Below are 71,837 nucleotides of genomic sequence, written 5' to 3'. Positions count from 1 at the left end.
CACCTCCCAACACTTCTGTTTGCCTGTGTCTGAGCTGTGACCTTCCTCAAACCACTACTGTAATTCAATACAGTCATATATTGGTTGTTGAATGCCTTGGTACCCGGACGTTTTAGCTCCCGAACACCGCAAATCCAGAAGCCAAACATCTGACTCGGTTTCCACGGCTTCCAATGGAGTGCAGAACGCTCCTACAGCCAATTGGAAGCCATACCTCAGTTTTTGAACCATTTCGGGAGTCAAACGGACTCCTGGAATGGATTAAGTTTGACAACCAAGGTATGACAGTACTGCCAGGAGTTCAGCCTACACTCGATTAGGACCCTGGCAAAGACACATGCCTGACTGGCATGTTCCCTCCCTCTTGGTCGATCATTCAGGAGCTTCAAAAGCTTTCTTCTGCCCGAACATCACAGCGACCGATGCCAACCAACACCACACACTTAGGATCCGCAGAGTTTGCACATTTCACATGACAGACCTCAGCAACCCAGCATTTTGGCTAATCTACTTTATTTACATATAAACACACACAGAGCACTGCAACATGGCTCCCTCTCTCTCTAGCATCAGACAGCAAAGAGAATGAACTAAGGACAATAGTCCCACTTCACGGAACACAGTAACACAAACATCCTGTCTTCATCACTTCCCACTCTGTGGAGTCAAAACATATACTGCCATGTGATAGACAAAAATCCCATGACTGCAATCATGGAGCAGGAATTCTAACAGGTACTGCCTTCCTCTTCTCTGGAAGCTTCAGGAGAAGGGTGGAGCAATCTCCACCATTCCTCCTAAATCTTGCCCCCTTCAGTTTAGTCCCTGACAACATGTAATGTCAGGACGTTGGGAGGAGCCACAGGCAGAGCCGAATGTGTTTGTCACATGGCTTCAATGGCTGGTGGCTCCTCCTCCACCTCCTCTTGGTGCCACCAATGGTGAGAGGCTGCTTTGATCCTCCTTCCCCTCTGCAGCAGCAGGGGGAGGAAGGGAAGTAGCTGGCCACAAGAACCACAATGCGCTCAGCTCCACGCTTCGCCTCTGTGCTTTTTGGACATTGGGGGACCCAGCCCCCACCCCAAAAATATTTGGTGGCCAAAGGGGCTTGGCCCCAGGAGCTGCCACCCCTGGCCTCAACCCACATTAACCCTATTTATATTTATGGCACACTCTCTTCAGCTGGCTTTCAGCTTGCTTGCACTGTTTGTCAAACCAGCTGGAAGTTCCCATTGATCTTCTTGAGCCACCGCTCTTGATCTCAGATCTGAAGTGGTCTTGCAACCTGTCAGTCAAGATCTTAAATAAATTCATGGCCTCAGCAGCAGAGGTAGCTGAGATAATAGCAGCATGAATAGCCCTTAAGTCACCTGTATGAAGAAGGCGAGTCAGTGCTATATCGAGTACTGGGGTCCACTTAATTCTGTTGCCCGCAGTAAACACCTAAGTTTGCATCAGAGATCAATGGAGTTTTGGGGGAAGAATTGCTAAGAATTTCTGGGTCTACTAGTACCATTGATAGAGGTAAATATGCGACATCTGTCACCCCATTGATCGCCAGGGTTGATTCGGCTGATTTCGCTGGCTAGGCTGGTGTCCCCACTCTCCATGTACGTCTCTCCTGAAGCTGTGCACTCAGTGGAAGAGGACACCCATCCCAGACAGAAGGAGTGTACCATTCTTCGGTCAAGGGTATACAATAGCTGCGCTCCCCTGCTAGAACCTCCAAACAAGCTCAAGGTCCACATTAACACTCCTTTAACCTAAGAAGAGAGGGACACGGGTGGCGCTGTGGGCCACAGAGCCTAGTTCTTGCTGATCGGAAGGTCGGTGGTGTGAATCCCCGCGACGGGCTAAGCTCCCGTTGCTTGGTCCCTGCTCCTACCAACCTAGCAGTTCGAAAGCACGTCAAAGTGCAAGTAGATAAATAGGTACCACTCCAGCAGGAAGGTAAACGGCATTTCCGTGTGCTGCTCTGGTTCGCCAGAAGCGGCTTAGTCATGCTGGCCACATGACCCGGAAGCTGTACTCCGGCTCCCTCGGCCAATAAAGCGAGATGAGCGCCGCAACCCCAGAGTTGGTCACAACTAGACCTAATGGTCAGGGGTCCCTTTACCTTTTTAACCTAAGCAGAGAGGGACACGGGTGGCACTGTGGGTTAAACTACAGAGCCTAGGACTTGCCAATCGGAAGGATGGCAGTTTGAATCCCCGTGACAAGGTGAGCTCTTGTTGTTTGGTCCCTGCTCCTGCCAACTTAGCAGTCCGAAAGCATGTCGAAGTGCGAGTAGATAAATAGGTACCGCTCCGGCGGGAAGGTAAACGGCGTTTCCGTGCGCTGCTCTGGTTCACCAGAAGTGGCTTAGTTATGCTGGCCACATGACCCGGAAGCTGTACGCCTGCTCCCTCAGCCAATAAAGCGAGATGAGCGCCGCAACCCCAGAGTCGACCACGATTGGACCTAATGGTCAGGGGTCCCTTTACCTTTTAACCTAAGAAGAGCCCTGCTTTATCAGGCCAAAGACCCATCTGGTCCACTTCTCCCAGTGGCCAACCAGATGCATATGGGGAAACCATTAAGCAGCACCCAAGTGTAACAGCACTTCCCTATCCTAACAGAACTACAATTCCCAGCTTTCCCTGGAAAGAGGGGGAAACCAATTAACTGGTGTGATTCATATATGCCCAGGCTGTGCAAAACCACAATATCTGGAGATGTGCTAGAGATCTTTTCCCTTCTCCCCCTGCAGCCAGGAAGGAGGGAGGGGTGTGCAAGAGAGGCCCATTTGGAAAACTGCAGCCACTCATTCCTTTCCGAACTCTTGCCGGATGCTGCTTTTTAATTTTGCAGGGTATCAGCGTTCAAGAATCAATGGCATGGGGCCCATAAAGTGCATGGAATAGGGCTGTAAGCAAGAAATACAGTGGACAGGGATTTTAAGGCAGTTTCAGAAAAAGGCTACTCCAATACATAATTTAAAAGGGCACTCTGCAGTCGATCAGTTTGAGATGGCTTCTGCCGACCACCAAGCCTCTTAGAACTACTTAGCTCCATTACAGGGCTGGCTAATATGTCAAAAGACAATAAGTGGGTTTGAATTTCTTTATTCTGGGTTTCCGGGGATTTATTATTATTATTATATATATAAGTTCAAATTTCTTTGAGCTGATGTTTAGCAACAGCACTAGACTACAGCCCAACCATGGCAGGGGGCGGTGATGGGGGAGAGGAGGGCATTTTATCCAGGATTGAGATCATAAAAAGAGCCTGCTGGTCGGGTCAATGGCCCATCAAATCCAGCATCCTGCCATGCTTGTGCCTATGGGAAGCATCCATCCAGCTGCAATTGCCAGCAACTGGCATTCAGAGGCATACTGTCATCAATAATGGAAGCAGAACACAGCCATTGTGGCTAGTATAGCATTGCCCCCTTTGTTCTGGCAAAATACAGGGCAGGGCGAGGCAATGGGGGGGGGCATGATTTTGTTTTCATCTGGTGCTGAAGTGACTTCAAAGCAATCTATTGCAGCACAACAGGATGACCTCTCTGGAATTTGTCACACACGCTGGAAGCAAGAAGAATTAGCGACGGAAGAAGAATGGTGGATGAAACTGATGGACTATGCGGAATTGGATAAATTAACAGGAAGGATTCGAAACCTGCAGGACCAGAGCTCCTTAGAAGACTGGAGTAAATATATGAACTATATGAAAAGTAACTGTAATGAACAGATCACGCTAGTAGGGCTGCAAGACGTTTTGTAAGGAGGACTATTTGAAATATTGCAAGAAAGACTATTCATTAATGATAATTAAGAGTAATAGAGAAATGCAGAAATACAGAATAAGTGATAAAGAGCGAAAAATCATCAGAGGTGTTGACGGAAGTCTAAAACATTGTATAAGATAAGAAGTTATGTTGTTGGAAATAGTATTTTAAAATAGCATGTATATATACAGTGGTACCTTGGGTTAAGTACTTAATTCGTTCCGGAGGTCTGTTCTTAACCTGAAACTGAAGTCTCTCAGCCCCACTCACCTCACAGAGTGTTTGTTGTGGGGGAGGAAGGGAAAGGAGAATGTTAGCCGCTTTGAGACTCCTTAAAGGGAGTGAAAGGCGGGATATCAAATCCAAACTCTTCTTCTTCTTCTTCTTCTTTCAAATAGGCAACACATTTTATGAAAAAGTTCTTGAGGGCTATATAAGAACATGGCTGTATTGTCTACTACAGTGGTACCTCCGGTTAAGTACTTAATTCATTCTGGAGGTCCGTTCTTAACCTGAAACTGTTCTTAACCTGAAGCACCACTTTAGCTAATGGGGCCTCCTGCTGCCGCCGTGCCGCTGGAGCACGATTTCTGTTCTCATCCTGAAGCAAAGTTCTTAACCTGAAGCACTATTTCTGGGTTAGTGGAGTCTGTAACCTGAAGCATATGTAACCTGAAGCGTATGTAACCTGAGGTACCACTGTGTGTGTGTGTGTATGAATTTGTCACACACGAACGCACACATACACAAGAATTTGTAAATCTGTCTGTGTGTCAGGGAATGGTCTGAAGACGAGGACTGTGGAATGCATTCCTTGGCAGACCAGCTTCTCTCCGATGGAGAGCTGGAAGGGAAGAGTGCCCCCCCCTTATCCACAGCGTGTTCAGTAGCAGAGAGAGAGAGAGACAGAAACTGAACAGCTTAGGGAGGAGTTACCCAGTTATGACATAATGACAAGGGAAACAGAAGGGAGGGAGCAGCTAGTGGAGACATCATTTGAGAGTGTGGGGGACCCCCCCTCCATGGACTCGGAGGTCTGAACGTATCAGAGAGCAAAGGAGTCCGAGGGAGGGAGGAACTTCCTGTTAGCGCCCAAAATGCTGGAGAAGTCAGGGGGAGGATTTAGAGTAGCCAACAGCCCTCCTTGCAGAGAGCTGAGTATTTGTGCTTGCAACATGATGCTGTAATAAAAGGACTATAAATCTATCAACTGCTCGTTAATTCTTATCTGTGAAGTTACTGAAGGGAGGGGAGGACTCTCCACGCCTGACACTGTGCTTGGCAACCCAGAGCTTAAATACATGACTTTCACACACTCTTTCAAACACATGCATTTGGAGAAGATCCCTAATTTGGTGGGGGGGAGGGAGAGAGAGAGAGACCAGGAGCACAGGACAAAACTATTATTACAGGATGCAGCATTTTACATTCAAATACGGGACAACCCTGTATTATACAGGACAAATGGCAACCCTGGAGTACAGCCTTATCTTCCATCAATTTGTCTAAGACTTTTCAAAAGCCTTTGAAGACCATCACTACTTCTTTTGGAAGCAAATTGCATAATTTAACTACACACTGTGCGGAAAACCTCTTTCTTTCTTTCTTTCTTTCTTTCTTTCTTTCTTTCTTTCTTTCTTGTCCTGAATCTTCTGACTTTCAGCTTCACTGGACACCCCCAACTTCCAGGGTTATGAGAAAAGACTACCCACTTTCTTTCCCTTTCTCTAAGCTGAAACCGACCCAAATGTGGTAACTGTTACTGATGGAGGAGCTTTTCCATCTCACAGGATGGGAGAGAAGGCTGGGAACACTGACCTCTAATTTGACTTAGATATCACATAATCAAATCTCATAAAGTCACAGAGCCAAAGCAGAGCAAGGACATTGCTTCTTGCCCTCACTCTGACATGTTGTGGTTTTTATTTTTATTTTTTAAAAAAGAATAATAAGACTATAAAAAGTATTCAGCAGTAGTGTAGAAGGCGATCATCACAACCACTGCCAACACAAAAAGTAGCAGGGATTGGTGAAGGAACTTCAAAAACGCCCACCTACCCAGCTCTCTTTTGAACCGTATCCATTTAAAAATCTGCTTACAAAATGACGTAGCTCATTGCTGACTTAGAGGTGAATTTATTTATTGTGTGGCAACGGCAGCTCCTGAGGGGCTAAAATGTGGCGTCCGTCAAGTGGGGTCAGCCACAAATGTCGAATCTCTAGCCACCAAAAGGCCAAATGCGATAAATCAGTGGCTCAGTGACAGATGGTCTTTTGCTGACTTGGCAACATTCCATTGGCCACAGCACCTCAATTAGTGTCAGTTTTCTTGCAAGGCAGTTGTTACAGACATATTGGTTGCCGACTAGGTTTCTGGAAGTGGTTGCTTGCCATGCTGTGAACTGGACAGAGAGGACACAGGGGCAAGCTGTGCAAAGTATATGGACTGACATCTTGATGAATCCTTTTGGAGATGTTTTCCAACATGTCATGATGTTGGAAGAAAAGAATATGTAAAAAAAAAAGAATGCTGATGGAAATGAAAATATGGGTTGCTTTTATCTTCAGGGCAGCTCTTCCATGGTTCCAACAGAGCTTTTCCTATTCTTTATTTATCTGTTATCTTCTCTGCAAAATCTGATTTTAGACATTATAAGGTCTATAAGGAGAGAAAGAGGGTTTGGTTTGGTTTCTAATGCAAACCTAGCTACTTTGCAATCTCTGTGAAACCTTACAAGAAATGAGCTTTGGAATTTGCACTAAATAATTTGCACTAAACGATAGAGCAGGAAAGACTTTCCATGGATGGAACAACAACCGCTCGGATGTTATTAGCCCAGAGATGAAAAGGAGACAAAGTCCCTACCAGAGAGGAAGGGCAAACCAAGCGTATGGACTATGCCGAGATGGCGAAACGGACTGGAAAACTCAGAAACCAAGAGGACAAAAACTTCATAAAAGAATGGGGAAAATTTATAAGTTATTTCGGAGACCACTGTAAGCAGATGAGAACATTAGCAGGATTTTGATTCCACTTGTAGTGTAACAATTACCATGGATAATATGGATTGAGATAGAAATTAGAGCATGGAAGAAAATGCAGTTTTAAATGTTTAAAATTTAAAACCCCATGGGGGGGGGGAGTCCCGAGATTTGGAGGAATCTCTGTATATGGATATATAGTTGGATGTTTTTATAATTTTGTATTTGTAAAAATGAATACACACGCATACATATATATTTTTGTTGTTGTTGTTTAGTCGTTTAGTCATGTCCGACTCTTCGTGACCCCATGGACCAGAGCACGCCAGGCACTCCTGTCTTCCACTGCCTCCCGCAGTTTGGTCAAACTCATGTTGGTAGCTTCGAGAATACTGTCCAACCATCTCATCCTCTGTCGTCCCCTTCTCCTTGGGAAGTCTCTTTCCCAACATCAGGGTCTTTTCCAGGGAATCTTCTATACATACATACACACACACACACAGTGGATGCTTGGGTTGTGAACGTGATCCGTGTGGGAGACACGTTCGCAACCCGCAGCACCACGTCTGTGCGATTCGGTGCTTCTGCGCATGCACAAAGCACAATTTAGCGCTTCTGCGCATGTGGAACCGCCGAAACCCAGAAGTAACCCATTCCGGTACTTCCGAGTTTTGGCGCGTCCGTAACCCAAAAAAACACAACCTGAAGTGTCTGTAACCTGAGATATGACTGTATAGGAGTGAACATAGACCACTGGGAGCAAAATGCACGGGAAACTGCCCTACGAGAAAATTTAACCATCAAATTTAAACTAGCACAGGGACAAGCAAAGGAGGGCGCCTTCACGACAATGCTTTTGTGATTGTGGCTGCCAATACGCCCACACTGCTTAGCCATCCAATTCACCAGCCAGTGGCGGAGCAAGAGGGTGCGGTGGGGGCAGTCCACCCTGGGTGTCATCTCTGGGGGGGGTGACATTCGGCGCGCCACCCCGCGACTCCCAAACCTCCCCTTGCTCCCGAGCTACCGAGCCATCAGGGGGAGGGGGGTGGATATTCACCACTTTGCCTCTTTGCAGGAAGATGGAGGCAGCCCAGCAGCATCTTAGAGTCCCTGATTCCCCTCTGAGGTAGTTGCCAGGCTGTCTCCACCTTCCCCAACCCCAGCAACTATTCCACCTGGCTGCCTTCAGGTGGTGCAGGGGCTCTGATGCTGAGGTGGGAGGTCCTTTAGACTTCTCCCTGGAGGAGAGAAGTTTAAGGGAGCCCCCGCCATGAACCCCCCAATGGAAAGTGTGATGAAGCCTGCACCTCCCCAGCTGAGCAGCCCCGATCTAGCTCCTACTCCTGTGCAAGCAGGAGCGGGGATGGGGTTGGTTTAGCACAAGCTCCCTCAACCTCGGCCCTCCAGATGTTTTTGGCCTACAACTCCCATGATCCCTAGCTAGCAGGACCAGTAGTCAGGGATGCTGGGAATTGTAGTCTCAAAACATCTGGAGGGCCGAGATTGACGAAGCCTGGTTTAGCACTTCCTAGGTAAAGGTACCCCTGCCCGTACGGGCCAGTCGTGTCCAACTCTAGGGTTGTGTGCTCATCTCGCTCTAGAGACCGTGAGCCAGCGCCATCCGAAGACACTTCCGGGTCACGTGGCCAGCGTGACGAAGCTGCAGCTGGCGAGCCAGCACCAGCACAGCACACGGAAACGCCGTTTACCTTCCCGCTATAAAGCGGTCCCTATTTATCTACTTAAGGGTGCTTTCGAACTGCTAGGTGGGCAGGAGCTGGGACCGAACGACGGGAGCTCACCCTGCCATGGGGATTCGAACCGCCGACCATATGATCGGCAAGTCCTAGGCACTGAGGTTTTACCCACAGTGCCACCCGCGTCCCTTCTTTAGCACTTCCTACTTTTAATAATTTCAATGTGTTTTAGGGGGTGACAAGAAGTTGTCCTCACCGGATACCACCTGACCATGCAACATCACTGTCACCAGCAGCTCCTTCAACTCTTACCCATTTATTGCTGAGATTTATGCATTAAAGAGTTTTCCAGAAACGAAAACCTGAGTTTGGGTCCGTCACCCAGCAGTGAGGACCAGGACACACCAGCCTGACCCAGCAAGGTATTTTTATGCTCCTCTTAGCACTGACGAGAGAGGGGTCACCAAAGGTCTGGCATCACTGCGCAGAACCAGAGCATCCCTCCCATCAGCGATGGGAAAGCAGAGACGTGGATCAGCTCAGAAGATATACAGAACGAACACACCCCATGCCTTGCACGGTCGAGAAGTCAACACAAAAGCAGCATTAGGAAACGAATGTTAAAACAATGACTTTTTTTTAAAAAAAAATCAGCATTCATAAGAGAAAGTCCGTTCCCCCCCACCCGCTGCCCCATTACCTGCCCAGCCAGAGTTCGAACTCCCGTGTTATTCATAAACCAAGCTCAAAAACTCATTTGTTTCTGCCTAGCCCTGGCACCGATTCCTATAACTTTCAATAATTTGGTGTATTTTTCATCAGTACATCTGGTAGGGGAGGATTGATTTCTCCCAGGCAACCCTGTGCCAAAAAGCCTTTAGCTGAACAAGAATTTGTGCCTATAATCAGTCATCCGCTGATTGCCACTGCCAGCTGAAAGGCACACCTTTCCGGGCACACAGCACTCGTACAAACTGGCAGCAAAAGCATATTTAACTATACCTGATATACCTTAAGCGATAGAATTTGGAAGAAGCGCATATATGAAATGATTGATAAAAAACTCCAGAGGGCAGGATGAATCAGGAAGTGCAGCTTGTCTCTGGATGAGCGAACCCTTCTGTTGATTCATGAGTTTGCTCTGCCTTGAGTTTCAGTCTTTATGGGAATCTTGTCTAACTTGGATAATGTCTAAAATTAAGTCTGGAATTAGAGTATGCCCAGTTTGCCACAGTTTTCTTTTGCACCTTTTCTCTTCCCCCCTCTCAAGGGCTGTATGTTTAAAGCACACACCCCACGAACCCTGGGAACTTTAGTTTGTTATGGGTGCTGTGATCTGTAGTTCTGTCAGGAATAGACAGTTCCCAAGCTTGTGTATGTATTTTAAATGTGCTTTTAACAAATGGAATCTTTGAAGCCTATGTCGCTGATTGCACACCTGCTTTGGAAAACAACAACACAACAACATTCCCCACACACAATCCTTATGCATCAAGATTGCCTCAACATTCTTTCAGTGGTGTTTTCCTGCGCCTTCGTATGGCACGTCAAAAAAAGGATTTTCACAGCACTTCTACCCTAATTCCCTTTCTCTGAGCAGTGAGAAATTCCAGAGGATGCCACATAATTTTGGTTTCCTTTGGAAGGTCGCTGGAAGCTTACCGGCATTTTATAACAACTGAATTTACTTACAAAGGTCATATCCACCCATACCTTTAAAGCGCATGGCGTCCCCAAAAGATTCCTGGGAACCATAGCTTAAGAGTGCTGGGAATTGCAGCTTTGTGAGGGGTAAACTACATTTCCCAGAATTCTTTGGGGGAAACCATGACTGTTAAAGTGACATTGATGTGCTATAAATTTATGGTGTGGATGGGACCAAATATATAGGTGAAGTGGAGCTGGAGGCACAGCTTAAACCAGCCTTCTCCAAACTGGATTCTTCCAGAACTTCCATCTACCCCTCCCAGCTGTTTGGTTAGAGCCAATGGTAAAGGTAAAGCTAAAGGGACCCCTGACCGTTAGCTCCAGTCATGGCCGATTCTGGGGTTGCAGTGCTCATCTCGCTTTATTGGCCAAGGGAGCTGGCGGACAGCTTCCGGGTCATGTGGCCAGCATGACTAAGCCGCTTCTGGCAAACCAGAGCAGCACACGGAAACACCGTTTACCTTCCCTCCGGAGCGGTACCTATTTATCTACTTGCACTTTGACATGCTTTCGAACTGCTAGGTTGGCAGGAGCAGGGACCGAGCAACGGGAGCTCACCCCGTCGCGGGGATTCAAACCGCCAACCTTCTGATCGGCAAGTCCTAGGCTCTGTGGTTTAACCCACAGCGCCACCCGCGTCCCTAGAGCCAATGGTAGTCATAGCCCCAAACATCTGCTGATCACTAGCCGGACAAGCTCTACCATTAGGCAAAGTGAGGCAACTGCCTCAGGCAGCAGATGCTGGAGGGTCTCCACCATTGGAAGCAATGCTACTGAATACCAGTTCCTGGAAACCAGGGGCGAGGAGGAAGTGCTCTTGTGCTCAGGTCCTGCTTCTAGGTTTCCCACAGTCATCTGGTTGGCCACTGTGAGAACAGGATGCTGAACTACGATAGATGGTCCACTGGCCTGACCTAGCAAACTCTTCTTATGTTCTGACACTGGACTCCAACTCTCATCCTCCCTGACCATTGGCCATGCTGCCTGGGGCTGATGTGAACTGTCGTCCAAAACTTCTGGAGAGCATCAAGTTGGGGAAAGCTGCTCCAGGGAGTCCGACTTTACTCAATGGTGCTGCTTATAGAGCCCAACAAAACAACACAACACAACACAACAACAAAACAACCACTGCAACCACTACTACGCTATAAGATCCACTATCCTGTAACGTTACATATGAGCCTGTACTATTGATGAAACCTAGGATGGCGAAACAAGGCTAATATCCTGGTAATCCTTGTCTTAGACTCTGTGAAAGGATTTTGTGGAACTGTAACAACCCTTCATGTGGATTGGACTCTATGAACAGACAGGTGGAATAGACACTTATACACGTATGGACCTTATGGATGAACGGAATATAGAATGAACTGATCCACTGGGTCTTCTGCTTTTTTTGTTGAACTTCATGAGACTTCTGTTGGAATCTACAATTTGATACAATGAATAGTATACCTTATATATTCAAAAGTACAGCCGGTTACGTCTTGTGTGTTTATTGCTTACAGAGCCCAAGCACAACTCATTCTGTTTGTGTGCATCCCCCCAAAAACCTGCTGTTTCTTTTCACACAGACACCTGGGTTACATCATCCTTAGCTGGGATGTGGGAAGAGTCATGCCCTGATTCCAAAATGGCTCTCAGGAGACTCTCCAACTATTTCCTTAGTCATCATGGGCCAGCAGTTGAGAGCAATCCACCATTCTCTCCAACCTTAAGATATTCACCAACCATGTCCCTGGATCCATTAACCTTCTGCTATCTAACCCCCACAAAACTACAATCTCACTGAGACTGCAGACCCTCTAAGCGTCCCTGTTTTCCAGGGACAGCCGTGGATTTACAGAAGCCATCCCGGTTTCTGATTTGATCCTGGAATGTCCTGCTTTTCCTTAGGATGGACCTATTTTCATTGGAGAAATGTTGGAGGGTATGGAGTTACGTGACCCCCGAGCCAAGGAGATAAGTAACTATACAACCTTTAGAAGACATTTGAAGGTGGCCCCGTATAGGGAAGATTTAACTGTTTAATGTTTTATTATGTTTTTATATATGTTGGAAGCTGCCCAGAATCATTCAAGCAAGGTATGAGCCACTGCCTGACTTGGAAACGATCCTCCCTGTGGTTCCACAAGACTTTCCTTTAGGCCACATACTATGGAAACTCTTTTATTTTAATTTTCCCCCAAAGTAAACTTTTTTCCAATCTCTCTCTCTAAGGGTTCTATCCAATGCAAGTTCCACCAGACGCCATTAACTTTTGTGATGGCTTCTCTCAACTATTGGGTTGTTGCTGTTGCTTTCTGAAAGCTACACGAGGCCACGATTTGACTAAAATTGGGGTGGAAACAGAAGGTGGTGTTCGTGGCTTTCTAGCATTTGATCCCATCATATGAGCACTGGATAGTTTTAAAAGCTTTTTTTAAAAAACCTCATTTTTTAAAGGCTATATTAACTTAAAGACAGCGTCCGGTGGTCTCCTATCCAGCACTAATTGATGTCTATCACATGTACCTCCTCAGCCTCACCATTGCCCTAGAATAAAAGCATCCCAAGCCTTCCTTTTGTATCATCCCTGATAGTAGAAATCAGCTGTAAAGCTGCACATTGTCATTTAAAATGCATCAAATAAGAGCACAGCATACAGGCTTTGGACGACCTCCAAGCAAGCCGTATCATACATCAAATGCATTGGCAATTTAATTCTGCAGAGGAAGTGACAGGCAGTGACAGAGAGAGGATGGGGCAGCTGCAATACCGTAAGAAAGTAAGAAATGCCCTACCGGATCAGGCCAAAGGCCTACCAAGTCCAGCATCCTGTTCTCACAGTGGCCAATCAGATGCCTCTTCAGGGAAGTCTGCAAGCTGGACCTTGATCCTTTGTTTTCCTAGTGGCACATTCTCCCAGGCTATCACCTTATGAGGAAATTAGCTTTTAACATCTGCCAATTCTAGGGAGTTGGCATTGTCTAGCACACAGCTTAGAACACAAGGGTCTGGCTTAATACACACGAGTCTGACATCCAGTTTTAACACTCCAAGCATTGTTTAAATTCTAACACCCAGGATGATTTCCCCACCACCAGCACCAATTGCAAATGGGGCAGAGCGGGACAGAGACTGAGAGAGAATATGCTTGCAACAAAATAAATATCGAAAAGCCAGCAAGTCCAAGGAAACCAAGATTTATCGATGAGTAAACACTGTGGTGCAGTTAGGCAATTTTCATTCCATCCTAGTTTAATGGGGAAGGGGGTCTGCTGAACGTTGGAAGATTCAGAACCAGTGGCGTAGTGTGGGGGGTGCAGGGGGGCCGGCCGCACCGGGTGCAACATCTGGGGGTTAGGGTTAGGGGGCGCAAATCCACAGGTTAGGGGGCGCAAATCCATGGGTTAGGGGGTGCAAATTACTTGCCTTGCCCCGGATGCTGACAACCCACGCTACGCCACTGTTCAGAACAGCCAAAAGTACTTTTGCCTAGTTAAACTGTAGAACTCTTCCCATATGCGATAGTGACGGTTATCAACCTAGCTAGCTTTAAAAGAGGAATAGACAAATTCATGGAAGAGACAGCTATTGAGGGCCAGGACAGCTATATTCTGCCTCAGAGTCCACAGTTACTGGAAATCACCAGAGGGCAGAGTGCTTTTGTGTTTTAATACTGCTTGTGTGTTTCCCACAGACATCTGGGTGGCCACTGTGGGAACAGGACGCTGGACTGGACTAGATGGGCCATTGGCCTGATCCAGCGACGCTCTTCTGATGTTCTTACGGATGGGAATGTTCATGTCTTTCCTCAGCCCTACCACCACATTTTTAGGGGTAGCCTTCTGCTGCGTGGGCCCCTGACCCCACAAAGTACCGCTTCCCGGAGTAGCACCATGGGAGTAAACGCGCTGAACATCGCCTTGTGCGCCCTGGGGAGTTTGCAGCGGCTCCAGAGCCTGGGCTTTTGCCTGCCCACCCCCACCCCCGCCCGCCTATATCCTGTGGGGCTTCTTGGCCAATGATTTACGAGCCACTCTTGCAGGGGGAGCTTTGGAGACGGGAGAAAAGGCCCCGGAGAGAAAGAGAGAGGATGAATGAATGAATGAATGAAGGAGCGTGCATGTGCGTGCTTTGCTGGCTTGCGCGCAAAGGAGACTGTGCAGATCAGCCTCCGTCTTGCTCCTTCTTCCGGGCTCGAACGAGGGTCCTGACGTCTCCAGGCTGTTGGGGAGCGGCACACCCACAGACCCAGGAGGCGGGGGGTGCAGAGAAAGAAACATCCAGGAGGGAGCGACCCCCAACAGCAGCAGCAGCAGAAACGTCCCGAGCCGCCCGCAGTGTGCGTTTTGCGTCGCTAGTTTGCAACGACGGGGGTTGACCATTGCAGTTGCGCCCCCGGAGGACCATTGCCGGAGGAGCGCTGGCCTTTTCTTGCTTTGCCTTTTTTTATTGGATTGCAAACCGACGCTTGGGGGGGGGGGACTCTGCTGGGGGGGGTGTTGCTTCCCGTTCGCTCCGCTTTCCCTCCTCTCTTCCTTCTTCCTCCTCCTCCTCCTTGCAAGGTCCCGGCTGCAAGAACCGCGGCAGAAGAAGACCCTGACGTGAAGGGGACATTGAGGGGAGGGGAGGGGAGGGGGGAGAAGCAGGCGCCGATCATCCCTCCCCAACTCCGCCACAAGACAACTTCGAGGTAAGAAAGAGAGAATCCGGGATCCTGCAAATCCAAATGCGTAAATAGCCCAAACCGCCACAGTTGGCTTGGACAAGGCTTGGTTTGCTTTCCTGAGGAGTGCTCCCTCCCTCCCTCCCTCCTTCCACCCACCCCACCCCAGACCGCATTTATAAAGTAGGGAAGAGAAATTTGGGAGAGGTTGGAAAAGGACAATGTCAAGGAAAAGCCGTGTGGGAAGGCCAGGGCCCCCAGTTGGCGAGGAGAGGGGGACAGAGGTATTCATGAAGGGACCCTTTGCCTCTTATAGATGTTTATTTTGGAAAGAGGATTTTGGCAGGTATGGGGCTGGGAGAAAAGCTATACCTGCTGAAATTCCCCACTCTTAAAGGTACAGGAGTCCATTTCCTCCCTCCTGATCGAGCCACCCAAGCCTGAGTCTGGCTAGATCAAGTAGGGAGACTTTTCAACTGACACGGAATAGATTTGGAGTAGGAACACCGGGCTGGCTCTGCCGGCTCCTGCCAACCTCTTTCTCTTTTTATCCTGGCTTCCCCATGGAGCTGTGAAGTGGGGTCCTGCTGTTTCTTGGTGCTTCAGACTCCCAGGGAGGCAAAGAGAGGGAGGGGAATACAAAATTGTTGCAACAACTTCAGCTTTTGTTGGTGATACTTCTCTGACTGCCTGAGTTCCGTAGGATCCCAGCAGAGGCTGGTGATAAGTTGATGGCAAGAGAAAAACAACAACCCAAACCCTGCCGCCACCGCCTTTCCGGATGGGCAATGGCAGTACCAGAAATCGAGGCGAAAATTTGGGGGCTGTAGAGGTCTGGGATGAGTGGGTAAACATTGCAAAAGAACCTGGCTGCAGGAATGAAAAGACTGTTGTGGATGGGATAGTCAATTCTGGCAAAGTCATCTTTGTTTTGCTTTGTGAAATGGAAACACGGGGAAATGGGCTCCAGGGAGGGAGGGGTGCAATGTTTTGGAATCTACGGTGGGATTGTATGCCTTTCCACTTGTTCCATGCTGCAGATCCTCAATATTAACAACAACAACAACAACACAGAATTAAGGTGACCATGTTTTAATATCTGTGTGGGCAGGAGAGTCATTCTTGTGCTGAAACTGTGTATATCTGTGACAGCGATTGTGGAAGGATGGTTCTCAGGGTGTGAGGGAGTCAGGAACCAAATCATAACATTCTGTGAGGTTTTATTATGGTGTTTTTTTACTATCATAATTTGCCCTGCTTCCCCCACCCTCCCCACACATGTAGATCACTTACCTAATACAGGGGGTTAGTTGCATAACACAATAACAACAGGTATTAATTTAAAGTGTTCTGTAAGGCATTAAGCATTCTTTGAACTTGTGCAGAGAGAAAGCACTAGAGAGGACGGAATGCTGTGTGGATATACAATGCATCCTTCTTGGAATGTGTGTGTTCAGTCGTGTAAGAGGCGGTGTGTTTTACAACATGGCAATCAAGCCAGCACAACCTTTTTTTTCCTGTGTAGGAAGCCAGGTTTATATAGAGTTTTTTTATCACCGTTCCTATATCAGAGGGGAGACATAAACCTCACAACTTCCTTGGCATCCACCTATGTTTTTTTGTGATGGATGTTTGATGGGAGAGATGAGGAAGCAGATCCACCGAGTGTTGTTCTGTGCAAAGCTTGCTTTTCTTCCCCTTTTCTCCTGCTGCGGAGAATGCAGACTTGCAGTAAATTGTTTGCTGATGAATAAGCCTCTAGCAAATTGCATTGCTTTTTGCTTCCAGGCTGCAGGGCATTGTCCTCACCTCACCACCACCCCGAGCTCCCCATTGGCTTGAGGAGAGTGAATAAAAATCACATTAAGGAGGCGCCTTGCCAGCAAAGTATCTCATACCTGCCCCATGGGGTGGGGATTTGCAGAGAAGCTGAAAGCACAAGCTGGTGGCCCTGGCATTGTGTTCCATTGTGTGTCACACAAGGCTGGCTGGAAGCAAAACTCAACCCCCTGCCCTCCACCTCCTCGCTTTGTAAGAGAATGGGACAGGTTGGATTGGAGTGAGCCTGCATGGGGCTCTCTGCCTCCTAAGTGCTTTCCTCTCTTTTTCTCTCCGGATTCAGAAAGCAAATGGGCAGGGGCATTGTTTGGCAACATGTGAAGCCACGGAGTGGTCAGGTCTAAGAACTGGCTTGCAGCCTGGTCTTTTGTATGTTTACTCTAAGTATTAATGCTTATTTTAATGGGGCTTCTTCCTAAGCAAATATACCCAGGCTGTTTCGATCACGTTTGGGAGAACAGCCAAGAGTCTTGTGGGATCTTAAAGGCAGTGTTAGAAACTCAGATATATAAGCCAATCACCAAATGGTACCTCAAACCTAGGTTACACTTGCCACAACAGAATGTCTAGGCACCATTTTTCCTCAATGAATTTTATTATTATTATCTTTCATTCCTGTACTGCTTTATATTTTAAAGGGGGGGGGGGATCTCAAAACATTTTACAACACATTAAAGCATCAAATAAAACAATCCAGGATAAAATAAATTCAGCCTTCGAGAGAAATACTTCAAAGTAACATTTTGCTTTCCCCATATTTATTTACCTGCTTAATTTATATAGCTTCCCCCTAGCAAAACTTGAGGTTTATTGCGGCATACGTTTTCTGTGTAGGGCTTGTTTTGTGAAACGCTTTGGCTGTTGTATCCTTATTCATGGATACAGTATATGTGTGTGTGTTTGTAAATAGTATGACCAAGAGGCTATGGCATAAAAGGGACTCTCTAGTAACAGGAGCAACCCCACCCAACACAAATAAGCTGCACTCAGAGTAGACCAGTTGGAGTTAATGGACCTAACAGAGTCATGTTGATTAATGCCACTGGGTAAAACTTGGTTGAATGCCACCCACTCACTGTTTAAACTCCTGTTGTTTTGGCTATTTAATTTATTTATTCTTCCATTTATATCCTACCTTTCCTCCCAGGTAGCTCAAGTTGGCTTACATGGTTCTTCCCCCCCCCACTCTTCATATTATCCTTGCAACAACCTTGTGAGGTAGGTTAGGCTGAGAGTGGGTGGTGATTGGCTCAAGGTCATCCAATCAGCTTCATGGCTCGAGTGTGGGATTTGAACTCATCTCGTCCGACACTAACTGGTTCTGTGCTGTGTGTATTCCTAACTGAGGAGAACGCTCCGTGTATCTGGCAGAGTGGACTGTCGTCAACAAAGGCTTATGTTGCAGTAACATCTTTTGGCTGCAATCCTAAACACAGTGACTGGGGAGGAGGCCCCATTGAACACAATGGGAGTTACTTCTGCTCAGACATGCTTGAGATCGCACTGTCCATCTCTAGGGTGCTACAATACCAATTTTATTTTGGTTCCACAGACTAACATAATCTGAATTTTGGAGATAAGGATTGATGGCAAATAAGGACGGCCCTACTATTGGTCGGAGTGGGGCAGCCACCTCACGCAGCAGATGCTGGGAAGCAAGGAGAAGCAGTGAAATGTTGGAGATATTGCTGTTGTGGTTGGCCCTCTGCCGCTTAAAGCTAACCTGCTGCCTTCACTTGTCATGCAGGATGCTATCCCATCACTTGCACTGAAGTAAGATTCCGTTGCCAGGCCCCATCTCTGCTGTGAATTTAAAGCATTACAGTGGTACCTCAGGTTACATATGCTTCAGGTTACAGACGCTTCAGGTTACAGACTCCACTAACCCAGAAATAGTACCTCGGGTTAAGAACTTTGCTTCAGGATGAGAACAGAAATCGTGCAGCGATGGCGCGGCTGCAGCAGGAGGCCCCATTAGCTAAAGTGGTGCTTCAAGTTAAGAACAGTTTCAGGTTAAGAACGGACCTCCGGAATGAATTAAGTTCTTAACCCGAGGTACCACTGTATTATAAAACTTTAAACAGTTATGGCTTCCCCCAAAGAATCCTGGGAACTATAGAGTGTTAAGCGAGCTGCAGGGAGCCCCCTATTCTTCTCACAGCTCCTAAAGTTCCCTGGAAAGAAAGGTTGACCGTCCAACACTATTCAACCAGCATGGTGTAGTGGTTAATGCATCAGACTGGGACCTGGGAGGCCAGGGTTCAAATCCCCGCTCAACCATGAAACTTACTGGGCGACCTTGAGCCAGTCACTCACTGCCTCTGAGCCTTGTTGTTGTTTTTGTTGTTGTGTTGTTTAGTCATGCCCAACTCTTTGTGACCCCATGGACCAGAGCACGCCAGGCACCCCTGTCTTCCACTGCCTCCCGCAGTTTGGTCAAACTCATGTTGGTATCTTCGAGAACACTGTCCAACCATCTCGTCCTCTGTCGTCCCCTTCTCCTTGTGCCCTCCATCTTTCCCAGCATCAGGGTCTTTTCCAGGGAGTCTTCTCTTCTCATGAGGTGGCCAAAGTATTGTAGCCTCAGCTTCAGGATCTGTCCTTCCAGTGAGCACTCAGGGCTGATTTCCTTCAGAATGGATAAGTTGATCTTCTGCCCCTGAGCCTAGCTTACCTCAAATGTTTGTTGTGGGGGGGTTGAATGAGGAGGGGGGAAATCATTGATGCCACTTTGAGCTCCTTGGAGAAAAGGGTGGGGTATGAATTAGGTATATAAATAAAGTGTAGCTCTGTGAGGGGAATAGAGGCTCTCCTAACAACTGTCAACACCCTTAACAGACTACAGTTCCCATGATTCTTTGGGGGAAGACACAGGTGTTTAAATCTGTATGATACTGCTTTAAATGTATAGTGCAGATTGTGCCTCGGCTTGGTTGGCTTCTGCATGTGGGATTGGAAGGGGGGCTTTTCTGAGGCAGCAAAATGTATTGGGCTGGCCCTGATGTCGGCCTACCTCCCTGCACCTGCAAAACATGCTACATGAAAGTCGGTTCTTAGGATTTCTACGATTTGATTCCGTATTGCTGTACCTACGGGACCGCCTCTCCTGGTATGTCCCACAAAGAAACTTATAGTCTTCAAATAAAAACATCTTGAAGGTCCCAGGCCACAGAGAGGTTAGGCTGGCCTCAACTAGAGCCAGGGCTTTTTCGGCTGTGGCTCCGATCTGGTGGAACACTCTGTCACAAGAGACTAGGGCCCTGCGGGACTTGACATCTTTCCGCAGGGCCTGCAAGACAGAGCTGTTCCACCAGGCCTTTGGCCAGGGCACAGCCTGACTCCGTCCTTTGGCAATCTTCGCGGAGCTCTGGCCCAATGGTTGCCAGTGGTTTGCTTTGAATTAATTTTATAATGAATGATTTTAGAGTGTTGCGTTGTGCTGTACTGTTGTACTGTTTTATTGTTGTTAGCCGCCCTGAGCCCGGCTTCGGCTGGGGAGGGCGGGATATAAATAAAATTTATTATTATTATTATTATTATTATTATTATTATTATTATTATTATTATTAGCTGCTTAGCTGCTTTGGGCATCCTTGTGTGGCAAAAGTTCCCCTACAAGGTGCAATCTTGATAATAGTGCTAGTAACATTGTGGCAAAAATGGGGCTAAATGATCTGAAACCCAAGTATGCTTTTCTTGGTTTTAAGACCACCTGTCTCAAATGCCAGATTCTGAAGAGTTGCAGCAATTCTCAAACAATGATGGGTGAATATTGTGCAATAGCAAAAAAACCCCTGAAGATCAAAGTAAGAGTGAAATTTTTAATCAGAGATGCTTCTCCAGTATCACAGTATTAGCTCTGCTTGTTTGAAGGTGATTGCATTATTTCTGTCCACACAGTGAAATGCTGGAATTTTGCATTGAAAAAGTAATGTATGTCATGCATATTGGCTAAGGTTTCCTTAATATTGCCTAGTCCAGCAGGGTGTTTTTGGTTTTTTAAAGATAATTTTGTGTTGCTTTTCTTTTTTGAAGACAAAATAATCTCATTGCCTCAGAGAAGGTGGTCTTGGGAAGGTAAAATGGAATGATTAATGCCACGGTCTGATCTCCCAACAGCTGAAATGCTGGGCTAAGGCTTTTTCCACCTTCACACAAGGAGTATGAAGTGTAGTCAACCTGCTTTCATGGAGGTCATGAAAGGATTGATCGGTAGTGAGCCCGTAGCTTGTCCTAAAGACCAAGCCTGGTAGACTCTGGCAAGTTGTCAGGTGGTGTTCTTGTGTGTGCATTTTCACGGCAGTGCGATTGCTTTGTTCCAGTTGGGAAAATTGAATCTGAGGAAGACTGATCTCTCTTCAAAGACAAAGCATTTCCTTGATTGTTAATTGAACAGTCACAAGGCATTTCGTTTTGAAGGTGGCATGGAGCAGATAAGAGAATTACCTTTGCTAAGTCCACCTCTTTTGACGTGTAATTCTGCAAGCTTTTGAGCTAACACAGGACTCTTTGGCAGGTAGACTAGGTAAAGGTAAAGGGACCCCTGACCATTAGGTCCAGTCGTGACCGACTCTGAGGTTGTGGCGCTCATCTCGCTTTATTGGCTGAGGGAGCCGGCGTACAGCTTCCAGGTCATGTGGCCATGTTTACCTTCCCGCCAGAGTGGTACCTATTTATCTACTTGCACTTGACTTGCTTTCGAACTGCTAGGTTGGCAGGAGCAGGGACCGAGCAACGGGAGCTCACCCCGTTGCGGGGATTCAAACCGCTGACCTTCTGATCGGCAAGTCCTAGGCTCTGTGGTTTAACCCACAGCACCACCCGCGTCCCTATCAGGTAGACTAGGAAGGCATTTAAATGCCCAGCTGTTCAAAAACGCCCAAGTTAATTGCAATGTGGGAAATGCAAAGGTAACATACATATTATCTTTGGAGATCAGATCAGCACTTGAGCTTCCCCTGATGCCTTTTTCAATAGTCTATTCTATTGCTTGACTCACTTGCTTGAGATTTGGGAAAGGGCCATTGCTGAAGTGGTAGAACATCTGCTTTGGATGCAGAAAGTTCCAGGTTCAGTCCCTGGCAGGCCCATGTAAGGCAAAGGACGGAGAAGCCCCAGAAGCCTGTAAATTTATTTAGCAGGGGAGTTGGGTAGCATTCATGCCTTGGTACTAGCAGGGGCAGAGCTGGGGGCTCTAGCAGTGGCGTAGCGTGGGTTGTCAGAACCCGGGGCAAGGCAAGTAATTTGCACCCCTAACCCGTGGATTTGCGCCCCCTAACCCGTGGATTTGCGCCCCTAACCCTAACCCCCAGATGTTGCGCCCGGTGCGGCCGGCCCCCCCTGCACCCCCCACGCTACGCCACTGGGCTCTAGCACCCGGAGTGGCACACATGCCGTGCGTCCGGAGGTGGCGTGATCCGCCCTGGGGGCCAATTGGCGTGGCTGTGCGATTCTCCCCTACAGAGAGCCAGGGGAAGGTGGAGAGTCACAGCTTTGCTGCTCGCCGGGCTTGGGAGTCCTAGGCGGGGGGGGGCACACCCCTTCAGGATGACACCCAGAGCGCCCCTGAGTAGTAGAGCACATACTTCTCAAGGTCAGGCCCCCGTCAAAGGATTCATACTACAGTGGTACCTTGGGTTACAGATGCTTCAGGTTACAGACACTTCAGGTTGCAGACTCTGCTAACCCAGAAATAGTACCTCAGGTTAAGAACTTTGCTTCAGGAAGAGAACAGAAATTGTGCTCTGGTGGCATGGCGGCAGTAGCGGGAGGCCCCATTAGCTAAAGTGGTACCTCAGGTTAAGAACAGTTTCAGGTTAAGAACAGACCTCCAGAATGAATTAAGTTCTTAACCTGAGGTACCACTGTATAGAGCAGGGGTAGGCAAACTAAGGCCTAGAATTGCCTTCTAAATCTGGCCCGTGGATGGTCCAGGAATCAGCGTGTTTTTACATGAGTAGAATGTGTGCTTTAAAAAAAAAAATTATTAGTATTTTCCGCACAACAACAACAACACGAAAAATATTGAAAAATAACAATACACAACACACAAAAACCAACATTCGAAAAACTGAAAAAGCAACAACAACTAAAAAAACAAATCCATATCTTACAAGTTAATAATATAAACACTATAAAAACAACAACAAAACATTGACTTCCACCAATCCCACAGCACCTCCTTTATCTCTCATTGTGTCTTCCAGTTTCCCTGTTTTCCTTATCATCTCTATCCTAACAGCTAGATATAAATCTCTCTTTCTTATCCTTTCACTTCACAAGGTTATTCCAGACTCAGCCAGATTTCTGTCCTCGAACCTTGACTTTTGAGGTATTCATTTAGGCACTCCCATTCTTTTTTTACTTCACTTTTTTTTGTCTTATTATGTCTGTCAATTTGGCTAATTCTAAGTATTCTGAAAGCTTACATAACCACTTAGAATGTGTCTTTTTATTTAAAATGCACCTCTGGGTTATTTGTGGGGCATAGGAATTCGTTCATTTTTTCCCTTCAAAATATAGTCCGGCCCACCACATGGTCTGAGGGACGGTGGACCAGCCCACGGCTGAGAAAGGTTGCTGACCCCTGCTATAGAGTATCCTGTAAGAATGACACCGCTGTTCCTTTCCTTGGTGTGTTTGTTTTCCGGCTTACCTGCTTTGCTCTGAGTTCCGCCTTCCCTGAATTCTGCTTTCAGCTAGAATCCCCACAATTAATTTTGGAATTGGGCCATTTAGAGATTGACAAAGCAGAGGGAACGAATCGCTGAAAGAAATGGACGAAGGCGGGACACAGGCTGCATAAAAATGTGCATGCGCTAATTTATACGGATAGATGCAAATATGAAAAATAATCACTACAGTTTGAATAGAAATGCAAGAGACATGCCTGCTCAGTTTGCTGTTCAGGTATTAACTGTTGATGGGCAACTTCAAGGCCCTTCCTCTCCACTCTTATGGTCCTTTAATCTGTCAACTAGACAGGACGTCAGATAGAAGACTCCTTCAAATACAGGACTGCCCTCTGTAGAGTAGGATGCATGGACCTTCCTGAAAAAAGGCTGCAGGTATTGATGCCTTTCTTTCTTCCCCCTCGATCCCCATGGGCATTGATAAAACGCTGGGGAAAGTCATCCTAAGGTGATGTACGGTCAAGATTCCTTTGATGCAGTTTTACTGAGACGTACGTACACTGCAAGCATGTTAGTAAAGCATATCTTGAAAAACATCCTGATGCAATCATTTTTTTAAAAAAAAAGTTTTTTATTTGTACTTTCCAGGTTTGTGCATTTCATTAGTATTACAATCAAATTAACATTTCAAAGTGTGACTTCCTTCCCCCTCTTTCTGCGGTTCCTTAAATTTATTTTTTAACATCTTCTGCAGATCCAAATTCAGTGCTTTTTTTCTGGGGGAATGCAGGGGTACGCATACCCCTAAACATTTTGTGAATCTAAGTTTGGCCTCATTGAGGGGCAATATTTCAATCTGAGTAGGAAAATGAGAGTACTCCTAAACTTTTTTTTTTAATAGAAAAAAGCACTGTCCGACTTCATTTAATTTGCTCATTTAATTATCTACTTTAAAATATATATTCTTATGAAACTGCAGGTTATTACAGTAATCCTGCTAATGTTGTTTATCTGTTTGCAATTTATCTGTAAATATTCAGTGAACTATTTCCATTCTTTTATAAAAAGTTTGTTATCTTGACTTCTTATTCTTTCAGTAAGTTTCGCCATTTCTGCATATTCCATAAGTTTTTGTATCCATTCTTCCTTTGCTGGGACTACTCCTTTCCACTTTTGGGCAAGTAGCATTCTTGCTGCTGTAGTAGCATACGTAAATAAATTTCTATACAATTTAGATAGTTCTGTCCCTATAATTCTCAGAATTTTGGGAATTGATGCAGTCATATTGCCAGATTGCTGACTGGGGTAAGGTATTCTGAGGACATAACACCAATCCTGGCATGGCTGTAATGGCTACCAGTTATATTTTGGACTAATTCAAAGTGCTGGTTTTTACCTATAAAGCCTTCTGTATCTCAGGGCCTCTGTGTTTCCTCACACATGAACCAATTTGGACTCGGTATTTAGGGTTGGGTGATACAATATACCTATGTATCATGATGTCTGAAATAAGGATGGATGTAGAGGCATTGGCTGGCTTCGCAGTGTCCCCCTCATCATGATTATTGCCTGCTCTAGTGATTCCCTCCACCCAGCATGAGGTCAGCTGGAGCTGCAGGGAATGAGACACGCATTGACTGGCTTCAAGGTTCTCCCCACAGCCTGTTAACTAGTCATGGCTTCCCCCAAGGAATTATGGGAACTTCGTTAAGGGTGCTGAGATGTATTAGAGGGGCATCCTCTTTTCTTCTTCCAGAGATGAGGGATTGAATGTTATACCGCTCTGGGAATTGTAGCTCTGTGGGGGGAGCAGAGGTCTCTGTATTGTGAACACTGACTGTCAACAATTCTCCAGGGTCCTCTCCCAGACCCACCTGGAAATGTTGGGGATTGAACCTGCACCAAAGCAGGTTCTCTTCCACTGAGCTATATCCCTTCCCTACTACTAATCAGAGGCATTAACTCTATGATTGTATGTAATTGTGGCTATTTATGCTTTTAAATTTGCTATATCGTTGTTTATTGGATGGTGTGAGCCACCCAGGGCACATACAAACACAAATAGGAATTAACAAAAGAATTCCCAGTGTTTGCTACAGTGTGACTGAGAAATACAATGGTACCTTGGTTCTCAAACTTAATCCGTTCTGGAAGTCCGTTCCAAAAGCAAAGCATTCCAAAACTAAGGCGCGCTTTCCGGTAGAAAGTAATGCAGAATGGATTAATCCATTGCAGACTTTTGAAAACAACCCCTAAAAGAGCAAGTTAACATGAATTTTATTATCTAATGAGACCATTTATCCATAAAAGGAAAGCAATAAACAGTGTACTGCAGTCACACAATCACTCAATCAATCAGTAGCTGAACTGGGTTCCACACAGTCACAAAAACAAAAAAGAGCCACAAAAACTCAAAACAAATAGCAAAAACAGCTTAATACTCAAAACGGAAACGTGGCACTCAAATTGGAAGTGTAACACTCAAAACAGAGCATGTTCAGCTTCCGGGAAAAAGTTCGCAAACCGGAACATACACTTCCGGGTTTGCAGTGTTTGGGTTCCAAGTTGTTTGTGAACCAAGGTGTTTGAGAACCAAGGTACCACTGTACTGAGATAGATGACATGGTATAGCTTCTCGTGTTCTTAGTGTACATCATTTTAAAAGAAAAAAAAATCAACCCATAGACCACTGAATGACATGAATAAAAGTGTGATCATTATTCTTATTATTTAAAAAGTTGCTGTTTTGTTTTAGAGATTTTAGGTGGCTTACGAAACAGAGCTTACTTTGTTTCTCTTTCCTGTTGTGTGTTCATTTAGAACTGGAATAACGCGACTGGGATAAGCGGCAAAGCCTGATCTCCACAAGCCATGGAAACCAGTCAGGACTCTTCTCTGTTCCTTGTGAACATTTTGGAGGAGCTGGATACCAAACAAAACTCTGTCTCCTACCAGGATCTCTGCAAATCGCTATGTGCTAGGTTTGATCTGTCCCAGTTGGCCAAGCTGCGGAGTGTGCTTTTCTACACTGCCTGCCTAGATCCTAATTTCCCCGCCACCTTGTTCAAGGACAAAATGAGGTGCAGCGTGAACAACCAGCAATCAAAGAAGATCATGGTTGCGGCAGACATTGTGACGATATTCAACCTCATACAGATGAACGGCGGGGTGGCCAAGGAGAAGCTTCCTGTTTCACGGGGAAAGATGGGGAAGAAAGAGTCTCTGGAGTCCTGCCGATCGGACACAGAAGTGTGCAATATGGTGGACTGCGTGCTCAACTGCGAGCTGAGGGATGGAGAATTTAACAGGGGGTATTCGAACAGGAGGTCGTCCAAATGCAGGAAAGGGGATTGCAAGGACTGCCCGCAGTTCGTACCTGCTTCCGAGCCCAACTTTCTGCTTGGGGTCAATAAGGAAATGAAAGGGCGAGCGGCTTCCCTCGACCGACTGCAGGCCTTGGCATCCTACACCATTGCCAGCTCTCCCCCCTGCGAAATGCAGAGCACATATTTCCCTATGAACCTCGAAACCGAGTCTATATCTGACCAGGACTCCTTGCCCATCAGCGGGAGCATCAAGGAGGCGTTCATTTCGAACGATGAGCCGTTTGTGATGCAGTCGTGCGTGCAGAAGCGGAACATCTTCAAGGAGGACTTCCACAACCTCATAACCATTTCGCCCAGCTTAATGTCGCCCACTAGCAAAGCAGAGGACGAGCTTGTCGAACCTCCAGGCAGGAAAGAGACCTCCAAGCAGGCGTTTTTCAACCACAGCTTTGAGATGCCCTACAGCAGTCAATACTTGAACCCGATTTATTCGCCTGTGCCTGATAAAAGGAGGGTCAAGCATGAAAGCTTAGACGATCTCCAGGCTTCTACTTACTTTGGCCCGACAACCGTTCTCGGACCGCAAGAAACCAAACGGTGGCTGGGGAAGCCGAGCAAACAAACTCCGTGGCCGGTCAAAAGCTGGAGTTTGAACACTGAAGAAGTACCTGATTTTGAAAGGTCCTTTTTCAACAGGAAACAGTCTGAAGAGAATCCACGGTACCAGGGTTCAAACAGCCAGCCTTCCAATTTCCCAGCCACAGAGAGGCGCCAGCCTTATCTCAACCCCAAGGATCAGCAGTCAATGATGCAGTCTGGCTACGCCATGAAACCGAACGGGCATAAACCCAAAGACATCCCCTCCATCTTGGAAGTGGAGAAGCATGAGCCCATGAAAAAGTTTAAAGACAAGAGTATTAACTGCACCTCTATCCAGCTTCTCAGCATTGACAAAACGAACAGTGTTGGGACTCAGACAGACCAACAGGGGCTGGAACACAAGAAGTGCAAAGAGATGGTCCACCCCAGTCAGAATAAGTATGGAGAGAGACATTCTCTTAAGCAGTCCGACGACGACTCTGAAATTGTCAGCGATGACATCAGCGATATCTTCAGGTTTCTGGATGACATGAGCATCTGTGGGTCTAGTGGGGTGATGCAGTCGTCGTGTTACAACAGCACCGGCTCGCTTTCTCAGATACACAAATCGGACTGCGAAAGCTCCCCTGAACACCACTTAGCTAAAATCTCCAATGGCAATGCCGGCAACAAGCTGGAAAAAGTCTCGCGCCTGGAGATCAGCGGCACAGACGACGAGCTGAAAACCAGCGTCTGCAAACTGGTTCTAAGGATTGGGGAAATCGAAAAGAAACTGGAGTCTCTCTCCAGCGTCAGGGATGAAATTTCTCAAGTTCTGGGGAAGCTGAACAAGTTGGATCAAAAGATTCAGCAGCCAGAGAAAGTGAGCGTCCAACTGGATCTCAATTCCTTGACCAGTGAGGTTCAGTCTGAAGAAAGTACCTCGCCCAGGATCTTCTCGTGCCATAATTCTTCACACGGAGGCAAACTGGAGAATAATCCGGACTGGTGTTGTTCAGATGCCAGTGGCAGCAATAGCGAAAGCCTCCGGGTCAAAGCCTTAAAAAAAAGCTTGTTCACCAGGAGGTCTTCGAGGTCACTGACAGAGGAAAACAGTGCCACAGAATCCAAGATAGCTAGTATATCTAACTCCCCTAGAGACTGGCGAGCTATCACGTATACAAACCAAGCTGGCATTACGGAGGAAGATATGAAAGACAGGGGTGGAGGCGAGAACAAAGACTGGCACAGAAAATCCAAAGAGGTAATTTTTCAATTTCTGCTCAGTGAATTATATTTTTAACTTGACTGCATGAAAAGGATCTGGTGTAATTCTCGAAAGGCTCCGAGGATTACAACATCTGCCTGCTACTACACTACTGTTAGAATTGTTTTAATGAATTTCCGTCTGTTTTCTTAACCCACTTGTTTTTTTCTTCCCCACGGCAATATCCAGAATACAGAAGGAGCTGCAGTCTAAAAACAACACCGATCGTATAATTTGAGGTTGTCCCAAAACAACACCAGCTGCCCCAAAATGTAGATTTTTTAATTTACATGGTATACTTAGAATCATAGAATTGGAACGGGACCCCATGGATCATCTAGTCCAATCCCCTGCAGTGCAGGAATATGCATCCATACGGGGATCAAAATCGCCACCTTGGCCAACTGAGCTAACCTGAAAGCAAATAGACTTGTATAGTTCATTTGACAGTTCAGTTTGCATGTTAATTCTTTACAGATAGGACTCACCTATTGGTGAGAAATGCCTTTAAGAAGTGTATACTCACATGTGCTCTCCCTCTGTTTAGATATCTCTGTATTCTGACATTATTATTATTATTATTATTATTATTATTATTATTATTATTATCTGATGTTAGTCCGTAATTATAGGGTCACACTCATGGCCTTATGTTAAGGGTAAATTGGCTGTATTGAATCCCACCATTATAATGAGAAGTCAGATTTCCAGGGGGTAGTTAGAAAATGGTTCATCGGACTGATTTGAAACTGGGCAGTGTAGGAGAAGCATTTTTCAGGATGGTTCAAACCAAATTTGGGGTAGAAGGGGTAAGAAATGGCTTGTTCTGAAGAAGTTTTTTAAAAACCTAGACAAAATACCAGCTTCTTGATGGGTACCTTATGTTTTTATTTCTTAGACTTTGCTCAGGTGATTTTTCCAGAAATATTTCTCCATTTGTACTGCATCTTTTCTGTTAGGTCAAAAGGAATGCCTAGAGAATGTGCTTTTGTCGAATAGTAGTGTAATATGTTGGTAGATTGGGTTAAAAATAAATAAACCAAAAAGGCATTTTTGTGGCCAGTGTTGGTCAATGGGATTTCATACGGTTGTTCCTTGCACATGCTCAGTACGAACTTGTTGTGAGAGAAGGTTAGGTGGAGGAAAGTTGGGTGGAGTGAGAATGTCTGTCAGACAGGTCAGTTGGAACATGCCAACACGGATATGTGAAGGACAGAAAAGAACTGCGAGAGGGAAATGAAAGTTTATTGTTATTTTTAATTATAGAGCCACAGCGGTTAGGGGTATGTGTGTTGACTGAATCGTGTTCCTCCATTTATGATGAGAAATTGGAAGGGCGGTAGTAGGTTCTACGACTTACAGTTTGAGCGTGTCTCAGCGGAATGATATGAAGCTCAGCAGCATAGGAGAGACAGCTTCGAGGGCAGCCCATGATGAATTTGAGATGGACAGGATAAGAAATGGCTTTTTTTTTTTTTTTTTGATGAATTCAGCATTTGGTGAGAGACTTCAGCTTGTTGACAGGTTCTGTGCATTGTTCTTTCATAGATTTTGCTGGGGTGGTTTTTCAGGGGAAAAAATGTTTGTAGTGTGTGATTTGAGGAAACTAGGGATGGTTTAAAGATTAAGAGAGTATGTAACATGTGCTTGTCACATTGTGTAACATGTTTGTAGTTTGTGAGCATTTTAAAGAAGATCCTTCTTCTTGGTTGAGCGGTACAGAACTTTATGAGTATATTAAATAACTTATACAAATAACTTTCTTCTTGTTTTTAAACAGGCTTTAAAGTCTTTCTCGTTCACAAGGCTTTTATGAATGATTAAAGCCTTGCTTGCTCCTGTGTATACTATTATGCTTATGGGTTTTGTTTTAGTTATTTATCCTGTTTTGAACTGTAGACGTTTTCTTTGTTTGTTTAGTTATGTCAGGTGCCTTGAGAATTTATTTTATTTTATTTCGAGAAATCCAAAGAAGATTGTTTCAATTTGTATATTATTTTAGAAGGTGCAAAATTGGTAAGGTAAAGGTAAAGGGACCCCTGACCATTAGGTCCAGTCATGACCGACTCTGGGGTTGCGGCGCTCATCTCACTTTATTGGCCGAGGGAGCCGGCGTACAGCTTCCCAGTCATGTGGCCAGCATGACTAAGCCACTTCTGGCGAACCAGAGCAGCGCATGGAAAAGCCGTTTACCTTCCCGCCGGAGCAGTACCTATTTGTCTACTTGCACTTTGACGTGCTTTCGCACTGCTAGGTGGGCAGGAGCTGGGACCGAGCAATGGGAGCTCACCCCATCACGGGGATTCGAACCTCCAACCTTCGGATTTTTGGCAAGACCTAGGCTCTGTGGTTTAACCCACAGCGCCACCCATGTCCCCGCAAAATTGGTAGATTCATATTAAAATGTGAACGGTATTTCTTACCCTGTTCCTAGTCACTTTCAGAGTCACTTCCCTCCTTCCACACATAGGAGGCAGAGTTTTAGGGAAGAGATGGAGGGAATCAACCCTCCCTAGCCAGCCAACTGACTCACCTGTGTGGAGTTTCATGAGCTCTTCCGCATGAAATTCCTGGTTGACTACGGGTGCATTCAGAAATGGGGAATAGTGCATGGGACACGGGTGGCGCTGTGGTCTTAACCACTGAGCCTCTTGGGCTTGCTGATCAGAAGGTCGGCGGTTCGAATCCCCGTGATGGAATGAGCTCCTGTTGCTCCGTCCCAGCTCCTGCCAACCTAGCAGTTCAAAAGCATGCCAGTGCAAGTAGACAAATAGGTACCACTGTGGCAGGAAGGTAAGCGGTGTTTCCATGCACTCTGGCTTCTGTCACGGTGTCCCATTGTGCCGGAAGCGGTATAGTCATGCTGGCCACATGACCCAGAAAGCTGCCTGTGGACAAATGTCGGCTCCCTCAGCCTGAAAAGCGAGATGAGCGCCGCAACTCCATAGTCGCCTATGACTGGACTTAACCATCCAGAGGTCCTTTTCCTTTTCACCTTTAGTGCATTAGTTTTCCTGATTATAACAGTAGTGCTACTGCCCCGTTCTCTAATGTTCCTTTCACACTGCAGTACCTGTTGTGTTATGGAACTGTAGCTTATTGACCCATAAACCAGCATGTTTGCATTGACTTTCATTCATACCACTAGACATGGTGTGACACAACCAACATCATTGGACGTTTCTACAGAAGCTACATGTGTGCTTCTGTTCCTCCATGATAATGGCAGGAAAGAACTATATGCTGGTGTACTGCCCCAAATTTTGCCACTTTACTCCCACAATTTTTCCGGGTTAAGGGCTGCAAATGGTGCCCCCCACCCCGCAATCAAATAACACAGAAATGAGCACTAAACAGGTACTGCATTCCATTAGTTTTCTCATAAGTGGCTTCTGCGTTGTGTATAATGCAGAAATAAACAGCAAGGGAAACATTGGGGAAATGGAATAAACCAATAAGTTAAAGTATAGCTTTGTTTTACTTCTGTTAGATCAAGGTCCTGAATGATGGATGTGTATGTATATTTTGATGAACTGAATTGGCGGGGAAGTGTGTGTGTGTGTGTGTGTGTGTGTGTGTGTGTAAAAATAGTAGTATTTAGCTTATTTTTTAGTAGTAGTATTTAGGGCTGAGCGATATCTGGTTTTCAACAGCAGCTAAACATCATGATTTTTATTATTATTATTTATTCCCCGCCCTCCCCAGCCAAGGCCAGGCTCAGGGTGGCTAACAAGCAATAATGAAAACAAGTTGAATGAATACAACTTAAAAACAAGATTAAAATACAACATTAAAATAGTGAAACAGTAAGATATAAAAATGTTAAAATGCAGCCTCATCACAGGACAAGAAAGAAAAAAGAAAGTGATATAGATGATATAGTGATATAGCAGAATGTCTGAATGGTTTTTCCTGCATCGTGATTTTTGCGCAGCACAGAACACACACACACATCGTGATTCGCAATAAAATATTATGAAACCAGTATCACAATATGGACTTCAAACCAGTCTTGAATGATATATTGATATATCACCCAGCCCTAGGTGTAATACATATAATCACAATTTTATGGATGATATATAATACGACTTGTGCTGTACCTGTGATGTTCTGTTATGTAATTGCCATTTGTTGTTTGCAAGCTGCTTTCGGATTTGTTTGAATGGAAAGCGGCATAGAAACACATTGAATGAAATTAAAAATGAATCGAATAAACAGCCATGTGGATGCAGCCAAGGTGACTGAGTTGTTGAGCACGAAACTCCTTTCTTTCCTTCTCTGAACTGCTTGTGCGACTCCCTGCAGGCAGATAGGCAATATGAAACCCCACACGCCCCAAGGCACTCCAAGCAACCCAAAGATGGCTTCTTGATTGAGCAAGTCTTCAGCCCCCACCCTTACCCAGCGTCGCTCAAGTCGCACATGAAGACCAACCCCCTCTACACGGACATGCGGCTGATGGAACTGGCGGAAGTGAAGCGGGCTCAGCCGTCATGGACCATTGAGGAATACACGAGGAACTCGGGCGAGAAAGGAAAGTTGGCCGCTCTGGATCTACAAGTGAGTCACGTTGGTTTCCACCGTGGGTGGCCTGTGCCAAAGTGGAACCTACCCAAAAGAAGGGGAAACCTGAATGTTGAAGGGTATAGAGATTCATATTGTCAGTAAGTATGTCAGACCCTCTAAGTGTCCCTGTTTTCCAAGGACAGTCCCGGATTTACAGAAGCCGTCCTGGTTTCTGATGTGATCCCAGAATGTCCCGCTTTTTCTTAAGACGTCCCTATTTTCATCGGAGAAATGTTGGAGGGTGTGGAGTTATGTGACCCCCCAACCAAGGAGATAAGTAACTATACAACATTTAGAAAAAATCTGAAGGCAGCCCTGTAGAGGGAAGTTTTAAAATGTTTAACGTTTAATTGTGTTTTTTATATATATCGGTAGCCGCCCAATCAGATGCATGGGGTATAAATATTATTATTATTATTATTATTATTATTATTATTATTATTATGGAATAGGACGTCCCTATTTTCAACGAAGAAATGTTGGAGGGTGTGGTAGGTTTGGATTGCAAACCTGTATCTGAGAAGTGTGGGAGCTTTTTCTTCCTATGAACTGCATTTCCTCGGGAGAAAGTGGTCAGGGTCTACATACCAGGAGTGGGCGGGGCCCATTCCCATATTAATTAATTAATTAATCTCTATACCTCCCTATACCTGAAGGTCTCAAGGTGGTTCACATAAAGCAGGCATCCCCAACCTCGGCCCTCCAGATGTTTTGAGACTACAATTCCCAGCATCCCTGACCGCTGGTCCTGCTAGCTAGGGATCATGGGAGTTGTAGACTAAAAACATCTGGAGGGCCGAGGTTGAGGAAGCCTGACATAAAGGATCGCATACATATAATCCAAATACAAACGACAACCCAATGGAACCGCCCTAAAAAAGAGCCAGCATTTTAAAAAGTGTGTAGGATGTAAATCAGATCAGTCAAAGGCCAGGTTCAAGAGGAACGTTTTTGCCTGGCGCCTAAAGGTGTATAATTAAAGTGCCAGGCGAACTTCCTTGGAGAGAACATTCCACAGATGGGGAGCCACTGCAGAGAAGGCCCCGTTTTTGTGTTGCCACCCTCCTGACCTCTCGAGGAGCGGAACATGAAGAAGGGCCTCAGAAGATGATCTCAGGGTCCGAGTAGGTTCATATGGAAAGAAGCAGTCCTTGAGGTATTGCAGTCCTGAGCCGTTTAAATCACATTCCCTGCGTCTAGGGGCGGAGGCAATAATGCAGTGATATCAATTGCAGGAACCCACTGGAAGGGAGAGCGCTGTTGTGCTTGGCTCCTACTTGAGGATTTCCTCCTGCAGGCATCGGGGGGGGGGGCTGTGAGAACAGGATGACTAGATGGGTCGTTGGCCTGATCCAGCAGGTTCATCTCATGTTCACACAAATTCACACACATGTAAGATGTGCGCAGGTGTTCGCATGAATGCCTGAATGATCTCAAGTGTGGATTGGTGCACATCCTGGCTGCATGCCCAATGTCCTTGTGGGCATTGCCTGCCCCCACTCAGTCCACAGTCTTCCGCATGCCCTGGTCCTTGATCATTCAGAGAGTTCTACTAGCATTCAAAGGAACACAAGAAGAAGCCACACAGAGAGGTTCCTTGGACAACACAGGCAAGATCAGGGACCAAGCACGGAGAATAAATGCACACAAGGACATTGGGGTGGGCCTTGTGTGTGCACCTAAACATGCCATACTTGTGTGTGAATTGGGTGTGTGCAATGATAGGGTGTCCCATCATTCAGCCTGGTCCCTGAGGTCCAACTCCGAGGGCCTTCTGGTGGTTCCATCACTGCAGGAAGTGAAGTTACAGGGAACCAGGCAGAGGGCCTTCTTGGTAGGGGCGCCCTCCCTGTGAGATGCCCTCCCATCAGATGTCAAGGAGATAAAGAACTACATAACTTTCAGAAGACATCTAAAGGCAGCCCTGTATAGGAAAGTTCTTTAATGTTTTATATGTGCTGGAAGCCACTCAGAGCAGCTGGGGAAACACAGCCAGATGGGTGAGATATAAAAATAATAATAATAATAATAATAATAATAATAATAATAATAATAATAATAATGTTGATCCCTTCTAGTTTTGGTATTTATTTGGTCTGCCCACTGCTAGTATGTACATCCTGCTAGTATGTACTACTTTGGACCATTTGCACGCTAAGGCGCACAGCTGACTAGATCTCTAAATCCACCCACACTACGTTCACTCACAACCCATTCTCAACACATTCACACCAGCTGCTTGGCTTCTATGCTACAGTGCATAGAGGGGGCTTCCTTTCTCAGCATGCAGTATGGAAATGTAGCAAGCTGCCCACAGAGATCAGGAGCAGTCTCTTACTCCATGACAGCCTCAGCAGCAGGAGAGCAATGGAAAAAGTCCATGCTAGACAGGATTTTGCAGCCTAGCAGCAAACCGCAGTGCAACAAGTTCCCCATCTCTCACTTTGCCTATTCTAAATCCTCAGAGCACATAATGCATATTATGACTAGGGTTGTAGCGTTCAGTCAATTATCTGTTTTAGAAACTGACCAACTGGAGAGGTGCGAATCAGCTAGCAGGGTTGCTGCTGCTGCTTAAAAATGTTGATTGTTTTGTTTTTGTTTGTTAAAACTCATTTATTCAAAAGTTACAATGCAGCTTTGTTCCCTGCTGTAACATCACAGAATGATCAATGCATTCCTCAATCCCTCATCACTGTCATTTTGGCTTGCTGGATACCCTCAGTAGGAACCCAACAACCAATCTGATTTCAATTAATATATTAATTGTTTTTAATAAGATACTCCCTTCTAGGTTTGAGAAGACCCAGGGCAAAACACCCAAATGGACTTTGCATATGGCGGTCAGTAGGCGCACTCCAAATGAGCACCAGATGCCATTTTAATTTCCCACGATGCCTGGTGTTGAAATAGCTCTGCTCTGAGATGTTGTGTGGGAAGCTAAATTGACTGTTCCACACCACCTGGCCCAGGAGCCTCAGAGCTGGCAAATAACATTATGGTTAGTCCCTGGCAACTGACCGAGGATTATGAATGCTGGTGTCAGGACTGGTCGGCCTACGTGGCTGGTAGGCTCCCTTCGGTTCTGTGGGTCGCTTGTTGTGCAGGCCTGCCCTCCCTCAGAATTTTACACATGAGTTGTATTTTAAATAGTAATTTCCCCACCACCACCAGATGCTTTTCGCAGTTTCTGTCACACACAGGTGGCAAGATTCAGGAATAAATCAGCCGTTCTGAGACCCAAGAGACTGGAGGGGTTAGAAGATTTCAGTCACATAGTGTTGCTAGGACTTGACTTAAGGACATCTTGCGGTCTGTTTTTAGAGAGGCTGCCGAATTGAGAGCAGGAAGTGTTGCAACAGGGGAGCGTGAGGCAGCCACTTTATAATAAGCTTTGTTTCCTTGTTTGTTGCAAATTTGAGAACGTGGCGACAGAGGAAGCCATCTTTGAGAAGCTGCCTGCCAGCCTGAATTTTTCAGCAGATCCAATACACTCTCTTTTTATATTCAGTGGATTCTCGGGTTGCAAACGTGATCCGTGCAGGAGGCACGTTCGCAACCTGCAGTGTTCGCAACCCACAGTGCCGTGTCTGCGCATGTATGGGTCGTGATTTGGCGCTTCTGAGCATGCAAAAAGCGCGATTTAGTGCTTCTGTGCATGTGCGATTGCCGAAACCCGGAAGTAACCTGTTCCAGGACTTCCGGGTTCGGCGCGGTGCGCAACCTGAAAACATACAACCTGAAGTGTTTGTAATCCAAGGTATGACTGTACAGTCATACTTCAGTTCCTGAATGCCTCCCTTTATGTACTTTTCGGCTCCCGAATGCCGAAAACCCAGAAGTAAGTGTTCCGGTTGTCGAACATTTCGGAAGCCGAATGGGCTTCCAGAACTGATTAAGTTTGGCAACCGAGATTTGGCTTCAAAGAAGAATCGCTTCTTGCCTGTGTCTGCTTCGCTATCACTAGCCACGATGTCTATGTTTTGCCTCCACTGTCAGAATACTGCTTACTGGGAATCAAGCAGGAAGAGTCTCCTCACAGAACTACAATTCCCAGAGTGGTTTAGCAATCAAGCCTTCTTCCAGGGAACTCTGGGAATTGTGGTTCTGTGAGCAGAATGGCGGTTTCCTAGCAAACTCTCAGGACCCTTAACAAACTACGCTTTCCCAGAATTCTTTGGGGGAAGTCGTGACTGTTCAAGTGGTACAGCAGTGCTTTGAATGTATCGTGCGGATGTGGCCTAAGTTGTGCGTATCCTTATTTAGAGCAGGAATTCAGAGAAAGAGAATCTTAATGGCTTTCTTCTTCTTTTTACTTTCCAGACTCAAGAATCTTTAAACCCCAACAATTTAGAGTACTGGATGGAGGACATCTATACCCCAGGCTATGACTCGTTACTAAAGCGCAAAGAAGCGGAATTCAGAAGAGCAAAAGTTTGCAAAATAGCTGCCCTGATTGCAGCCGCAGCCTGTACTGTTATCCTTGTCATTGTCGTTCCCATATGTACTATGAAATCGTGAATTTGACGATGGATGAATAAATCCGTCCTGTAACATTTGCTCCAGATATTCCATTCAGTCTTTTAAATAATCACCTTATGGCAAAAATTGTAACCGTGGACTGGGAAGGATGCGCTGAGCGATCCCAGCGAGGGAGCATGTAAAGACATTTGGGGTTTGTTTGTTTCTGTTTCTGTTTTGTTTTTTTGTTTTTTAAAAAGAAGAGTCTTTTTAAAATAGCAAAGCACCTGGCAGACTTAACACTAACTAGGTTTAAATTTTTACACGTCATTACAAGTGGAATTCTTTCCCTCTCTTTTCCCCCCACCCTTTGAAGAGAAGATAAAATATTTTGCAAGACTGGCTGTGGATGAAGAAAGAGGTTCCTCTCACTCCTCTATACTGAGAGAGATTTTATACTAAAGTTATCTAGATTGACTGCTAACCATCCTGTACAAATATGCATCTCATCAGACAGATAAGAGCAGTGATACTGCGCTCCAAAGTATGAACAACCTGAATGTATTTTTGTGCTGGTTCTGTTACGTATTCCTCGTTTGTCCAGTTTTGAAAGCAGATTGGTTGCCATGGGACGGGTGCGTTCCTACATTTGGAATCGATAAGGGCTCTTTGTAACAAGGTCTTCCCCTCAGACCCTCCTTTGTTATCACTGAGTACTTTGGTGAAGCATCATCTGCTGTAGACCAAAAAGATCCAAAAGGGTTTTTTATTGCTTGCATTAATAATCACATTTCCTCCCCCCCAAAAAAAAGCCGGCATGTGCTTCCAGCCAAAAAAGGTTGCATTGTTGTTGTTTTACCTCCACCAGTGGCGTACAAATGTTGCTCTTTTGTTCCGTTCCAGTCAGGCGAAATCCAACAAATTCAGGAGGTGTCCATTGTTCTGCTGCGATGGTTGGAATGCTTATAACCAGAATGGTTGTAACTTTAGAGAAGTTTGCACAGTTGCTGTTGGTTTCTTGGTGGGGAGAGGAAAGGATCCATGCGCAGGCAACATAATTCCTGGCGACATGCATGTTGTCTGTGCAGTCCTATCACTTGTGCAATCGGTACACATGAGAAAAAGGCCATGTGCATGTGTCAGCTGTTTGCGCATGGAGCTCCGACACATGAGGGCTAGTCTTGGACCCATCAAGATCCTCCATTATGTGGGAAAGCTCTGTGCATGTGCATTGATGTGGCACATATGCGCAATGTACGTATGGGTGGTGGGATCTAGCCAGTTCAGTACATAGGCAGTGGGAGGCTGGCTATTGGCTGGATCCCCTGTCACTCTTCTCTGTTGAACTTGTGAGGAGGTTTGTCAGAATGTTACTTTCGCAACAAACATTTTGTGCCTTTTTAGAATGTAAACGAACAGGATGGGTCATTTGTGTTTTGTGGTGATTGGGTTGTCGTTGTCGTTTTAATACTTTTCATTTCATAACAAAGCGCTGCATCGGGCGGGCAGTGCAAATCCTGCATTATGTTTTTCAGATCTAGAACTAATACAGTATTTTCAGTGCATGCTTAAACGTGCAAACCAAGAGTTGTCTCCAACTAGGTCCTGCTCAGAGTAGACCCACTGAAATTAATAGTCCTGCATTAGTCATGTTCATTAACTTCGGCGAATATACTCTTGAGTAGAAATAGCACTGGCTACAACTCCCAAGTGTTTTGGGAGAAGTATTGTAGAAAGATGCTGAGAGGTCTTATGGGATCCCCATTCGCCTCTACAATTCTCTGTGGAAAGGAATTGGTTGTTAAACCACCCTGTGGAGAACAGGGTTCTACTAACAGCTCTCAGCATCCTTAATGAACTACAGCTCCCAGAATTCTTTGGGAGAAACCATGACGGTTTTAAAGTGGTATCACAGTACTTCAAATGTATGGTGTGAATGTGGCCTAACTTAGGTTCATTGTTTTTTGTGGTTCTACTGTGGATTCCTATTCCTCTCAGAAAGCTACGTTTCCCAGAGTTCCCTGGGAAAGAGCATGAGCTGTTAAACCATTCTGGGAATTGTAGATCTGGGAGAAGAACAGTGGTCTCCTAACTCTCAACAGTTCCCAGGATTCTTTGGGGTTGGGAAGCCATGATTGAAGTGCAGTGCAGTGAACAGTGCAGATGGGACCATTGTTTTTAGGGTTGGATATTGCTTTCAGCTGTCTGTGGTAAGTGTTCCTCATATTTTGAAATAGTAGGTGCTATTTAGCCCCAACTACAGCTGCATATCATGCACCCATGCGCTGTAATGTTTTGACAGTGCTCAGATCAGCCCGGAAACAAAATGTCTCCTTTTGAAGCGATGACTCCTCTATGACGACTGTGAACCAACCAGTGTCTGGATCCGAGTGTGCAAATTGCTCTGCTTGTTTCTTTTAGTGCTGGCCAGTGTCTTTTCATGCACTTCTTCAGGTGGTCTCCCTTTCCAGGATATGGAATGAGTAAAACCTAAAGGTTGCTTCAGATGTTGTAACAAGAGGCTGTGCATTGGGGAAACCACAAAATCAGGGTATGGTGTTTGTAGGGATGGGCAAATCCTGTCAATTTCAGGTTCTCTTGCTTTCTCATTTTTCCCATCCTAAATTCACTTCAGGGATGCGGTTGGCGTTGTGGGTTAAACCACTGAGCCTAGGGCTTGCCGATCAGAAGGTTGGCGGTTCGAATCCCCGCGACGGGGTGAGCTCCGGTTGCTCAGTCCCTGCTCCTGCCAACCTAGCAGTTTGAAAGCACGTCAAAGTGCAAGTAGATAAATAGGTACCGCTTCGGCGGGAAGGTAAACGGCGTTTCCGTGCGCTGCTCTGGTTCGCCAGAAGCGGCTTAGTCATGCTGGCCACATGACCCGGAAGCTGTCTGCGGACAAACGCCGGCTCCCTCGGCCAATAAAGCGAGATGAGCGCCGCAACCCCAGAGTCGGTCACGACTGAGCCTAATGGTCAGGGGTCCCTTTACCTTTAAATTCACTTCTCCACATTGCTGCATCTGTTTATTTGCAAAAATTCATCAATAGTTCAGTGTCCTCCCCTTAATGCACACATTTTTGATACAATTGTGTGTCATTTCCTCCTTTTTTGCAAGCAGTTCCCACTAACGCAATGCATTTGTGCATATTACTTTCACTAAGATTGATCTGCCACTTCCCCCTGGTAGATGCATTTTGGCTTAGATCATTTGGTAGGAGAACTTCACTGCAAAATTCAGAGGAGTGGGAATTTTGAAGGATGGCTGCGTTTTTGGTTTGCATATAGTTTCAGTAAGCACAGATTGTGTGTATTCACCTGCAAATGCAAGCCAAATCAGATTTCTCCCCCATCTTTAGGTGCTTAGGCCTCTGAAGCTTCTTCAAGTGTAGGAGGGAATAGGAATGTTCAGCAGAGGCTCCTGCAATTGGCAGGCAGTAAGAAACCCTGGATTGATTAAAACTGGGATAAGTACTAGGAGCCAAGTACTCCACACTTTCCTTACCAAAAGGTGTAAGGTACTGAATCTGGGTGCAGCCACACACAATCCTGACCTGACACATGGCTTAGAAAGGCCACCTACACATTGCCAAAAATAAAATAGAGAACGCATCGCCATACGAAGTGCAAAAGAGGACACTGATCTGCATTACCCTCACCTGGTAATTTATACGCAGAGATGCCAGTTTGGAGAGAATTGCTATAATTTAAGTAGAAATACCATGCATCTCAGCATAATGAGGGAGACTGTGATCAGGAGACCCATTTGCTTGCTCAGTCTGCTGTCCAGATGTTAACTCTCGGTGGGCAACTTCAAGCACCCTCCTTCCCTTTTTCATGGTTCTTCCATCTTGAAATGTAGACCTTGCCCCAGTAACCTTTCGTATAGAGGACTCCTTCAGCGAGAGCAGGGGTGGCCCACTCCCAAGCGACTGCAATCTACTCACAGAATTAAAAACTGGCAGTGGGGGATACATGTCAAAGTTGTTGACCTTTCTGGGGAAGGAAAGCCCTGTTTTGGGGGGATTCAGGTCAAAGTTGTTGAGCTTTCTTTAGGGAGGAGAAAAGCCCCCCTTTTTAGGAGTTCAGGTCAAAGTTGTTGAACTGGAGGAAGGTCCCTTTGCGGGGGGGGGGTGACAAAGAGGAACAGCCACTCACCAACAGATTGCTGGGGAAACAAACAATCTCATTGAGGAAACTCCGTCTTCCGTTCTTCAGATCGTGCAACAATGGAGGGCAGGGCGAGAGGGCAGGGGCGGAAAGGGACTCAGCAATCAACCACGATCTACCAAAACCTCCCGGGGATCTACTAGTAGATCACGATCGACCTGTTGGACATCCCTGAGTTAGAGGATCGCCCTCTATAAAGTGGGACACATGGCCATCCTTCATGCACTGCCTCTTCTGCTGCTTGTACGTCATCTTGCCGAAAGGTCTGACGCCTCTCTCTTAACTGGCAGCACGCAGAAGAAGACCTGCTGGATAAGGAACAAAAAGAGCAGATCAACAAAATGCCAAACTGACTTCCCCCCCTCTGTGTTGAGAATCCACCAGGTTTTCGTTGTTTTTATTTGCCTCTTTTAGCATCTCACTTTGCAACACTTCTTAAGTGAACTGAATTCTTCACTTCGCAATAAGTTATGTGCAATGCCCACTGTAGAAGGTTGTTGTCTCAAGCATGATTTTTTGGGCGGGGGGAGTTGTCCTTGATTCCAGGATATCTCATGTCACGTGTTCTATTTCTATTTCATTTTGGCGTTTTGCTGTTTTGGAAAATTCATTGTAAATGTTAGCTGGGTGTCATGTGGAGGTTGTTCAAAAGTGCATCTTCATGGGCATGATGCCCAGGGCACCTGCCGTGTTGAAATGCTTGGGCATCAGCCCAGACTCGTGCAACACCTCCATGCCAGGACGGTGCCTCCCTAGTGGCTGTTGGTGTATTTAGGTTTGTAATGTAACATGCCGCATGGCACATTTCCAGCAAGACCCACAGAGTGGCTGTGCCATTTAAATTGGCCCTTGCCAGAATGGCACAGAACAGAGGCAAACAGTGGCCTTGAATAGGGTCGATTGCCAGTGGAACAGACAGCCTCCTGACCTGATCACTGGTATACAAATTCTGGCCACTTACTTTCCTGTGGATTTCATACATGGCCAGAGATGTTACGTGGCAATAGCTACCACAGATGAAAAGACACCAGCAAAGACTAGGCCAATTGGCTTGGAAAAACCCTGGAAGTTTGCTCCCATTGAAATTAATTGCTTTATTCCAGCGTTAAGTAGTCGAAAACTGCAAATTCTGCCAAGGTATTTTTATTTTATTTTTTTAGTTCTCCAAATAGTCAGCTGCTGGGTGCTTATATTAAGGACCCAGGTCTTAAGCACAAATGGGAAACATTGATATTCATGCAATATATACTTCAGAAGATGCTATTCTGTAATTTAAGTGAAAATGCTGCCAGGTTCCTGCAAATTTGCAGACCTTTGTATAGTGGGTGTGGATTGTTGCCTGTATCCCCTCTGCTGCTCAGATGATACATAAACAGGGTGTTCCATGGGGACGGCTGGTTTTGTGGAGGGTGCTGCTTGCACAATTTCTGACATACACGCACTAAAAAGGAGGCGGGAGAATGGGGCACTGTCATAGATCCCCTGGCTCACACATGGGTTGTGGGCAGGGAGTGTAGCACAGCTCATCCTCCATGAGATGGCCTTGCAAGTTGTATGTGCCAGAGCATTGTAACCGACTCAGCAAGAAGTTTTGCCAAAAACACTGGCCACTTCCAGACCAATTCAGGTTCAGCGGTTGAAGTGAATTTGGCGCTCTTCCTCAACAAACCCATTTCCATTTAAAACACACACACACACACACAACTTTTTGCAGGAAGGTCCACGATGGCAAAATGTGTTCGGAAGTGTGGGGTAACTATTGTTTGCCTTATCTTCTCTACAAATAAATGGGAAAGAGTGATGAAGAAGCCACTGGCATCATCATCATCATATTATTATTATTATTATTATTATTATTAATAATTATTATTAAAATTTGTACGCCACCCTATACCTGCAGGTCTCAGGGTGGTTCACGGGATAAAATCACAATATAAAACCACAAAATACATGATCGAAATAAAAAACAAGAACAACCCTATAACACCCCCATATAATCTCCCTGCTAAGGTTCTGCAAACAAATCAGGATGAAGGCTCAATCAACAGATTGTCTGGAAGTGACCAGTGACTGCAACCACAATTGCAGTCATTGTGCATAATCACTGTAGCACAAGACATAGGCGTCCCCTTGAATGTCGGGGCACCGCATCTTGGACCCAGCCCCGAACATAGGGGTTGATCAGGCAGGTTTTCTTGCCCCACGTTGCAGTTGGCTTGTGGCAAAAGGGGTTGCATGGACAGTGTTTTAAATATCAGAATATTGCAGCGACACTCATCCAGCTGCTTCATCTAGTCCATTGTAGAAGCCATGTCCGTCAGTGTCCCATCAATGGCCAGCTTCCCATCTTGTCTCTATGCCCTATTAACAAGCTTCCAGGACATATATGCATCAACTTCAAGGGCATTTCTCTGGGTCTATCAAGCAATATTTTGATTGCCCCCTCCCCAATTCCCTTAAAAAAAAGGTTACTTCTTCTGATCCAGCTACACCTGTGGGCGATTAGCATAACAAATTATGGCCCCAGATGGGGATACCCCTCCCCTTTCAAATTCCTCCAATCACTTCAGAAGGGAATATATGAACATCATGATACAGGTGAGGGGGGGTGCACTCATGTTGACTAAATATGCAGGCATCTGCACACTTGTGCAGATTTCCTTTGCTGGATCAGGGTGGTGATATTTAAAGAGTTATAGTGCGATTCAAGCTCACTGCGAGCGTTGAAATTCAGGGAAGGTGGATCCTTATTATTTTTTGTATAGTAGAAATAATCTGGCAGCAGTAGCTGGCAAACTATACTGTGTTCAATCTTGTGTAACAGTTATTTTAACAAAAACGCTATATACTGTATTCTACATTATAGACTTTTATATGGAGATACTACTACTACTATTACTACTAATAATAATGCAGCTATAGGTACATTATAATCCTTAGTGTGACTGAGAAAAAAAATGTACTAGATGGTATTACTTAAAATAATAATGATGAGAGTATTTCTTTTTGTATTTATGCCTTATAAATAAAATGGTTATATACACAACGAAAGGGTACTGTGAAAATTAATAAAGTCGACAGACTGTTTAGAACCGATCCTACTTCTCTTAGTGTGTTTTAAGGGTTGCACCTGACTCAGCTGGTCACAATAAATGTTCCATCGCAACTAATTCAAGAAATTAGAATTGTAAATAACTTTGGTCCCATGGCTTGCCATGGGACGTGGTTCACACCAAATTCTTGCTGGGTCAGTACCACCGTATGGAAATCATCCAGTTTACTTAAAAGAGTAAGGCAAGAAGGATGTCTCCATCCTTCCCAGGTTTTTAGGGTACATCTGTTTTAATTTAATTGGGGCATTTGGTAACTGTCAGATGTAATGATGCCTTTCTTTTACAAAGTTACTGTATAATGTGGCCTTTCAGTTCATTAAAATGTGACATCCAATAAACTTTTTAAAATGGTGCACATCCTTCGAAGTCCACTTAATTAAACAGAAATATTAATTCATCCCTCGGTCATGTTTCCTCTTCCCAGGGACATCCAAGACAATGCCGTAAGCCTGATTGGCGAAGGGTTGGCTTAACAACACGTTCTGTTTCGCATCGGCAGGGTTTTTCATGGGACCTGCATCAGGGAGATGAGGAGATTGCTGTTGCTTATGGGGGAAATGGATTTTTAAAATTATAGGTTCTTGCCAAGGGATTTGCAGGTCTGCAGGAGGGATCACCTCTTGAATTCTCATTGGAATATTTTATAGGTTGTTTTGCAATTTGAGTGATGCCAAGTCAGTCATGAGCCAAGGCTCTGATTCCCTATCCTCAGGAGAAGAGCCCATGCAAACAGAGGACATCTTTGACCAACTTACATAGCAGAGTGCCTTCTACCAAGTCAGACCACTGGTCCTTCTAGTTCAGTGTTGTCTACACTGGCTGGCTGCAGCTCTCTAGGGTTTCAGATGGGGAGTCTTGCCTAGCCCATCCTGGAGATGCTGGGGACCGAACCTGGGACCTCTTGCATGCAAAACAGATGCTCCACCACTGAGCTACAGCCCGTCTTCATAGAGTGTTTAGGACCATAGGAAGCTGCCTTACGCAGCTGCCATGGTCCACCTACAGTGACTGGCAGAAGCTCTCCAGGGCTTCAGACCAGGAGGCAAATTGGACCTTCAGAACTAGTCTTCAATGCCCCTGCTTCTTCAGGAGTTCTAACACCACATGGTGCCGGTGGTTGCATTGTTTACTGTGGACTTCAGAAGAAATAGCAGAACCACAGCCTCCTCCTCGCCACTGGAGTCAATGGTACTAAAATAGGCTGGGTCCCTTGATAGGGGTAGAAGTTTCAGTCATCAAGAGCTGCAGTCCTACTTACAGCCAAGGCTTGGTTTAGTCTCCTGCTGGAGTCATACTCAATCTGGCCTTGTTTCGTTGGCTAGGCCCTCTTCGGAGGGTGCTACCTGCCTTGCTCTCTTGCCTTTTGAATCCTGAGCACGGCTTTGCTTGACCTCACTTACCGTATTTTTCGCTCTATAAGACGCACTTTCCCCCTCCTAAAAAGGGAAAATGTGTGTGTATCTTATGGAGCGTATGCAGGCAGGAGGCTCTGCTCAGTGCTCCCTTTAAAGAGCTGCGTGGCGCGTGTGTGCGGCTCTTGGGGGCTTTTCCCCGAAGAGGAGGAAGGGTTGCCTTTCTCCCTCCTCGGGGATAAGCCCCCAAGAGCTGCACACACACTCCACATGCTCTTCAAAGGGAGCGCGGCTCTTGGGGGAGCCTTCATCCCGCTGCCTGGGAGAGGCTGCATGTGGCTATCCCATAAGCCAGGACAGCTAGAGGAATCACTACGCAGCGACCCCTCTTGCTGTCCTGGCTTCTGGCTTAGCCGCATGAAGCGTCTTGAGGGCAGGGGGAGCCTTCATTCCGCTCCCCTCTTGCTGTTCTGGTTTCTGGGATTCAGAATATTTTTTTTCTTGTTTTCCTCCTAAAAAAACTAGGTGTGTCTTATGGTCTGGTGCGTCTTATACAGCAAAAAATACGGTATATGGAACTACCCTCTGCTTACAGGAACCTAATTTGACTTTGTTTCCAGGATTCTGAAGTGGGAGTAGTGGTATGTGACCTTGTTTCCCAGCCATGTGCATCTGGCATGGTCTCCTGCCCCTGCCATTTATCTAAGCCACGCAATCGTGTATCTCCCATCAGTTCTGTTCAAATGAACAAGGGTACTTAGGATGCCTGCCTGGTAGAAATGGCATCCATAGTAAATTGACTGTGGTCAGAAAAAGCCAGAGGGCACTCCCTCCATGGAGAGGGAAAAGAGCCTTTAAAAGTGGAGCCACCCTTACAGCTTTGCCCTTTGCACCAGATCTGGGCCAGATTTCCCATGCCACCAGGAAGCTGATCATCCCCACTTGTCTTGACGCTTGGAATCCATTCTACGAAATGTTTAAGAGCAGAGTCGTAATAAACCAGCATGTTCTTCTGAACTCTGGGAGAGGCTCGGGGAGCATGGGCTGCCTTTACACGCTGAGCAAACTGGGAGGGAGTTCTCTGGGAAACTCAGGGGGCATTGGTCCCAGAGTTCCTGGGCTTTAGTATATCTGAAGGAGCGTCTCCACCCCCATCGTTCTACCCGGACACTGAGGTCCAGCGCCGAGGGCCTTCTGGCGGTTCCCTCACTGTGAGAAGCTAAGTTACAGGGAACCAGTCAGAGGGCCTTCTCGGTAGTGGCACCCGCCCTGTGGAACGCCCTCCCACCAGATGTCAAAGAGAACAACACCTACCAGACTTTTAGACGACATCTGAAGGCAGCCCTGTTTAGGGAAGCTTCTAATGTTGGATGCATTACTGTATTTTAATATTGTGTTGGAAGCCACCCAGAGTGGCTGGGGAAACCCAGCCAGATGGGCGGGGTATAAATAAATTATTATTATTATTATTGTTGTTGTTGTTGTTGTTGTTGAAGTTGGTTGGGGTCCGCAAGCTACTTTGATCTCTTGGATGGGATAAGGCAGCTGGAAGACAGCCCCGATTCCCCCAGCAAGTTGTGAGCAGGTTGCATTAGCATAGAGCAGGCATAGGCAAACTCGGCCCACCAGCTGTTTTGGGACTACAACTCCCATGATCCCTAGCGAACAGGACCAGTGGTCAGGGATGATGGGAACTGTAGTCCCAAAACATCTGGAGGGCCGAGTTTGCCTATGCCTGGCATAGAGCTTTTTTTATTTTAAGCAATTGCTTCAGTGCAGCCCAGTCCTTTCCCATCTGGGCTGTGAGAGTTGAGTGAGAGGGTGGCAGTGGCTGCTACTGGGTAGCAAGGCCCAGCAGGCAGCACTGCAGGGCTGTTGTGCAGCAGCAGGGCAAGGAATGTGCTAGGAGAGACTTAGCTTAGCATCCTCTGTTCTCTGCATGCTACCTGCAGGCTGCAAACCTGGCTGGTGGCACCGCCTGGCACAACAGGCACAGTATGCCAGTCACTGACAGCTCTAGGTGTTGGATAAGCAGGAGAAATGAGTCTACCCCGAAATATATCAAATGCACTGCAATAAGATATAATAGATTGGTTTCAGGCCAGCCAAGGATTATCATTAGCTGGCAAGGTGCTTTGCTTGAACAGTTTTGACTCTGATCCAGCTCTGCCTTGCTTCACTAGCTCTGGAATCTCCATTTCATTCTTCAGCAAGGAAGGGGAATCTGTGACCTTCTGGGTGATGTTGGGCTGTAACTCCCATCATCCCTGACCCTTGGACAGGTGACTGGGGAGTCCAACAACATCTGCAGGGCCACAGGTGTCCTGACCCAGACCTACAGGAACCATCAGTTCATTCTGGCTTGGATCCAGATTAACTTGGCAGCATTTAGGTCTAGTTGAATTCACTGTGGCAAGTTATCCATGACTTAGTCCCATTGATTTCAATGGGAACCAGGGGCATCTAGCTTGGTCTGGATCCAAGCTTCTCTGGGCTGTATTGGAACTTCACATGTGCTTTAAATTCTTATGTATTCTGTACAGTGGTACCTTGGTTCTCAAAAGCCTTGGTACTCAAACACCTTGGTTCCCAAATGCCGAAAGTAAGTGTTCCAGTTTTCAAACGTTTTTTGGAAGTCGAACATCTGATGTGGCTGTCGGCTATTGTTTCCGGGGCACCTGCACCAATCAGAAGCTGTGCCTTGGTTTTTGAACATTTCAAAAGTCAAACAGACTTCCGGAATGGATTAAGTTAGGCGCTTTGTTTTAGCTATTTATTTTGCATTTTTGTTTTTGAGGCTTTTTTGGTTAATTTATTTTTGTGACTGTGTGGAACCCAGTTCAGCTACTGATTGATTGTGTGACTGCGGAAATGGATAAAAGCCCCCCATCCAAACAATGACTGTCATCAGTGCAGGTAAGAAAATAATAAGAATTTTATTTTTTTATCATCTACAATACTGTCTTCTTTATTTTATAGTACTGTACATTGATTATTGCTTTCATTTTATGGCTCAATGGTCTCGTTAGATAGCAAAATTCATGTTTATGGGTTGTTTTTAAATGTCTGGAATGGATTAATCCATTTTGCAATACTTTCTATGGGAAAGTGCGCCTTGGTTTTAGAACGGACTTCCGGAACGGATTAAGTTTGAGAACCAGGGTACAACTGCATTGCTTTTTCAGGCATCTCCAATTAGGGCTGGAAGAGGACACTGTCTGAACACCCCTGAGAGCTTCTGCCAATCCATGTAATCCATGCTGAGCTAGATGGACCAATGGTCTGTCTTGTTATAAGGCAGCTTCCCGTTTTTGCATGTTTCCATTCATCATTCCAGGCCTCCATTCCCCATTCTGTGGGTGAGTGGATATCTGCAAAGGCTGCAACTTCCCTTCATCTAGAATCAAAGTAAAGTGTGTGAACTTCTGGTACGGGGATGTTGCTGCCTTGCTTCTCATTCTCAGCCACCAGAAAAGACTATTCAGTCATGTTGCATAATTACACCTTGGAAAACACATGGGCGATTCTGGGTCATGCTAGCGACTTGAGAAATGATTAAATGGCTGCTCCGAAATAAGTTGCTCCAATTAAACAAACAGTGTTGACTCAGAGTTAAATTTCAGAGTTTTTAGTTGTGGGCTGACCTTCAGGAGAACGGCAATGGCTCCATGGGGAAGTATGCTTTGCACTGGGGACATCTGGCCAGATCTGGCGACAGCGTACATAACTAAGATCATTATGGAAATGTATCATCCGGGACTCTGGGTAGTTAGCCTCAATTCCATGGGAGCAGCAGAAAAATGCAGAATTCAGGTCCTTGAGAACTGCAGATTCCGATAAAACAAAAAACCTAAGATGCTACTCCTTATGACACCTGAAAATAAATGGCTGTTACCTGCTGGAATCTTGGGAGCCAAACAGGTATACAGTTACCAGTGAATGATCCTTGGGGGGTCCAATGATTTATCTAGCAATCTGTTCTAAATTATGAAATAGTAAAACTTGCAGACCACTGGTCCCATCACCTCCTGGCAAATAGAAGGAGAAGAAATGGAGGCAGTGAGAGATTTTACTTTCTTGGGCTCCATGATCACCGCAGATGGTGACAGCAGCCACAAAATTAAAACGCCTGCTTCTTGGGAGAAAAGCATTGACAAACCTAGACAGCATCTTAAAAAGCAGAGACATCACCTTGCCAACAAAGGTTGTATAGTTAAAGCTATGGTTTTTCCAGTAGTGATGTATGGAAGTGAGAGCTGGACCATAAAGAAGGCTGATCGCCAAAGAATTGATGCTTCTGAATTATGGTGCTGGAGGAGACTCTTGAGAGTCCCATGGACTGCAAGAAGATAAAACCTACCCATTTTGAACGAAATCCGCCCTGAGTGCTCACTGGAAGGACAGATTCTGAAGCTGAGACTCCAATACTTTGGCCACCTCATGAGAAGAGAAGACTCCCTGGAAAAGACCCTGATGTTGGGAAAGATGGAGGGCCCAAGGAGAAGGGGACGACAGAGGACAAGATGGTTGGACAGTGCTCTTGAAGCTACCAGCATGAGTTTGACCAAACTGCGGGAGGCAGTGGAAGACAGGAGTGCCTGGCGTGCTCTGGTCCAGGGGGTCACGAAGAGTCAGACACGACTAAACGACTAAACAACAACAAAACTTGCAGAAGGATTGATGGAAAACAAGAGATATCACTTGTATTTCTCAATTTGCAAAGTGCATTCAGGTTAGGAATGCAGGAATCTGTCTTACACAGAGTCAGACAATTCGTCCAACTAACTCGGTAGAGTCTGCACTGACTGGCAGCAGCTCTCCAGGCAGGCTTTCAGACCAGGATCTTTCTGAGTCTTACCTGGTGATGCTGGGGATTGAAGCTGGCCCTGAGATCTCCTGCATAATTTCTCCACAGAAGGACCCTTTCCTTGAGGTGGAATTTGGATTATCTGGGTGCATAAATCAAAAAATGTTTACTTAAAGCAAACTACTTTAAAACCCAGTTAAGAAAATACACTGTTTGGTCTCATCAGACCTGCATCAACTCATTAGCTCAGAGTTGAGGGCCCAAAACTCAGTTTTAGAACTGCTACTGTAAGCTCCTGCTCCACATTTCTCCTTTCTTTAATTCTCTGATTTGGACTTGTGAATGCCGATTGGTTGAGGAGAGCTGTAGAGCAATCACCACAAAGGGATTTGCATAATCATGACACTCTTGTTTCTCAGCTCTCCTGATTGGCTATTGTCACTTCCTTGATTGGATGGGCTATTATAATCTTCCTCTTCCAACTCGTTCCATTATTAGAATCTCCCCGTTTCCCCCCTCCTTCTTAAAAAAGAACAGTTTTGCTAGCAGCAGCAGTAGCAACAACAAAAAGAAACCTTGTTTTCATTCCCCGAAGCTTAGACAGGAAGGTTAAAAACATACAGAAAGAGGGAAGATGTTTAATACCAACAGAAAATCACCAGTTGTGGGGAACCTTTTTCAGCTTGAAGGTCGGGTTTCCTCTTAGATGATGTACTGAGGGCCAAGCGCCAGCGGTATGCAAGGCCAGAGACACTGAGGTTTTTTTTTTAACAAAATAAACAAGCAGTGTATAAATTTTATTAAACAAACAAATCAAATAAATAAAGGTGGGCATGGCCAGAGGCGAAAGTGAGTGGAGTCAAAGAGGGAGGTTTTTATGCACCTGCCAAATACATTTCTCCACATGGGTACCGTAAACGCTTCTTTGCGTTTTTGTAAACGGTAATTGCTTCCCCCAAAGAATCCTGGGATGTGTAGTTTGTTAAGGGTTCTGAGAGTTGTTAGGAAACCTGTAGCCCCTCCTTGAGTAACAGTTCCCTGAGTGGCTGAACATGAATTCTCCCTTCCTAGGGAACTCTGGGAAGTGTAGCTCTCCACACCCTTAACATCCTGCCAACCTAGCAGTTCGAAAGCACATCAAAGTGCAAGTAGATAAATAGGTACCACTCTGGCGGGAAGGTAAACGGCATTTCCGTGCGCTGCTCTGGTTCGCCAGAAGTGGCTTTGTCATGCTGGCCACATGACCCGGAAGCTGAACACCAGCTCCCTCGGCCAATAAAGCGAGATGAGCGCTGCAACCCCAGAGTCGGTCATGACTGGACTTAATAGTCAGGGGTCCCTTTACCTTTACCTTTACACCTTTAACAGACTCCAGGGTTCTTTGTGGGAAGCCATTACTTTTTAAAGTGATATGATACTGCTTTAAATGTATAGTGAAGAAGGGGCTTGTGTGTGTGTGTATTTTCTATTTTTTGAATCAGTGAAGCTGACAAAAGAACCATTGGCCAGTTCCTGAGACTCCTGTGCCTCTCTTGGTGTTTTTTTAATCAGAAAAAAAGCCCAGAATAATAAAATTGATGGTTATGTTATGGCTGACCATTCACTTGCTACCACAAAGCCCAAGGTGATGATCAGGGCAAGCCCTACCATTAGGCAAAGTGAGACAACTGCCTCAAGTGGTGGATGCTGGAGGGAAACACTGACAGCCTTCCCACCAGCCCTTCTCAATCCCCTGGCTTTCCTTCTGTGCTGGAGGACAGAACTGTGTGTACTGCATGAGCTGCCCTGCCCCATCTCACCCTCAAGTGCAAGGAGAGACGCTATCTTGACACTGTTGTTCAAGGAAGATTCAACTGCTAGTCCACTTGGCCTTTGTTCGTGGGAGAGGGTTGCCATCTTGTCCTTTGACTCGGGCTGCAAAATGGTGTGTGCTTTGTCGACAATTCATTCACTGACCTCCAGCAGAAGATTCGTTCATCCATTTCTTTTAAAGAAATGTTAGGGACTGCCCTTTGCAATGTATATACCCAAAGCCTTGTTTGTAAGCAGAGCGGTTAAACCAGAGTTTCCTGGTTCTGGTGCAATGGGAAACAATGGTTTAAACAAACCGCCACAGAAGTACCCAAGCTGCCTAGGATTCAACAAGGAAGGGACAGAGCATGCAAACACAAGGCTCCTGGTGTTTTACAACATGGTTGTCACATCTGAACTGGCCCCGCTGTGTTAATGCATGTAAGTAAAGTAAAGGGATCCCTGACCATTAGGTCCAGTCGTGACCGACTCTGGGGATGCGGTGCTCATCTCGCTTTATTGGCTGGGTCATGTGGCCAGCATGACTAAGCCGCTTCTGGCAAACCAGAGCGGTGCACGGAAACGCCGTTTACCTTTCCGCCAGAGTGGTACCTATTTATCTACTTGCATTTTGACGTGCTTTCAAACTGCTAGGTTGGCAGGAGCTGGGACCGAGCAACGGGAGCTCACCCCGTCACGGGGATTCAAACCGCCAACCAAGTCCTAGGTTCTGTGGTTTAACCCACAGCGCCACCTGCGTCCCAAATGCATGTAAGTACACACTGATAAAGCATGGAGATAAAGAAAGCATGGAAGCATTACGAAATGTAGGAATTGAATAGTAACAGAATAGTCATTAGAAGGTAAATATAGAATGAGAATGAGATGGCTGTTACTAGGGCAATAGTCCCCAGATAATAAAGGCACTTTATATGAAACTATCCATCTGTGTGTGCTTTCTGTGCAAATACTATTTAAAGAGTTTCAGTTTGCTGGGGAATCTTTCCTCTTGGTTCAGCAAAAAAAACCCACAGTTTAGTTTTGAAAAACTAAACTATTTTCCACCCTCCTCGTCTGTCATTTTTGCAAGGAAGCAAGAGAAGGCATGTTGCTTTTCTGATATATTGGAACAACACATCAGTTTCTTCAATTTTGCGAGGTAATAGAAAACCTCAGCCCTGACTGTGTCCATTACCTGATAAAACCCATCAATCCAGTTGAGGATCAAAAATCCTCAAATGGCAGAGCTGCGCCACATAACTTGATGCTGTTTTGTGTTACTGAGATGGGAAGGGTGTAGGAACCTGAGGTGCACCTGCTACAGGGGTGTGCCAAAATTATTCCCCCAAAATTCACAACTCAGTTTACATTTCATTTTTTTAAAAAATAATATTTATTAAAGATTTTTTAAAATTATAAAAAAGAAAAAACAAGAAAAAAAAGACAAAACAGAAAAATAGAAAGAAAAAATACATCCATCATTCTCAAATTTTTAACTTTCATTACCTTCTTTCTTTGACCTCCTCCTCCTCCCCTTTCTTGTATCCTGGTTAATAATTATCACAGCAAATCCTTTCCATAGTTCATAATATTTTGTCCTTACATTATCTTAATCTATTTTCATCTTGTCTTATAGCAAACCTTAAAACTTAAAACTTAAATCTTATTTTTACCAACTTCTCATAACCATATCATTAACCTAATTCTTTAAACATTTTTACTAGAACCAAGTAGTTCCATTTCAACATTTTTCTAACATTCATCAATTATTTTAAAACAGTCCTAATGATAAAAGAAAAAAAAAGTAAAACAATCCAATCTTCATCCAGCGCCCCTTCCTCCTGGTCCCAGATTTTGTCAGTCCTTTTTCTCCCATTAATCTAGCGCATTAACCTGGTATCCTTATATCCGAGGCCCCCAAGTCTCTTCCATGTCCCTTCCGCGACTCTTCTTCATATTTTCCTTTCACTCGTGGGAACTCCAGCTTAGTAATGTTTTTGACCCTTTTCAGCAGATCAGCCCCATTTCCATAGTCCAGACTAAACTCCATGTGATATTTAAACACCTGTTTCAGATTCCCTCCAAAATTAAGAGCCCCCACAGCTCCAAACATCTGACGGCCCATTACCAGACTCAGAAAGTCCAAACATCCCTGCATGGGAGGGTCAGTCCAACCCCCCATTTCCAAACCAAACCAAACTTTATCTTTCCAAATTTGGTTTTTTCCAAATTCATTTATCAAATCCAAAGGCTCATGATCCTGCAGGGCCGCAACTCCCTCCATTTCTGGCACCCAGGATTCAGCAGTATCCTCTTCTCTCATCTGTGCTGTCATAGCACACTCCTGTTTTAGTTCCTGGGTAGGCTCCATGTAGTTTCCTACTGCCTGTTCAAAATTTCTGGCCGCATTAGTCATCAAATCTGTCTTCTGGCTTAACTGATCCAATAGGGCATTTATTTTACAGAAAGCACCCAACAGAGCTTCTGAAAACATTGTCCTACAAGGTCACAAGTCCTTTCCCACGATTGTAATCTGTAACAGCTGCAAGCTCCTGAAGTTGGTTACAATTTCACAGTCTCCCTTTAGGGGTAAAACTTCTGTTTATTCTTTCTTTTAAGAACAATAGCAACAAAGAGCCAGTGTGGTGTAGTGGTTAAGAGCAGTAGTCACGTAATCTGATGAACCGGGTTCGCGTCTCCGCTCCTCCACATGCAGCTGCTGGGTGACCTTGGGCCAGTCACACTTCTTTGAAGTCTCTCAGCCCCACTCACCTCACAGAGTGTTTGTTGTGGGGGAGGAAGGGAAAGGAGATTGTTAGCCGCTTTGAGACTCCTGAAGGGGAGTGAAAGGCGGGATATCAAATCCAAACTCTTCTTCTTCTTCTTCTTCTTCTTCTTCTTCTTTAAGATATTCAGTCAATATTTGTTCCTTTGAAATGCGAAAGGAAACAATGGAGTCACTATGTTACTTTTCTTTTAGCTGTCTGTCAAAAACATTTGTCTCTGGTCAATGAGCTTCAAACATCAGTCCTGACACTCCGCTCCAGGATCAGGACGGTGGAAAGTTACTTTACTTTAAACTCACTTCTGCAGGTTTAAACAGTCCAAAAAGAGATCCCCCTTCTTCTCCTGCTACCGAAGGGGGGTTCCACGATTTTAAATGATGAAAGCCAATCCTTTAAAAGTAATTTTCTAAGCTCTAGTTTACGTTGTCTTTGCTTTATTCTGACTACAAAGAAACGGAAGGCTGACTTCCTGTTTAGACCTTCCTGTTTCAGTACCAAATTGAAGTAAATTTTAAGTCCAATTCCTCTCTACTGGCCAGTCCTTATTTAAAGTCCAATTGTTCAAGTTTTAAGTACTCACGGGTGATTCTTTAGATGCCAAATAGTCCCAGGAAAAAGGCAGCGCTCTCCGGCAACAGCTATGCGGCTTCGCTCCACGGAAAAAGCAGTAGACTCACAGCACCGCGCCACTTCCCCCTCTTCGCTTCGGAGCCCGTTAATGGGTTCCTTTGCGGGTTGGGGGGGCGCTAAAGTCCCATGGTCACAGGCTTCATCCGCCTGTGATTTTTTAAAGGGTCCCCGCTTCGCCGTAGTGGAAACGACCCGTTTCGCGCGGAGCTGGTCCCTCCAGTTCAGAGGGAGTCCGCTTTTGCCGATGGCGCCACCCCGGAAGTCTTCCTCAGTTTACATTTCAGACTGCGGGGCATCCATTTCACCTGTCTTTTCTAAAGCAAGATACTTCACCCTCCTCACTCTACGCAGTCTGTCAGTATGGTGTAGTAATTAGATTGTCAGACCAGGACCTAGGAGACCTGGGTTCAAATCTTTTTTTAAAAAAAATATTTATTAAAATTTCAGAAAGAGTTACAAAAGTAAAAAAAGAAATAGAAAAAAGAGCAGAAAATACAAAATACAGAAAAAATAGAAGCAATTAAAAATAAACCCATCTTTCCATATCTTGCCTTTCATTTACTTATTTCCCTGACCTCCTCACACCTCCCTTTTTTGTATTCCAGTTCAAATGGTTAATTCAGCAAATCCTTTCCCTCTTTGTTTTTATCTTAATTCTTTATCTTAATATATTATAGCTTTACATTTCCACCTGTTAACAATCCATTTTTACATACTCCTTTATAACATTGCTGCTAAAACCACTTAATTTCATTCCGACATCATTTTAACATTCATTAATTTTACAATGTTTCTGTAAATAGTCTTTAAATTTCTTCCAATCTTATTCCACCGACTCTTCTCCCTGGTCTCAGATTCTGCCAGTCATTTCCGCCAATTCCATATAGTCTATCACCTTCATCTGCCATTCTTCCAGGGTGGGTAGATCTTGTGTCTTCCAATACTTTGCAATGAGTATTCTTGCTGCCGTTGTAGCATACATAAAGAAAGTTCTATCCTTCTTTAACACCAATTGGCCGACCATGCCCAGGAGAAAGGCCTCTGGTTTCTTCAGGAAGGTATATTTAAATACCTTTTTCATTTCATTATAAATCATCTCCCAGAAAGCCTTAATCCTTGGGCACGTCCACCAAAGGTGAAAGAATGTACCTTCATTTCCTTTACATTTCCAACATTTATTATCGGGCAAATGATAGATTTTTGCAAGCTTGACTGGTGTCATGTACCACCTGTATATCATTTTCATAATATTCTCTCTTAAGGCATTACATGCCGTAAATTTCATACCTGTGGTCCACAACTGTTCCCAGTTAGCAAACATAATGTTATGTCCAACATCTTGTGCCCATTTTATCATAGCAGATTTTACCGTTTCATCCTGAGTATTCCATTTCAACAGCAAGTTATACATTCTTGATAGTATCTTAGTTTTGGGATCTAACAGTTCTGTTTCCAATTTTGATTTTTCCAGAGACCTGGGTTCAAATCATCACTCAGCCATGAAGCTCACTGGGTGACCTTGGGCCACAGTCACTATTTCTCAGCCTACCCTACCTCAGTGGGTTGTTGTGGGGATTAAATAAGGAAAAGGAAAACCAGGTATGCCAAACCCCTCAAGTGTCCCAATTTAATGCAGAATTCAGCGGCCGGGTTGCTCACCGGAGCAAGACGGTTTGAGCATTTTACACCGATCCTGGTCCGACTGCACTGGCTACCAATTAGTTTCTGGGCCCCATTCAAAGTGCTGGTTTTGACCTATAAAACCTCAAACTGCTCAGGACCGCAATACCGCAAGGACCACCGCTTTCCATATAAACCTACCCGGATCCTGAGATCATCTTCTGAGGCCCTCCTTCACGTGCCTCCTCCTCGAGAGGTGTGGAGGGTGGCAACACGAGAATGGGGCCTTCTCTGCAGTGGCTCCCCATCTGTGCAATACTCTCCCCAGGAAAGTTCGCCTGGCACCTTCATTATACACCTTTAGGCACCGGGCAAAAATGTTCCTTTTTAACCAGGCCTTTGGTTCATTTGACTGACATCCTATGCCCTTTTAAAATGTGGGGGTTTTTTGGGGGGGGGGGTTATTGGGTTGTCGCTTTTATTTTTGTTATGTATTTTGTGGTTTTATACAGTGGTACCTCGGGTTAAGTACTTAACCTGAAGCGTATGTAACCTGAGGTACCACTGTATCTTGATTTTATTCTGTGAACCGCCCTGAGACCCCCAGGCATAGGGTGGTATATAAATTCTAATAATAATAATAATTGTGACAACCCAAATTTACAGAACCCACCCAATTTGGGATGTTCCAATTTTCCTGGAGGCCGCTCTAGGCTGAGTGGCATCTCTGGACGTGGCAGGGATTAGCGCGACCTTCCTGAGTCCGCTCTAGGCCTCTGAGCAGGAAGCCAAAACAGCAAAGGTGAGAGAGAAGGAAAATGGAGGGGCCGAGTGGATGAGCGACAAAGTGGTCAGTAGCAGGGAGGGGGCAAGCGATGGAGATGGGGGGGTGCCCCATTTTTTTCTTGCAAAATGTTGGAAGGTATGGTATGCTGGGAAAAGATTGGGATATAAATGCAATCCATCTGTTATGTACTGAGTTGAATAGGATCCAAACTGCAGCAGTCTGATTGGTTCTAGAACAATAGGATTCAGAATGCAGCAGTCTGATTGGTCCTAGAACAATGCAGCAGTATGATTGGTTGGCAGGAACCACCCAATCATGCTCCAGATAGAAGTGAATCCACAACCTGATTGGCTTACAGTAGAATTCTGGAATTAGCCAATCATGTGCAGCCCATTGTGTAAATAATGTATATAAAGCAGATACTTTGAGGGGACATTCATTCATTCCTCCTCACCACTATGAGCTGAATAAAGAGCATGAAATCACTTTGCGACTCTGAGTATATTTCACCATCAATTGTGGCACCCACGCTGCACTTGTACAGTGGTACCTCGGGTTACATATGCTTCAGGTTACAGACTCCGCTAACCCAGAAATATTACCTCGGGTTAAGAACTTTGCTTCAGGATGAGAACAGAAATTGTGCTCCAGTGGCGCAGCGGCAGCAGGAGGCCCCATTAGCTAAAGTGGTGCTTCAGGTTAAGAACAGTTTCAGGTTAAGAACAGACCTCCAGAACGAATTAAGTACTTAATCCGAGGTACCACTGTATAGAGAAGCCTGTCTTACATAGGCATCATGCGCAAACTCTGAATGCCTAATTGCTCAAGACTGTGTAGGATGCAGAGGTGCCAGTTTGCAAGGGCAATCGGGGAGGCCAACGTCGTGCCCGTGATGTCAGGGCATTGGGAGGAGCTGGGGGCGGAGTTGAACATGGCGGCCTTGTGGCTTCGATAACTGGCGGCTTCCTCTTCCACTGGCGGAAGGCTGCTTCAACCCTCCTTCTCCTCCACGGCAGGAGAAGGAGGAGAAGGAGCTGGCCACTTCGCTCCATGCTTCTTTTATTGAAATTGAAATACTTTATTGTCACTTGTACAACTTGTATACAGTGAGATTACACGAACACACACCCCCACTCAGCTCTCTTAGTCTCAATTCCCCTCGTTTACTGACGCACACCCACCAAACCCGAAAGCCAGTTGCCCTGTTGTAATCTTTTCCTTCAGCAGCCTAACAGCCCACGGATAGAAGCTGTTCTTTACCCTGTTGGTGCGACTAATCCTGCTTCTATATCTTCTTCCCGAGGGCAGGAGATCAAGAAAGTGCCGGCCAGGGTGTGAATCATCCCTGAGAATTTTCCTCACTCTCCTGAAGCAACTTTCTTCCGCTATTTCATCCAGCAGATTCACGGGACAGCCCATAATATCTTGTGCTGTATTCACCACCCTCTGTAGGCATTTCCTATCAGTTGATGTCAAACCAGCGTACCATGCTGTGATGCAGTATGAAAGGACACTTTCTATTGTGGACCGATAGAAGGAGATCATCAAATGTTGATTTCTTGGACTTGGGGGAGGGGCAGCCCCTACCCCCAAAATATAGGGGGGCCCCAAAAGGGCTTGGCCCCAAGGAGATGGCACCCCTGGTTGGGTGTGAAGTCAGACCAAGCATTCAGGGCTCACCAACTTGTTGTTGGTGCACATTTGGAATATGTCTTTTAGGGGAAATTCACATTAAATTGCAGACAAACCTCCATGATTTTTTTAAAAATAAAGATCATAAATTGATGGATGACCTTCTATCATATGTGGTAGAATTGTAAAATGATAAAGGAATTCTGGGAAATGACATATAATGAACTTTTTTTTAAAAAAAGTTTAAAATAATGGGTTTTTTTAAAAAACAAACAAACCAGAAATCTTTTTGTTAGGAATTGTAACCGAAGGAATTGAAAAGACTGTTCATGTACGCTACTACTGCTGCAAGGACACTGCTTGCCCAGAGTTGGAAAGATGATAAGATACCTACAAAAGCGGATTGGCTACTGGACTATGCAGAGATGGCAAGATTGACCAGGAAAATTAGAAATCAGGAGGATCAAAGCTTCAATAGAGAATGGGATAAATATAGACTATATCTAAATGAACTCTGTAAACACTTGAACTCTTTGGCATGCTTTAAATAACTCTTGCAATGTGACAAGGAGGTCTTTAAGCAGAGGCTTGACAACCATATGTCAGGAGTGCTCTGATGGTGTTTCCTGCTTGGCAGGGGGTTGGACTCGATGGCCCTTGTGGTCTCTTCCAACTCTATGATTCTATGATTCTATGACAAAGACTTTGGATATTATGGAAGACTGAAATTTGGATGAATTTATAATATGCAGTTGACAGAGGTATTTAAAGAACGCACGGAGGGGAGGAGGGAAGTCCTAAGATTCGGCAGAATCTTGTTTTAATTTTAATGTTTGCAAGAATGTTAGTTGTGTGAACGAACTTGTAAAACCAAATAAAACTTTATTGGAGGGGGGAATTAAGTTGGGGGGGAATACCACCAGAATGGACAGGTTTGCCTATCCCCCTTCTTGTGTCTTTCTGAATGTACTCGGAACCCACCAGAAAACAATGGAAACATTTGGAACTGCATCTGCCTCTCCCAAAACCTAGGAAGGATAGAAATCCTTGCATCCTTTCTGCCCAACTTTGTTTCTTCCTTCCCATCAGGGAGTTTACTGGCTTTCCTAGATGCTGATCGCAGCTCAGCTTCTGACAACAGAAATTCCTTTGGCTTGCAATTACTGTACTTACAATAGAAGAGATCCCTTCTGGCCTGACCCAGATTTTGGCTTCCATCTCACACCTGTAGGTATGTATTCCTATGCGGAATCCAGGCTCCGGGAAGGGGGCAGAAGACTGGTCTTTTTTCTAGCTTAGCCAGAGGCATCGGAAGGGGGGTGAAGTGGGGGCAGCCCGCCCCAGGTGACATCCTGAGGGGGGTTGACATTTGATGTGCCCCCCACCCACATGCTGTTGCCCCCACTTCTGGCTGAAGGAGCAGGCAGGGGAGAGTACGAGCTGTGCGATGTGTTCATCCCCGAGCCCCTGGCAATGCTATTCCAAGAGTTTTCTCCTGGATTCCAAGTCCTACTACAGGGGAGGGATCCCCCAGGCCTTGGAAGCCAATCCTGGCCTCCTGCCCCCAAAATATGGCTCCCCAGGGAAGGTGCCCCTCCTGCTGACAACTACCCCCCACCTTGCCCCGCAGCCCAGCCCCCTGCTTCCTCCATCGGACCCCACAAAATAGTGTGGTTGGGTTTCCAGACGCTGGCCCAGATGGACCTTGGGTCGGATCCAGTCATCTGGCTCTGTGCATCTTTTGACTAGCTGCTCCCCTAGCCCATTCCTGCCCTCCTCTGTCCCAAAAAGAAGGGCCACTTGCTCACCTGATGCCACCGGCTCCTCCGGGCCTTGCGGGGGGGGGGGCACTCTGTTGCTAAGGCCGATCAGGCATCTTAAGCACCTGAACCTAGAAGAGACGAGCAGAGAGCGACTCAGAAGCCGGCAGCCCCAATTCTTGGGGGGGTGTTTGTGTTTGAGGAGGGGCATCTGGCCCATTCCTTCCATCTCTCTGCAGTTCAGTGACCTGAAAGAGACCTGAAAGAGGAAAGAGGCAGCGCAGAGCACAAAGAGTTGGCAGAGAGAGAAAGGAGGCCCCAAGTGCTATGGGTTCAAGAGCTCCAGCCCAAAGAAAAGAGAAGCATTGCCAGCTGTTAAAGGGCTGCTCTGCCTCGTCTTCTTAGGACAGACCTACCCTTCCAGGAGAAAGGGACGCGGGTGGCGCTGTGGGTTAAACCACAGAGCCTAGGGCTTGCTGATCAGAAGGTCGGCAGTTCGAATTCCCGCAATGGGGTGAGCTCCCATTGCTCAATCCCTGCTCCTGCCAATCTAGCAGTTCGAAAGCACGTCAAAGTGCAAGTAGATAAATAGGTACCACTCCGGCGGGAATGTAAACGGCATTTCCGGGCGCTGCTCTGGTTCGCCAGAAGCGGCTTAGTCATGCTGGCCACATGACCCGGAAGCTGTACGCCAGCTCCCTAGGCCAATAAAGGGAGATGAGCGCCGCAACCCCAGAGTCGGTCATGACTGGACCTAATGGTTTAGGGGTCCCTTTACCTTACCCTTCCAGGAGGAGGGTGTTATGTATTGGGTTTAACGCATTTTATGTTACAAGGCGCATTCTAACCAATCGTATAAGCGTTGGTAGACAAATATTCTAATGGCAAGTAAGCACATGCACTTGCAACTGTCAACTGTCAATGGTCAGTTCATGTTCCGGCATTATTATTGTGTTGTCCAGTCAGTTCGGTTCTTGTTTTCCTATGAGTGAGCTGTTGTCACTGACAAATGTTGAATAAACGTAATTGAGGAACTTATACTGCCTTGGGCTTCTGACATTTCCCGAACATTTAACAGAGGGAGACCCCTACGAGGGTCCTCCAAGCATCAAGGTGTCCCAGAAGTGGAGGAGAACATGAAGAAGGTGGTGGTCTTCCTTGAAGCCAGAGAGACCCCCAGGAAGGGGGAGAAGGCCGAAGTTGTAGGGCAGCTGGAGAGATGCAAAATGGAGCCAGGCAGCGGTGTAATGGTTGGGGCGCTGGACTAGGAGGACCTGGAAGAGCAGGGTTCGAATCCCTACTCAGCCATGAAGCTCCCTGGTGGACCTTGGGCCAGCCTAGCCTACTTTGCAGGGCTGCTGCGAAGATAACAGTTGGTGGCAGAGAGAACCATGAAGGCCACCTTGAGCTCCTGGGAGGAAAGTGGGCTAGGAATGTCCTAGTAAATGTAAATGATGAGAGGGGATAGAAAAGGGGAAGGCAGGGGAAGAGTGTGGAGGAGCTGAGCTCTCTGGAGAAGACTGGCCAGGTTGATTTCAAGAGAGCTAAGGCTGTGCAGGGGACCCCAGGACTCACACACACACACCCCAGGAGACCAAGAGAAAGCAACGGAATGCTACTTACAGTCTGCACATTTTGTTCATGAAGAAGTCCCACCCTCCTCTCTAAACTAGCTATCTAAAATGCCCACCCAAGCCTAACTCTGACCCCAACCCCAACCCCAGCCCTAAGCCTAACCCTAACCCTACACTTACCCTTAACTACTCCTCTATGCACAAAATAAATATATACAAAATATATACAAAAATGTGCAAAAATGTCCACGAAATGTAAAATAAAAAATATGCAAATAGAGAACAAAAAGTAAAATAAAAAAGTAAAATAAAAGTGTTAAAATAAAAAAGTAAAATAATAAAATAAAAATTAATAAAATCAAATAAATCAAATAAAAGTAATACAGTGGTACCTCGGGTTACAGACGCTTCAGGTTACGGACTCTGCTAATCCAGAAATAGTACCTTGGGTTAAGAACTTTGCTTCAGGATGAGAACAAAAATCGCACAGCGGCAGCGGGAGGCCCCATTAGCTAATTGGTACCTCAAATTAAGAACAGTTTCAGGTTAAGAGTGGACCTCCAGAACGAATTAAGTTCTTAACCCAAGGTACCACAGTAAATCAAATCAAAATCAAAATAACCATCAAAGAACACCTCTCCTTATCATCTCCACTACCTCTCTCTACTGCTCAACTCGCCTCACTACTAACCCACAATGGCCTCCTGCAAGTCTCTGGCTTTTAAGGGAGAAGGAAGAGATGTCACAAAGGAGGGCAGGTCTTTGTCACCGTGGCAACCCCCTCATCTGGACTTGGCTCCTCCTGAGAGGTGATGCTCCACAGTCAGAACTTGGAGACATCTGGTGTTCCACCTGGGCTGCATCTTCTCCCGGCAGATTCACGTTGGCATTTCACATCCTTCTTCCTGTGGTCCCGTTTCCAAAGGGAGACCATCCCCACATCCTTCAAGGCAGGCTAGGCGTCTCCATAGCGCCGGATTGGACCATCTGTTTTGCATGCAGGTCTTCTGTCCTGTCCAGGAGGAGGGGCTGGGAATGTCCCCCCCCCTCCATCTGAAACCCTGGAGATCTGCTGCCAGTCAGTGCAGGCTAGTTGAAGAAGGATATTGAGCAGCTGGAAGGTGAGCAGAGGAGGGCAACCAGGATGATGAAGGGTCTGGAAACCAAGTCTGATGAGGAACGGTTGAGACAGTTGGAAACCAAGCCTGATGAGGAATGGTTGAGGCAGTTGGAAACCAAGCCTTATGAGGAACAGTTGAGGCAGGTGGGTATGTTTAACCTGGAGAAGAGGAGACTGAGAGGAGAGAGGAGAGCCATCTTCCAATAGCTGAGGGCTGCAAGAGGGAGCAAGCTTGTTTTCTGCTGCTCCAGAGGGGAAGGCAGGAGAGGAGATTCGGACTAAACATTAGGAAGAACTTTCTAATGGTAAGACTCTCTGGGACGGTGGTGGACTCTCCTTCCTTGGGGGCTTTTAAGCAGAGGTTGGATGGTTTTCAGCAAATCCAAGAAAACTCGTTTTAGTTTAGTTAATTTAAAAAAGAAAATAAGATGAAATTTTGCAAAATTTACTCATTAACTACTTAAAAGGTACTCCCTGGTGTTATTTTTTAATTTAACTTGCTGGTTTTCAAATGGCTGAAGATTTCCGCAGATTCTTCTGAGCACTTGGGGTCAAAAGAAAGCAATTTAAAGCAACTGTTGTTGAGACATTTCATTCCGAATCTGGCTAGACAGAGCCAGACACAGGATGATGACAGGTGAGTGTCCTGCTTGCCCCCTAACATAAATCCTGGCTACGCCCTTGCCTCCATGTGGGCATTCCAGGTCTGGTTTGTATGAAAAATGTAGTTCTTCGATCGTACAGAGGATAAATTTCTGGAGATATCAAATTGAGCAAGAGTATTCTTACCTCCTCTGGGACAAGAGATGTCCCTATAGACCTACATTAGCTAAGCTCTTCTGGCACTATTGACTGATGTTCATAAGAGAGATATCCTGATTTGATTACATCATCTGCCGAAAAAGCATTCACTTTTACCCAACCATACAGAATAAAATCCCACAGAGTGGCACATTATCCATTACCTCACGGCTGTTGCAGAGAGTCTGCCAAGTTCATCTCCTAAATGACAAGCGGGGAAGAGTCTTTGCTCTTGGTGCTACAGAACCATAAAACAGGTTAACAGCGGAGAAAGAGAGCTCTGGAAGTGATCCCGACGATCTTTTGTTCATCATAATGGAATAATTCATGACCAGCATTTCCAGTTGCTATGGTACTGGAATTTTAATATTATCGTTCTAAAAGATGTCAAATAGCCATGTGCAGAAGATGTCAAAAGAGTGGAAGCTGAGACCGTACTCATAGTTAATAGATAAACAGCAATAATCTGGAATACATAAAGTCAACATGCTTCAATTTAGCTAGACATTTGGAAATTGATGGGGTAAATCAGTTCATAATAATCTATTTCAGCTAAGCTGGGGTCAGCAGACTTTTTCAGCAGGGGGCTAGTCCATTGTCCCTCAGACCTTGTGGGGGGCCAGACTATATTTTGGAAGGGAGGGGGAATGAACGAATTCCTATGCCTCACAAATAACCCAGAGATGCATTTTAAATAAAAGCACACATTCTACTCATGTAAAAACACGCTGATTCCTGGCCCGTCTGCGGGCCGGATTTAGAAGGCGATTGGGCCTGATCCAGCCCCCGGGCCTTAGTTTGCCTACCATGTGCTAAAGGGTGCCCTGCCTGAAGTCACTGGGATTTAAGAAGCTTAACTGACATCCAACTGACTCATGAGAAGAACCACAATTTTTTTTAGCTGGAACTCACCAGAACTCAGTTCCGGCACCTCTCAGGTAGGCGCCACTGCCATTCTAAGAGAACAAGGTTCATGATAAGTTCTTGGACAGGAATGGTTCTTGAAAGGGAAGGAAGGGCTGTAGCCTAGTGTAGCTCACTGATGGAACACCTGCTTTTCATGCAGAAGATGTCTGATTCAATCCCTGGCTTGTCCAGGTAGACTCTTCTCTGAAACCCCAGAAACCAGCTGCCAATCAGTGCAGACAATGCTGAGCTAAATGGGCTTTCGATCTGACTTCAGTGTAAGGAAGTTTTGTATGTTTCCTAAGAGCTGGATAGGGTCCTTCCACACCCATTCCAGATGTTGATGCACAGTGCTGGATGTGGAAGCTGCTGTCACCTGGCATCCACATCTGTATCTGATGTATGGAGAAGAGCCTTCTTGAGCGAACAGGGCTACGGTTTTGTAAGATGTACAACTGCTCTGATTGCTTTATCTTTTCTTTACTTTTTTATATATAATTTTAATTATATTTTCTGTTTTACAGTTCTAAATACTCATTTAAACATCCTTACAATATCAATGACTTTGCTTCTTCTCTTTCCATGGTTCATTTTGCATACCATAAATCCCTGCATATTTTACATAAACTAAACCATTCAGAATTCCATTATTACATCCATCAAAATGTGTCTACGCTGTTGAATTTATCTTAATGCTGCCCACATTTTCAAGTGTACACAATTCCCCCCCCCCCCGTATATTTAATAAACATTTTCTAATCTTCTTTAAATGTATGTTCTTCTTGTTCTCTTATTTTATATGTTAAGTCTGCAAGCTGGGCATATTCCATCAGCTTAAGTTGCCATTCTTCTTTAGTTGGGACCTCAGTCGTTTTCTATTTGGGGGCTAACAAAACACAGGCTGCAGTACTGGCATACAAAAATAACCTTTTTTGACACCTGGGAATTTCTGTTTGAATTATCCCCAACAAAAGGAACTCTGGTTTTTTTGGGAAAGTACTTTTAAACATTTTTTTTCCCAATTCATTATGAATTATTTCCCAATACCCTTTTACCCAGATTGCTTTATCTTTTCAAATCTCTTTTATGAATGGGTGTTGTTTATTGGGGAGGGGTTGTTTTAAATTGTTCTTAAGCGTTATATGTTAATTTGTATTTGTAGGCTTTATAAGGCTGGTTCATATTCTGGTGTAACCTTAAAAAAGGTAAAGGACCCCAGTCAAGTCCAGTCAACGGCAACTATGGGGTTGTGGCACTCATCTCGCTTTCAGGCTGAAGGAGCCGGCATTTGTCCACAGACAGCTTTCCAGGTCATGTGACCAGCATGACTAAACCGCTTCTGGCATAATGGAACACCGTGACGGAAACCAGAGTGCACGGAAATGCCATTTACCTTCCCACAGGAGCGGTACCTATTTATTTACTTGCACTTTGACATGCTTTTGAACTGCTAGGTTGGCAGGAGCTGGAACAGAGCAACGGGAGCTCACCCCATCATGGGGATTTGAACCACTGACTTTCTGATTGGTAAGCCCAAGAAGCTCAGTGGTTTAGACCACAGTGCCACCCGCTCCCCTTACACCTGCTTAACACACACTGGTCTGCTTAATGCTGACTTTCTGTGTATAGGAGGGTTTCCTGAACCTGCCACATCAGCAACAGATCTGCCTGTCTGCTGTTCTTTCTTCTCAGTGTGCAGATGAAAAAAGTATTTTGTTTTTGTGATCTCTGACCCCCTAAATAAACCAAATCAGCCACCCTCAATTCTTCCCTGTGACTGAGGCAATCATTTCAGCTCACCTCTGCCAGACCTGGGCAGGTGTTCCATGAGGTTGGGAACTCTGCACACTCTGAATTTCCTGACCCCATGAAGCATCTGTGTATACATGCATCTGTGTGTCAAGATGACAGAGAGGTTCAATTCTGTTTGCATTTTAATGACAGGCTACCAGTCCTACTTCTTGAAGCAAATACACAGCGCCATTCTCCTCAAAATTCACACTTGTCCAAAATTTTGCAATGCAGTTATCCAACCAAACAGTGTGTCTGAAAATGCTAGGCAGAAGTGCTCATAAAAATGTGCATATTGATGAAAATTAGGGGGAACGGCTTGCAAAAAAAAAAAGTGTTTTTATTTAAAATTGCCTGCAAAAATGTGTCCATTCACACTAAAATGCACACTAAAACATTTTCACGAGGAACGTCTAAAGAAAATCGCAAGCTGCTGTGATAATGTGGAGAACTGAAACTGGCGGACATTGTAACCAACAAATGAGGCCATCTCTAGCTGCATCTGCCTTTGCTGTGCCTTTTCAGACATGCCGACTACACCCATGTTGAGGCAAGTCTAGGTGGCTGTTGCAATGATGGAGCAGAGTGGGTGGGTGCAAGTCTTCCCCCCTCCAAGTGTAAATTAAAGGGACCCCTGACCATTAGGTCCAGTCATGACCGACTCTGGGGTTGCGGTGCTCATCTCGCTTTACTGGCCGAGGGAGCCGGCGTACAGCTTCTGGGTCATGTGGCCAGCATGACTAAGCCACTTCTGGTGAACCAGCACAGCGCATGGAAACACCGTTTACCTTCCTGCAGGAGCGGTACCTATTTATCTACTTGCACTTTTGATGTGCTTTCGAACTGCTAGGTTTGCAGGAGCAGGGACCGAGTAACAGGAGCTCACCCCGTCGCGGGGATTCGAACCGCTGACCTTCTGATCGGCAAGTCCTAGGCTCTTTGGTTTAACCCACAGCGCCACCCGTGTCCCTTAAGTGTAAATTGCATACACCCAATTTAGTAAAGGTAAAGGGACCCCTGACCATTAGGTCCAGTCGCAGATGACTCTGGGGTTGTGGCGCTCATCTCATTTTATTGGCCGAGGGAGCTGGCGTTTGTCTGCAGACAGCTTCCTGGTCATGTGGCCAGCATGACTAAGCTGCTTCTGGCGAACCAGAGCAGCACATGGAAACGCCACACCCAATTTAAAGCACACCAAAAAACTGGGTTTCTTAGGTCCCAAATTTTGGACATTCCAGGTTTTCATATAGGACAGGAAACAGGCCATGAATGGTAGATCTACCAGTCCTTCCATTAAGCATTAACAACATGCACCAAGAATTCTCAAAGCGCAGCAGAAAATGCTGCAGCGACAAGCCAATCGTTTGCCTCTATTGTGTTGTGCAGTATGTTGGGGGGGGGGGAGGAGAAGCACGGTGTTGACAACAGCAGAGAGGAGAGCTTAGATGATGAAAAGGAGCCAGGAAAAGATTACCCTACTCTTTCTGGACTCATTTAGGAGATTAATCCAGCAAACCTTGCCTTGCAGCCCTAATGCCATATTGCACACTCTTTTCCTTTGCAAGCACCGGTGCGGAATAGCACAAGCCGTTTAAACACAAAAATAGCAGAGGCTTATGTTGTTGTTGCTCTCTCCACAGTCCAGGGAACTCCTCACTTCACGGCTTTCTGTCATGGGGCTGCTCTCCAGCTTGAACTTTTCTTGATTAAGGTGAACTTCATTTTCTCCTCTTTCCCGCATTTTTACTTCCGTGTTTTCCTCCCTGATCATATGCCATCAGTGAATGAGAAAAGAAACAACATGCCAGTGATCAGTGGGGCAGATGTAATGGATTTATGAATGAATACATACAGAACTGACAGCCTGATCCATCCATCCTACTGAATGGCCCCAAAGAGCAAGCGGAGCTGGAAAAACGCAACACACATATTTCAGACAAGCCTCCAGCCGCCCCAGGAAGAGTTGGAATCACACAACACTCGCTTTATTAATCTGATTTACACAGCTGAGAAACCGCTTCTCAGCAAAACAGCAACTTGTTAGCTTTCCTGAGCGGCTATGACAAGTGATTTGCAGCGGCATACAATAGCATTTAAAGATGTTTAAAATAAACTTATTGCCACTGGAGAGAGGTGAGATTTTGTTTGTTTGCCTGTTTTTACTTGCAGGCAAAGCAATCAGCGATAATATATTGGGGAGTATCAAAAATAGATAAAACTCGACCAGGAAAAAAGCGAAGTAGGACTGAAAATGCAAGGAGCTGCTTTATATTGAATTGTATTACATTGGCCTATCTAGCTCAGGATTGTTTACACTGACTAGTGGTGTCTCTCCAGGGTTTGAGAGCAAGATCTCTCCCAGCTCTACCTGGAGACGCCAGGGATTGAACCTGGGACCTTCTGCATGCACAGCAGAAGCTCTTCAAACAAACTGCATCCCATCCCTTCAAGTAATCTACTGTCAGGGGCTGGACTGAGGAGGAATGATGGGAACTAACCCCCCCCCCCGCCGAGAAGGGGGCCTGGTAAGCCCAGTCCCAAATAATAGATCACAAGATGTGTCACGTGAATACCACTTGAACGGCAATGCCCAGTGTTATGTACTGAAGTTCTCGCCCTGGGCCAGCAGGGGGATACTGTAGATAGTTTTCACTCAGGTCCGCATATGCAAACAAGGAATTGAAAGTGACGTTCAGTGATTGGATAGTTACAGAAAGTTGTTACTGTTGCTTTGTAGTTGAGCTCTATATAAGCAGGTTGGCTGAACCCTTCAGTTCAGTTCTGTTCTGGCCTGTGAATAAACAAGAGCTGTTTGAAGAATCGCTGTGTCGTCTGATATGTTCACCCACAACTTAACACCCAGTAATTTGGGGAGGAGGCTCAAATATTTTATTGGGGGGGGGACAAAGGGATTTCGCACCTCTCCTGACTCAGTGCCTATGTCCCTCACTATAATCTATGTTATAAATATCATTTATATTTCTATCCCTCCCTTCCATCAAAGGAGCCCAGAGCAGCAAACTTATTAATACTTAAGCAATGCAATTAAAACTTCTTTAAAAGTTTAAAATAATCTTCTGAAAACAGTTAAAAAGATAAAGAACCCCTGACAGTTAAGTCCAGTTGTGAACAACTCTAGGATTGCGGCATTCATCTCGCTTTACTGGACAAGGGAGCCGATGTTTGTCCGCAGACAGTTTTTCCGGGTCATGTGGCAAGCATAACTAAGCCGCTTCTGGCAAAACCAGAGCAGTGCACGGAAACGCCGTTTACCTTCCCGCTGGAGCGGTACCTATTTATCTACTTGCACTTTGACATGCTTTCGAACTGCTAGGTTGGCAGGAGCAGGGACCGGGCAACAGGAGCTCACCCCGTTGCATGGATTCGAACTGTCGACCTTCCAATCGGCAAGCCCTAGGCTCAGTGGTTTAGACCACAGCGCCACCCGCGTCCCCACAGTGCCACCTGTGTCCCCTGAAAACAGTTAAATACCTGTAGAAGCAATCACTTGTTTGCTGGGGACAGGACTTTCAGATGTCAAATGTCTGGGTAAGCAGGAATGTTGATAAATTTCTCCTATTGGTCTCAATGGGCTGATGAGAGTTGGAGTGCATAATAATAATAATAATAATAATAATAATAATAATAATAATTATTATTTATACCCCGCCCATCTGGCTGGGCTTCCCCAGCCACTCTGGGCAGCTTCCAAAAAA

The 71,837-nt window shown here is 45.6% G+C and overlaps 1 protein-coding gene and 1 long non-coding RNA gene across 4 annotated transcripts; one reads left to right on the top strand and one right to left on the bottom strand.

Moving 5' to 3' along the window:
- The first annotated feature begins 14,661 nt into the window (after positions 1-14,661).
- MINAR1 (membrane integral NOTCH2 associated receptor 1) lies at positions 14,662-38,277 on the top strand. Its single transcript, XM_083586397.1, has 4 exons — positions 14,662-14,836; positions 26,101-28,449; positions 32,761-33,015; positions 37,345-38,277. The coding sequence occupies exons 2-4, from the start codon at positions 26,152-26,154 to the stop codon at positions 37,540-37,542; spliced, it is 2,751 nt and encodes a 916-aa protein (XP_083442523.1). The 5' UTR covers positions 14,662-14,836; positions 26,101-26,151; the 3' UTR covers positions 37,543-38,277.
- Positions 38,278-41,167: 2,890 nt separating this feature from the next.
- On the bottom strand, positions 41,168-62,020 carry LOC310749769. 3 transcript variants are annotated; one of them, XR_014541761.1, is made up of 4 exons: positions 61,343-62,020; positions 50,975-51,065; positions 49,761-49,940; positions 41,168-42,244 (listed from the first exon to the last, which is right to left on the bottom strand). It is a non-coding gene; the product is annotated as an uncharacterized lncRNA (long non-coding RNA). The 3 variants fall into 3 exon arrangements; XR_014541763.1 differs by lacking the exon at positions 61,343-62,020 and adding an exon at positions 51,569-53,336; XR_014541762.1 differs by lacking the exon at positions 49,761-49,940.
- Between the last annotated feature and the right edge of the window lie 9,817 nt (positions 62,021-71,837).

Source organism: Podarcis filfolensis (assembly GCF_964270895.1).
Source record: "Podarcis filfolensis genome assembly, chromosome: 14".
Taxonomy (NCBI): Eukaryota; Metazoa; Chordata; class Lepidosauria; order Squamata; family Lacertidae; genus Podarcis; species Podarcis filfolensis.
Note: the sequence above shows the minus strand (reverse complement) of the source record. Positions and strands in the feature narration are given on the sequence as shown.

Excerpts from the sequence above, each read along its gene's own strand:
- MINAR1 (XM_083586397.1), top strand. The coding sequence starts at position 26,152 with ATGGAAACCAGTCAGGACTCTTCTCTGTTCCTTGTGAACATTTTGGAG. Across the intron at positions 28,450-32,760 it reads GGCACAGAAAATCCAAAGAG|GCAGATAGGCAATATGAAAC; the intron begins GTAATTTTTCAA and ends GACTCCCTGCAG. Across the intron at positions 33,016-37,344 it reads TGGCCGCTCTGGATCTACAA|ACTCAAGAATCTTTAAACCC; the intron begins GTGAGTCACGTT and ends TTTACTTTCCAG.